The 71,892-nt window shown below is 44.1% G+C and overlaps 1 protein-coding gene across 3 annotated transcripts; it reads left to right on the forward strand.

Moving 5' to 3' along the window:
- Positions 1 to 20,834: 20,834 nt before the first annotated feature.
- On the forward strand, positions 20,835 to 52,470 carry MELK (maternal embryonic leucine zipper kinase). 3 transcript variants are annotated; one of them, XM_028712019.2, is made up of 18 exons: positions 20,835 to 20,963; positions 24,211 to 24,305; positions 24,893 to 24,978; positions 25,601 to 25,717; positions 27,460 to 27,603; positions 28,420 to 28,488; positions 32,142 to 32,234; positions 33,325 to 33,423; positions 37,234 to 37,302; positions 38,376 to 38,474; positions 40,666 to 40,752; positions 43,788 to 43,919; positions 45,006 to 45,137; positions 46,419 to 46,626; positions 47,626 to 47,722; positions 48,190 to 48,358; positions 49,670 to 49,773; positions 51,857 to 52,470. In XM_028712019.2, exons 2-18 carry the CDS (start codon positions 24,242 to 24,244, stop codon positions 52,032 to 52,034), a joined length of 1,947 nt encoding a protein of 648 aa, XP_028567852.2. In that variant the 5' UTR covers positions 20,835 to 20,963; positions 24,211 to 24,241; the 3' UTR covers positions 52,035 to 52,470. The 3 variants fall into 3 exon arrangements, with proteins under 3 accessions (XP_028567852.2, XP_077777057.1, XP_028567851.2); XM_028712018.2 differs by having other exon boundaries at positions 20,842 to 20,963; positions 46,413 to 46,626; XM_077920931.1 differs by lacking the exon at positions 45,006 to 45,137 and having other exon boundaries at positions 46,413 to 46,626.
- The last annotated feature ends 19,422 nt before the right edge of the window (positions 52,471 to 71,892 follow it).

Raw genomic sequence — 71,892 nt, forward strand, 5'->3', positions numbered from 1 at the left:
CAATGCCCGACGTAAAGGGCCTGGGCTATAAAAGCAAGCAAGCTCCCCAGTGTAACATATCAGGATTATTAAAACGCCACAAGCCCATGAGGAAAAGCATTCCCGAAACTTCTCCTCGGGCTCGATGTATCAGAAAACAGCAAAACAAAAGCGGAGGGAGGGAAAGATGTTTCAGAGCAAGACGGGTGATGGGGAAACTTCAAAGCCTGTGGGTTAAGATGGGGTACGGGGTGTGTTGTGCAGAGTTAATTAGATTACATCCTGCTAGATGCAAAACAGATTTCATGTTGCACAAAAGGCTACTGGAAGAGAAGAGAAATGTCAGCTGAAAATATAAATGCCAGCAGCAATTTGGATCCGCCTCAGGTGCTAATCGGAACATGCTAATTGGAAAATAGCCCTGGCAGGGGTCTGCAGGAACCAGTCCTCTCTCCCTGCGTCTCCAACCTTCCTCGTGCACTTATTCCAGCCTGATGGATGTATAAGGGGAAATGTGCAGGTCGAGCAGGCAGTATTTTACCCAGTTACTCAGCATAAACTAAGCCTGCTTCTGCCTTCCGGTGTTCTGCTCAATGCGCTGAGATAAGAGGCAAACAGCTGGATTCCTGGCAGTGCTGGATTTACATATAAGCTAAACAAGCTATAACTTAGGGCCCCACTCTCTTGGGGGGGCCCAAAAGAAATTAAGGGGGGGGGAACTGGATGTACATTTCCAAAATATAAGATAAAAAACAAATAAAATATAACCTACATACAGCAACAGTGTTTTGTGTTGTGTAGGCTCCTATGATGTAAGTCATGGGCCCCGCCTGCTAGCCTGCTCCCTAAAATATCGCTGGTTTGCTCATTTCTATTTATAGGGCGCCTATATTCTGCATGTGCAAATGGCTTTAAATACCTATTAAGTCCATAAATTCGAAAGCGTGAGCTCCCATTGCTCGGTCCCTGCTCCTGCCAACCTAGCAGTTCAAAAGCACAAAGTGCAAGTAGATAAATAGGTACCACTCCAGCAGGAAGGTAAATGGTGTTTCCGTGCGCTGCTCTGGTTTGCCAGAAGCGGCTTAGTAATACTGGCCACATGACCCGGAAGCTGTACACCGGCTCCCTTGGCCAATAAAGCAAGATGAGCGCCGCAACCCCAGAGTCATCCGCAACTGGACCTAATGCCCATGCACATGACCCAGAGCTTCCTCTTTCAGCGCGTGCATTCGGAACACCCGCCCACCTCTCCCTACTTTTAGGGCTTGTTGCACTTGACCTTGCTATGCCGTCGTGTGTCATCTGTCGTTGGGACAGGGGCACGGCAGGAATTTTCCCTGCTTGGCTGATTGGCTGGCGCCATTTGGGTTTCGCCTGCCACATAGCAAATCGTCACAACTTGTAAGGTTGCGGATAGGCTTTGGTTCAGGTGATAGGGATGGGAGAACATTCTCGCCATCCCTATGTGAAGGGTATTCTGTTAAAGGAATCTAGGGACATGATGGTTTGGTCAACCCCTGTGAGGGGGTTGTGCCTGTGCCTGAGTCCAGGGGGACATTTGGGTGGCGGAGTTAGCCCGTTCCCGGCTTTCCGCTCATCCAGGTGTTTACCCTTGACTAACCTATGCTGGTGTCCTGGGTCAGCGCTACCTGCATGGCAGGGAGCTAGTCGAACCAGACCCTATGCAACCAATCACTTTCTGTAATCACACAGTAATCTGTGGCCTAAATTCTGCCAAAAACCAAAACCAAAATTTGAGTTATGTGTGAATTTATTTAGGGGGGAGGTTTCTGGGTCTGAACCCAGAAATAAGTACTGGACATCATCTTTTTAGGGTTCTGCTGTAATTCATTGCCTTACAATGGAATGCTGGTGTTCCTTTCTTGTGGTTTTGTTACAACGGGGGTATATGTGTTTTGCTAAATAAATAAAGTAAGTAATATAACAGAAAAATAAAGCCTCTTGCATTCAGTGAGACTTACATCTGTGTAAACAGGCATAGGAGTTCACCGCATAGCTGTCAACAGTGAAATATACTGTCATTGCACTCTACTTATCAAATACTGTCAAATATTTTAGACTGGAATCAAAATCACGTATCATTTGTACCTGTGTGTCTATTCAGTGACTATCAAGATTAACACAGGAGAATTCCGAGGCTCTTTTTTATGAGAACATTGGTTGTAGCTCTAGTTTATTGCATGTGTAATCTGAGCACGCTGAACATGAGGCAGCACAAAATAGAAATGTGCATATTTCTTCCAGCTCTTCAGAGGAGAAAATTGGCGAAAATTCTGTCCTCCTTGCTGAGATCTGAAACATGGCCTAAGTACAACATTTGTGGGTATCTGCTAAAGGCAAATAAAGAGCCGGCTTTAATCTTTTATTTCTGTTGCTACAGCTTGAGAAATGGAATATGCCTTGTAAAGGAAGCGCATTGTGTGAGTGTGATTCCTCGTAATTACATTCCTAAAGCTTCTCTAAGCATTATCCCCAAATGCAGGATGTTCTTGATCGCACCAAGTAGGGTTGTATCCTTTTAACCTGGCAAATTATGAGTGGTGCAGCTGCTCCCCATAGCAGTTGGGCAGACAAAAAAATAAATAAAAATGCCAGAGATTCTTGTGACCACAGGTAATCAACTGCATTAAAAATATACTTTGACTACTATTTTATATTGTTTCTTGAAAAATATATAAAAGATAAACATAAAAATATGTGTTGGTGTAATTATCCTTCCAAAATCTGGGGAGGACAAAATAAGTCTGTTGAGGCCCCCTAGGGAGTCTCCTTCCATGTTATAAAGAGCTCAGGTGCCTATTTTAGAGTTTGTTGATAATTTGTACATGTATCTTTAAATATTGGGACTCAGGTGTAGAGATGGTTGGGCCTGTTGATTTTGGTTTCTTTCAGTTTCTCATTTTCCTAATCTTAAATATTGTTCATCTTCTGCAGCAGTTTCCTCATTTTTGTTTTAAGAAATCCTCATGGAAATTTGTCACTAATTTAGTGTGAATTTCTTGTAATAAAAGTATTTTTGCAGGAGGTTTAGACTAATACAGTGGTACCTCGGGTTAAGTACTTAATTCGTTCTGGAGGTCCGTTCTTAACCTGAAACTGTTCTTAACCTGAAGCACCACTTTAGCTAATGGGGGCCTCCGCTGCCACCATGCCGCCGGAGCACGATTTCTGTTCTCATCCTGAAGCAAAGTTCTTAACCCGAGGTGCTATTTCTGGGTTAGCGAAGTCTGTAACCTGAAGCGTATGTAACCCGAGGTACCACTTTATGCACATTTTTTTATATATATATAAATTTTTTATTAATTTTCCAACATAAATAAAAAACAATACAATAAACACACAAACATATAAACACGTATAATTTCACAACCTCTTTTTCATAAACCTTACTTCCCCGACTTCCCCATACCTCCCCCTTCTGCATCCCTATTTCGAAATTTCTTCAGCAACCCCTCACTTCAATTGACTGATTACTCATTTTCTTTCTTTCCCCCCCTTTCCTCTCTTACTTAATCAATTTACAGCTGTAATTCTATATTTTCTTAACCTTGACATTTTAGCACTCATCAATTTTACAACAATTCTTAAGGTAAACTTTGAATTTCTTCCAATCTTCATCCACCGTCTCTTTTCCTTGGTCTCGGATTCTGCCGGTCATCTCTGCCAATCCCATATAGTCAATCACTTTCGTCTGCCATTCTTCCAGCGTGGGTAGTTCTTGTGTCTTCCAATACTTTGCTAAGAGAATCCTTGCTGCTGTGGTAGCATACATAAAAAACGTCCTATCTTTTCTTGACACCAATTGGCCAACCATGCCCAGGAGAAATGCCTCTGGTTTCTTATAAAAGGTACACTTAAGAACCTTCTTAATTTCATTATGGATCATTTCCCAAAAGGCCTTAATCCTCGGGCAAGTCCACCAAAGGTGATAAAAGGTGCCTTCAGTTTCATTACATTTCCAGCATTTATTATTGGGCAAGTGATAGATTTTTGCAAGCTTGACTGGGGTCATGTACCACCTATAAATCATTTTCATAATAATTTCTCTTAAGGCATTACATGCCGAAAACTTTATACCGGTGGTCCATAACTGTTCCCAGTCAGCAAACATAATGTCATGACCAATGTCTTGTGCCCACTTAATCATGGCTGACTTAACCATTTCATCTTGTGTATTCCACTTCAACAGCAGGTTATACATTCTTGACAAATTCTTAGTATTGGTTTCTAACAATTCTGTTTCTAATTTTGACCTCTCCATCTGAAAGCCAACTTTCCTGTCTTGTTTAAACACCTCCATTATTTGATGATAATGAAGCCCACTGTATGCACATTTTACAAGCAATTTTCCTTCATGTAAAGCATACAAAAACTAATATACGCATTTTTTTGACATGTTCATGTAAGAATTTCTATATGCGTTGTTTGGTTGGACAAGTGCATTGTAAAATTCAGCGAGGTGCAAATTTCAAAGAACAGCTATGTTTCAGCTTTGCATATTGGTTCAAGAAGAATGAACTTGGTAGTTCCTCACTGGAGCACAAGCTAAATCAAATTGATCCCTCATCCCAACTCAGAAGGGAACTTGCCAGCTGCACTGGAGCCATCTAGCCAGATAAACAAAGCCAAACTTACCTGTCTCTCTCTAGACATATGTCCTGCAGGCGGAGTATTAGGCTTGCTCTATGCTCCAACATAATAAAAGACACTACTGGAGATGTTAACAGTTTAGCATTTTATAGCTGAATGACACCTATTTTCCATCTGAGAATTGGTCTAGTACAGCGAGTGCCAGGGTTCAAGCAAACTGATTTAACTCACAAATAATACTGGGGTTGCCAACTTGTGATTTCAAAAATGCAAGGCCATTGGGTGGGGCCAAGGGGTCAGAGTAAGCAGAGGGAAGATTCTAGCTCCCGGCTCTTCTATTACCTAAGCACTGTTAAAGGTAAAGGTAAAGGGACCCCTGACCATTAGGTCCAGTCGTGACCGACTCTGGGGTTGCGGCGCTCATCTCGCTTTACTGGCCGAGGGAGCTGGCGTACAGCTTCCGGGTCATGTGGCCAGCATGACTAAGCCGCTTCTGGCGAACCAGAACAGCGCGCGGAAACGCCGTTTACCTTCCCTCCGGAGTGGTACCTATTTATCTACTTGCACTGGCGTGCTTTCAAATTGCTAAGTTGGCAGGAGCAGGGACCGAGCAACAGGAGCTCACCCCGTTGCGGGGATTCAAACCGCCAACCTTCTGATCGGCAAGTCCTAGGCTCTGTGGTTAAACCCACAGCGCCACCTGTGACAATATGTAGCTTTCTTTTTAGAAAAGATTGCTCGTCATCACCTCCACATCACATCAGCACTACTTCCGCCCTTCTACTTGCGTCATCGGAGATTTTATTTTATTTTATTTTTAAGCAAGCTCACCATAAAAAGGAGGAGGAAACAGACATTTATCACATGCCAGATGTTCTTTTGAAAACCTGCCACATAAACACTACTAAATTTAGCTCATCTCAGGTTGCATATCAATTCTGTAAGCGATAGGAATTAACTAGGTCACCTGAGGGTTCTAGCTTTATTTATAGGAAGGTTCTTGCAAAAAATTTTAACAATGTGAATCATAACATGGGAAGGATAACCTTGGTCACTTCCAGGCAACCTGTCTTATGAGTATTCATCCTGATTTGTTTGCACAAAGTTTGTGGGGAGGTTAGGCAACAGATGCTGTTTATTGAGCACTGATTCTGATTTGGTTGTGGGGAAGTGAGGTGACCTTGTGTCATGCAGCGATCTCACACTTTTCGATACATTTTCCCATCACTTTCCTTCTTGCAAAAAAATCTGATTGGGGAGAGAAGCAGGATTGTTGAGCAACAGTATCAAATCAACTTTAATTGTGCAACCTGAATTTGCTGGTATGTAATTGAATGAATTGTGGGACGTGGGTGGCGCTGTGGGTTAAACCACAGAGCCTAGGGCTTGCCGATCAGAAGGTTGGCGGTTCGAATCCCCATGACGGGGTGAGCTCCCGTTGCTCAGTCCCTGCTCCTGCCAACCTAGCAGTTCGAAAGCACATCAAAGTGCAAGTAGATAAATAGGTACCGCTCCAGCGGGAAGGTAAACGGCGTTTCCGTGCGCTGCTCTGGTTCGCCAGAAGCGGCTTAGTCATGCTTGCCACATGACCCGGAAGCTGTATGCTGGCTTCCTCGGCCAGTAAAGCGAGATGAGCGCCACAACCCCAGAGTTGGTCACGACTGGACCTAATGGTCAGGGGTCCCTTTACCTTAATTGAATCCCACCCATAGGCACCAACTGTACAAGACTGAGGTGTCTTCAGTCCCACCAAAACTCTACTGGGATGGGACTGAGCTCCCACCCCCACCTGGAGGGGCTGGGACCTTGCAGCAGCAGGCCTCACTGGGCTCTCCACAGCTGTGGCAGGCCTTACAGTGTGATTCGCAATGCGCATGACATTGCACACACATTATCCCCCCAATGTTGGGTGGAACTCGGGCCCCACTTGAGCATAGTAGGAGACATGCCAGCATAGATCCCCCATCTTGGCTCAGTTGTGCCCAGCCAGCCTATGCTTGGGGACCTTGCAAGTTGTGTGACATGGGCGTGCTAGTCTGCTCCACATGCATATGTTCACCTACTTTCTGTGTCACGCTATTGTTGTGTGAAGCTGTGCAACTGCCAGAGAGTGTGTGGTGTGGATGCTTGTGGCATGGGCCAGTTAGCTGCTGCAGTGAGCATTGCAACAGACACCACAAGCGCTCTGTGTTACGTATTCAGTTGTCTGTGTTTGCCTGAGCATGAGTCTGAAGTACGGATTCTGAGCCCTTGTGTTCTAAATCAATACATGAAATCCAATCACAGAACACTTCAGGGTTTGGGCTACTGCCATTGGCCCTTAAACTCTGAATTATGATTCGCAGCGTGGGAGTTTAGACAACCAATCATGTTGAGAGTGGGCGTGGCCCAGGCCTTCAGAAATGTATATAAGCAGTTGCTTTGCCCCTGTTGTTCAGTTCTGTTAGTTCAATAAAGGTTATTGTTGTAATCATGGTGTCTCGCTTCATAAGAGCCCACATTCTTTTCACTCTGTCCCCTGTTTATTTGCATTCATGCATTGGAGACTTTGAGGCACTTCCCATAAGCTCTCTCAGAGCAACTTCACAGTTTGTAGATACCCGATAAGGGCCTTTACGAACTTTCCCCTGCTTGTGAACAGGTGGACCTCATTTCTATGGAAATGCCGGCTGAGCTGTTTTTTCTTGGTTTCTTTTCTCTCTGCAGAGCTGAGGCTAGGTCAGCTTCCCAGAGGCTCCTGCACACAGTTTGGATCTGGCATAATTTATACCAGATTACTCTTAAAGGTAAAGGGACCGACTCTGGGGTTGCGGCACTCATCTCGCTTTATTGGCCGAGGGAACTGGCGTACAGCTTCTGGGTCATGTGGCCAGCATGACTAAGCTGCTTCTGGTGAACCAGAGCAGCGCACGGAAATGCCATATGCCTTCTTGCTGGAGCGGTACCTATTTATCTACTTGCACTTTGAAGTGCTTTCGAACTGCTAGGTTGGCAGGAGCAGGGACTGCCCAACGGGAGCTCACCCCGTTGCAGGGATGCGAACCGCCGACCTTCTGATTGGCAAGTCCTAGGCTCTGTGGTTTAACCCACAGCGCCACCCGCATAGTTTACCCTTAAGGTGGTGTCATTTACACTGTCTTCCCATATTTAGGATTGCCCCCTTATTTATTCAGAGGAAGAGCAAAATATTATGAGTGGAAGTGCAAAGCAGATACAACGCTTCCCTGAAAATCACTCAAAATGACAATTTTGCCAATGTATTATAGGCCCGCAAATAAAAAAAATACAACAGATTATGGGAAATTAATGAACCATTTAAAAAGCTTTAGCGCTCCCTCCTTTCTCCTTTCTCCCTCTCTCTCCCTGCAGCTGATAATAAAGAGGGCAATGAAGGGTGGGAACGCGCTTTGCACTATAATTTTAAAAACAATTATCCATGGGCACTAGCCAGAGATTAGGAAACTAATTTCCCTTTATTAGAGACTCTTCCTTTCCTCATTAAAGTGTTACAGCACAAAGAGAAGAAGCGGGTATTGACAAATGAAAGACTGAAATAAGACCAGGGTGAACTGTAGAAGTTTTTTTTTTTTTTTGAGGGGGGGAGGCAGGCCCGATCAAGAGGGGGAGGAGCAAGTGGGGGCATGTGTCCCAGGTGACAGGTTAAGCGGGTGGCAAAAACCACCCTGTCCTGATGATGTCCCCTAGCTCTGCTGCCACCACCCAGAAACATCTCTCTCCCTTTTATGTCTGCTGCTGCTGCCACCATCGTGAAAAAGAATTCTGCGCAGCCTTCTTTCTCGTGTTCCTCTCTACGAAGTCTTACGGTGTGGCACAACAGGCTGTAAGTAACCTCTGAGAAATTCAGATTTCCCAGGGGCTACTGACTACAGTCTTGGGGAAAGACTGTTAAAGTGGTATAAGAATGTTTTCATTTGCATATAGATATGGATTGCAGCTGCACGACTTGTCTTTCTACAAGATTCTACCAGCATGGAGCTAGCAAGATTGCTCTGATTCAAAGAGCAGCCTAGGTCTGATGAATTGGACAACCTGGTTTTATGGAACACATTTTCATACACAGTCTCATTTATATATATATATATATATATATTGGACGCGGGTGGCGCTGTGGGTAAAACCCTCAGCGCCTAGGGCTTGCCGATCGAAAGGTCGGCGGTTCGAATCCCCGCGGCGGGGTGCGCTCCCATTGCTCGGTCCCAGCGCCTGCCAACCTAGCAGTTTGAAAGCACCCCCAGGTGCAAGTAGATAAATAGGGAGCGCTTACTGGCGGGAAGGTAAACGGCGTTTCCGTGTGCTGCGCTGGCTCGCCAGATGCAGCTTTGTCATGCTGGCCACGTGACCTGGAAGTGTCTCTGGACAGCGCTGGCCCCTGGCCTCTTAAGTGAGATGGGCGCACAACCCTAGAGTCTGTCAAGACTGGCCCGTACGGGCAGGGGTACCTTTACCTTATATATATATATATATTAGGGTGGCTCTCGTCATCAAAAGGAGCAAGTTGTCTGCCTTGTGTGAAGAAGCATTCTGATACCTCGGTTGCGGAAAGTTTCCCTAGAGGGGAACAGTTTCACAGGACAATTCTGTGAAAGTTCCCTCTAGATGCTTGGCAAACCTCCCCTGGAAAGACTAATGTTTGATGCAACCTGTCTGTGAAAATTAATGAGCAAACGCTTAGATTTTATTTCATCGGAACTGAGAGAAGATGGCGTCTGCCACAAGAGAAGGACTTTTGGATTGATTCGGCATAAACACCTGCATGTGAGGACATACTGCTGATAATAGACTTACCAGCTGCAAAATAATAAAAAAAGGAGTGTCACACAAATTTCACACAGAAGTATATTATTGTTTACTCCAACTCGCCTGTGGAAATAACTCAGAGGATGTGAAAGAAAGAAGGATAACAACAGGAGGACTCAAAGAAGGAACTTTTGGAAACTCAAGGCAGTAGAAACATAAGATGATTGGACCCCACTGAACTTGAAGCATGGGAAGCCCCAACAAAAATTTATAATTCGGCAAAATATTTGGACTTTATGATATGTATTTTTATTATTTGGAATATTTAATGTGATTTGATTGGATGGTTAAAATGGAAAACTTAATAAAAATTATTATTAAAAAAGAAAGAAAGTTCCCTCTAGATGCATAACCAAAATGTATTTTAAGTTGTACTCTCCATGAACAAAATAGAGTTTGGCGGTGTCTGTGTGTCTGTGGAAAGAAAGCACCATCTGAACCCTGCTATTTTCCAGCGTGCTGTTCCTAACAGGAAGCATACTTTAGAAATCCATCATGTTTTTAATTAAGGATTATTTTATTTTTTAAAGGTGGGGCATTATTTTCTTTTGAGTGTTATGCTATCGTGCTGATCGTGTAATTCCTAGAACAAAGCTGAGCCATGTGAAGGCTCTGAGGCAATCCCACAAAGATAACAGAACTCGCATTTCACAGAGAAACCTCCCAGGGTAACTGCTCAGATTAAAAAATTTAAAGAAATAAAAATTAACTGTTTACTGAATGGATAAGCTTGCCTCGTGCTGAGGCAACCCATTGATCTGACTGGTATTGGCTCTCCGTGGTCTCAGGCAGAGGCAGTTATTTTACTGGTTACCTGAAATTATTTAACAGGACAGGCAAGGGATTGAGCTGGAGTCATTAAGTTGTTGTTGCTACTCGTCAGCAGGGTTACCTTGTATAGAAGAAAAAGGACAGGTCCAATTAACATGCAGTTACAATTAGGGACGAGGGTGGCGCTGTGGGTTAAACCACTGAGCCTAGGACTTGCTGATCAGAAGGTTGGCGGTTTGAATCCTGCGATGGGGTGAGCTCCCGTTGTTCGTTCCCTGCTCCTGCCAACCTAGCAGTTCGAAAGCACGTCAAAGTGCAAGTAGATAAATAGGTACTGCTCTGATGGGAAGGTAAAAGGCATTTCCGTGTGCTGCTCTGGTTCGCCAGAAGTGACTTAGTCATGCTGGCCACATGACCCGGAAGCTGTACGCCGGCTCCCTCAGCCAATAAAGCGAGATGAGCGCCGCAACCCCAGAGTCGGTCACGACTGGACCTAATGGTCAGGGGTCCCTTTACTTACAATTAACAGATGAATCAGAAAAATGTTTAGATTGCAAAATACTGGCGAAAGGTCATTAAGGTGGCCACGTGTTCTACTTTACAGAGAACAGTCCTCTGTTCTCAGTGATGTCAAAGGACAGCCCTCTGTTCTCAGGGTGGGAAGTGGGAATTAGTCCGTGGGCCATACTCCTTTCTGGGCAACCTTCAGAGTAGGGGCACAAGCCAATCGCGGTCATGGTCAGAGGGGAAAAAGCAGACATGTAAATTTGACCTCTGTACAATTTCATCAAAACTGATCTTCCAGAGATCACAGAATTGTAGAGTTGGAAGGGACCTTGAGGATCATCTAGTCCAACCCCCCCCCCCCGCAATGCAGAAATATGCAGGTGTCCCTTACGGGGATAGAACCTGCAACCATGGCATTACCAGCACCAAGCTCTAACCAGCTGAGTTATCCTGTCAAGGGTAAACTCTGTTGCAGTGGCTGGGAATTGTGTTACCAAAAAAAAAGAAAAGTGTTCTGTAGGCACCTAAATTTCCTCACACTGAGTGCCTGTGATTTCGGCTGGTAATTGATTCCAGAGAGCTGAAGCTGCAACACTAAAAGCCCAGTTTCTAGTACAGACTGAGCACACCTCTAGGGCATATGGTGCCCCATCTGAGGAGCACAGTTGCCCGGCAGGGATATAGAGGGGAAGGCTATTGTGGGATTGGCACAACACTTTTGTTGTTGTTGTTGTTTAGTCATTTAGGGTCTTTTCCAGGGAGTCTTCTCTTCTCATGAGGTGGCCAAAGTATTGGAGCCTCAGCTTCACAATCTGTCCTTCCAGTGAGCACTCAGGGCTGATTTCCTTCAGAATGGAGAGGTTTGATCTTCTTGCAGTCCATGGGACTCTCAAGAGTCTCCTCCAGCACCATAATTCAAAAGCATCAATTCTTCGGCGATCAGCCTTCTTTATGGTCCAGCTCTCACTTCCATACATCACTGCTTTAGAAGCAGTTAAACATTAATATTTGTGCAACTGCAGTCCCCTTCATCTTAAAGGAACTATACAAATGAAAACCATAGAATTTCTCTGTTACCGTGCCACGGCGTTGCCTTTTGATTAACATGCTTTGTACACATGGGTGTGAAAAGCATGTGGGGAAATTAAGGCAGGAAAGGTGGCAAGACTTCTTAAGGAACTATCTTAAAACATCTTCTTTTGACTCTGGAGCAAGCATGCTTGTTGAAACACCCTCTGCCAAGAAATTTCTTTGATTTGCCTTTGCTTTCTTTGATCATTGATGGATTGCGACTTACGCCAGTCAGCGTTCGGTAATGTAATACAACCACGAGATTCCCTGTAGGCCAGGCCTGTGTGCACCAGAGTCATTTTTCAAGGCAAAAACGATGCAGAGGGATGGAGATGCAGGAAATAAAGTTGCAAGGGAATCTACCTGCTGTTTATCTTACAGGCTGGGGTTGGTTGGTCTGCCTTAAAACTACAATTGGAAAGGTAGCTTACATCACAGATTATGGACTAAGAAATGAACCACTTTGGTATAAAATAAAAGAAATCATGAAAGAAAGAAGAAAGTGCTCACTGGAAGGACAGATCCTGAAGCTGAGACTCCAATACTTTGGCCACCTCATGAGAAGAGAAGAAAAGACCCTGATGTTGGGAAAGATGGAGGGCACAAGGAGAAGGGGACGACAGAGGACGAGATGGTTGGATAGTGTTCTCGAAGCTACCAGCATGAGTTTGACCAAACTGTGGGAGGCAGTGGAAGACAGGAGTGCCTGGTGTGCTCTGGTCCAGGGCGTCACGAAGAGTCGGACACGACTAAACGACTAAACAACAACAAAAGAAATCATACCTGAGAAAACAATTATTTTCACCCATTGGTTATTTGAAATGAGTTAGAGTTGTGTCACCCTCTATCCCACTTTGAGAAATATCAGTGATTACCGTATTTTTTGCTCTATAAGACTCACTTTTTTTCTCCTAAAAAGTAAGGGGAAATGTGTGTGCGTCTTATGGAGCGAATGCAGGCTGTGCAGCTATCCCAGAAGCCAGAACAGCAAGAGGGATTGCTGCTTTCACTGCGTAGCGATCCCTCTTGCTGTTCTGGCTTCTGAGATTCAGAATTTTTTTCTTCTTGTTTTCCTCCTCCAAAAACTAGGTGCGTCTTGTGGTCTAGTGCGTCTTATAGAGCGAAAAATACGGTATATCAATCTTCTTTTGAGCATCCTACAACTGGTTTGTTTCATCCTCCCAATTCTCTATATTTTGGCCTTGGATTTCACTTTAGTAGCAGCACTCCTGGAGAAATTACACTCATTTTCACCAGCAGTCCTTTCGATTTAACTGTAAAATTCCTATGGATTTTTGCATGAGCAGAACCTTCAACATTTCCTCAAATTTACCTTGGGGAGAAATTTGGTGGCAACCCAAAATCAGTTGTATTATTGCATTCTTTGTGCTATTAAAAAAATACCATGCATATATAACCGACTATGGTCTTGTAGGTCCACCTGTCCTTATGGTTCCCATGTGTCAAACTTTCTTAATACTGCAAGTTTAAATGTTGTCTAGTTTAAATAAAAAGGGGGGGAAACCCACACATTTTTTTCATTAAATTGGCTAGTTCATATATATATAGATGCAAATCTGGAAATAATCCCTATAATTTAAACAGAAATGTAACCCTTCTCCCCATAAGGGGAAAGACTAGCCCGGCAACATCTATACCTGCTCAGTTTGCTGCCCATGTGCTACTGTAGAAGAGCAACTTAAAGTGCCTTTGTTCTCCCTTTCTTATGATGCTTTTGAGTCCAGGTCTGGACTCAGAAATCCTTCAAAGAGAGGACTATTTCAAAACAGAGGACTATCCTTTGACAGTTCTTCAAAGCAGAAACGTGGCTCACTAACCAAAGCAACAATGCATTCCTTTTTCTAGCCAGTCCTTTCTAAAAAACTGAGCTTTGTATAAAAACCTGAAAGCTAAAGCTAGGAGGAAGCTAAGAATATTAGAATCTTAGAACAGTATAGCTGGAAGGGACCACGAGGGTCATCTAGTCCAATTCCCCTGCAATGCAGGAATCTTTTGCCCAACATGGTCCTCGAATTCATGACTCTTTGAGTCTCATGCTCTACCTACGGGACCGCCTCTCCTGGTATGCCCCGCGGACGACCTTAAGGTATAACAACACTTTGGACGTCCCGAGCCTCAAGGAGGTTAGATTGGTTTCAACCAGGGCCAGGGCCTTTTCAGCACTGGCCCCGATGTGGTGGAATGCTCTGTCACAAGAGACTAGGGCCCTTATTGGACTTGACATCTTTCCGCAGGGCCTGCAAGACAGAGCTGTTCCGCCTGGCCTTTGGTTTGGACTTGGTCTGACCCTTATGTTTCCCTCCCCTTATGGTCTTGATTTATCGGCTACTTTAAAATGAGGCTGCATTTTAAATCGCATTTTAACTTATATTTTAAATTGGGTTTACCCACCCACTCCCCCCCCCCCAATTATGTTTTTACTGTGATTTTATTGGTGTTAGCCGCCCTGAGCCCAGCTGTGGCCGGGGAGGGCGGGGTATAAATAAAATTCTTATTATTATTATTACCAGCTGAGCTATCCCTTGGAGGAAGTAACAGCTGGCGTCTTGGAGAAGGTTGTCCTATGGAAACAGCTCAACCACACAGAAAGCCTTCCTTTGTGCAATACGGGCGACAGCCATACTTCCCGAATGGAAGGGTCTTGGTGAGGAGAGCATACTAGTAAAGGGAGAGGTCTATGGTATGCTTGCTCTAAGGGATGAAAGGCTTCAAAAGGTAAAACCTAGTATTTTGAAACGGGTCCAAAAGCTTGTCACAGCCCATGCAATTGGTTTGGAACAGGCTGAAGAGGTTCCCATTTGCACCCACCAACAAGTGGGTAGTTATGTTTAACGGTTACCCAAATGCAGTGTGGGTCATGGTATCCTGCATTAAACAAAAGCACACCTGCCTGTTGCATTGACTTTCTCATGAATCATGGCTAATGAAAGCTGTATAAAAGGTGAAAGCGAACCACCGAACGTTTTCCCTTCAGGAGTGAGAATAAATATGCCCGTTGCAATCTGCACTGATAGTGCAATCAGACATCTCTCGCCACCACCACTCCCACCAGACACATCTTCCTGCCCCCTGCTTTCTAAAGAAAGACATTGATGATGATAATTGGCTAGGTTCTTATGCATCTTCAAAATAAAATGCATTTTGTTGCTGACGAGGGTTGCTAAATAGCAAGACCCCGCAGAGATCAGTATCCATTATGTTAGATTCGAACCTCTCTTCTAAAACATTGGCAGCCAATGATCATTCTGATCCCTTTCATCTGGATGTCTACAGATAATGTGCCCGTGAAGATTTCAGAATGGAAAAGTGATGAGAGAAAAACTCAGCCTCTCAAGATTAATCATCTAACATGCTAATTGAGGATAGAAAACCCAGTGGCTCTACCATTAGACAGAGTGAGGCAGCCACTTCAGGCGGTGGGTGGGGGAGCAAGGTGGAGTGGTGGCAAGATGTTGGAGGACCAATCTGTGTGCTCCACACAGTCTGCCCTTAGTTACAATGGAGGGTCCTGTCCAATGATCAGTGTGGAAGTTAAAGCCAGCTACCAATCAAGTTCAGTTCTGTACGTCATGGAAGGGTGCCATTTTGTCCTTTGTCTCAAGTGGCAAAATGTCTTGGGCCACCCCTGAGACAACAAGTATCCACCTGTGCCATGTTCAGTCAGCTTTCGAATTAGCAGCCCCTTGGCCCCAGCAAGGGTGAATAGGATGTTTTCTACATAATGATTTAAATGTTGGAAAGACAGGACACCCTATGCAGAACTGGTTCATATGTGGCGGGCAAGTTGACAGGTGCAAAATTATTGGGGATAAATTAAACTGGCTACTTCTCAATTCCGCATTGATATTGTTCAATGCAATTGAAGAAAATAGTCCCAATATTTTGAAATCCCATTTGTCAGCTAATCAATACCTGTAGAATGCTTTGGGACTTGCTATTGGGGAAACCCAACTTGGCCAATGATCTGAGTGTAGTTATTGGAATCTCTGAAACCGGCAGGAATGGACATGCTGATGCCATCTATAGAAGATATGGATTTTATTTTATTAATTAATGAACCTTTCATTATTTACTGGAAGGTCCATTACGACCCTACAAGGCTGGAGAGAAATTTGTTCCTATGTTGCATCTGCTTGGTTTCTTATTTTTAACAATGAAAAGGAAAGTTGCTTCTCGGAATTGCAACGCTGTTGAGTGTTGACATGGTCGTCATGACAATGCAGTTTCAAATTGAACCAACTCTTTGTGATGGAGGCTGCAACACTCTAATGTTGCTCTTTTACTGTCTTGGATTTGGCTGTTGGCAGAAGCATCTATGGGTTACTCCTGATGGTGGATCCTGCTGGTGCCAACTTTCACCCTTGTTTGCCTGTGACTGAATCAACACTACTGTCACAGCAGCTAAGAAAGAGTTCAGAGTAAGTGTTGATCACCAAGCCACACACAGGGTGCTTGTTTTAAGTGGGGAGGAATAGACCAGTGGAGTTTAATGTTTGTTGGTTTAGGCTTCTAGCCTCTTAGTGCATCCTGGCCCCTTTAGTATGGCCCAGGTGAGGAGCACTAACTTCCCCTGGTCCCTCTCTCCCCGTGACCTTAAATGGATTTCTGCTCTTTCATCTCCTTTGCAGTACGTTGAAAAGGAGCGTCCATTCTTCCGCATTTTGGCATTGATGGAAAATTCTATATTTTATTCATTTTCATCTGTAGAAATAATCTTATGGTGCCTTTTAAGGCATAGCCTTCCCAAAGTGGCTCACACAAGATGAGCATAAACTATAAAAAATAACAAAATTAAGAACAGTCCGTATGGATAGCCTTAGCCTCCACATATGTTTACTCCCCTTTTAAACCATCCAGCTTGGCAAACGCCACTCCATCTTGTGACAGTGAATTCTACAGTTTAACCCATTTAACAGTTTAATTCTACAGTTTACTCAGGGCCAGCCCAAGACACCTGAGGTGGCACACCTGAGGTGAACCCCAAAATGGCTCCCATCCCCCCTGACCGATAAGGAAGAGTAAGTGAAGATCTACATCAGTAACATGGGGGAAATAAAGATCTACATCTGAATTGGTTACCCCTGTGGTTTCTGCCACCTGAGGAGGTCACCTCACCTTGCCTCATGAGTGAGCTGGCCCTGTATGCACTATGGGATGAAGGATTTCCTGATTCTCCCAGCATTCAGTTTCAGCAGATGATCCTAGGTCCTAGTACAGTATGGAGAAAGAAACTTCTCCTTATCCACTTCCTTCATCCCAAGCACAATCCAATTCATTCACATCTATCATGTCACAATGTATTTCCCTTTTTCCTAAACTAAAAAGCCCAAAACATTGTAATGTTTCCTTACAGGGGAGTTTCTCCAGCCCCTTAATCATTTTATTTATTTATTTATTTTTCCAAAAATTTTATTGGTTTTTACAATATTAACGACAAACGAAAACACAAAACGAACAAACATAACAAACATAAATCATAACCTTATTGAAAATAACAGCTATTAACTTTGTAAAGCGACTTCCTCGTTTCCTCTTAGTTGAATTTCATTTAATTGAACATTAACATCTTTAAATCTTCTCCTTATAGTTTTAAACATATTATTTTATCAGTTAACATACATACAATCCTAAGCCCATTAAATATCTGGAAGCTATTTCCGGTTAGTTTAGCTTAACAAATTTAGCTAAATAATCATTAAATTTCTTCCATTCTTCTTCCCCTTAATCATTTTAACTGCCCCTTTTCAAGCTGGACACAGCACTCCAAGTGCAGTCACATTTCTATAAAAGCATCATGATATTGGAAGTTTTCTGTTCCATCTGTTTCCAAATAACCCCCAATATGAAATTCACCTCCCTTCCCCACAGTTGCTCCAGTAGTTTGAACTGAATATAGTCAGTGCCTACACCATAAAATCATTTCCCAACAAGTATTTCGGGTGACTTATTAAGTGACTATTGATGTAAAGAGAGTGATTTGAGAAGTGCAAATACCGTGCTAACGAAAAAGGACCAGAGACAGGCAATCACAGTTAAAACAAGGCTGCAAATCCTTCCAATCATACATTTTAAAATTTATATTCTCTACAGAGAGGAAGTGATTGAGCCAAGAAGACAGCTCCCTCTCACTAACCAGAAATAAGGGAGCAGCACCCCAGGCTATAATTAAAACTTCAAATTAGAGAATGATAATTCATTAATGGTATTGTAAAAGAGAACATGAATACAACACTGGCCTTAAAGTATGCTGGGCTCACCTGCTGTAAAAGAAATGGGGTCAGGCAATAAAATGCATTAGTATACTCCTTTAACTATATACCATTAAAGAGCTGAGCCTGATTTAGATCACAGAAAGGTTCTTTATCCTGTAATGTATTTTACTGCAAAGCAACGGTTGCGTTTCACTAAGTATGATTTAATACAGCCCTCAAAAAAAATCAATATAAAGCCTTTGTTCATACACATCTCGGGCTGTTACCTCTTATGCGTGTCAGGTAATCAAGCATAGAATTGCAGGCAGGAGGGGTTTAGGTAAGCATCCACGCTTACTTTATTTGAAATATTTATATACCACCCTTCAGTGGTACTGGTTCCAGGAGAGCTCACACAATTAGAATATCAAAACAATAAAAGAGAGTTTGGACAGGCATGAAGTCCAATGGTCAGAAAGACACCTGCACATGTATGAGAATTCTAGGAGATTCAAATATTGCCCAGTAACTGAACAGATCTAACTGTAATTAAATATCCCTGGAAAGAATTAGCAAATTAATTGAGCGATGAGGGGAAGGATAGAACAGACCAGCCAAAGTTGTACCATGCTACTGCTTGGATTATGCATTTTACCACATCTTTTAAAGGGGGAAAGTATCCCTTTAGGTTGCGATGAAGAAGAAAAAGCAAAGCCAGTTGCAAGCTGCCTTGTTTGATGCCTCTGCAAACAATTAATTATCACAGCCAAGTACATAAAACTACAGATTTGTATTAATTTTTTAATCAGTGACTTTATTTATTTTGGTAAAGCTCTCTGATTGTGCTACATCACTCCAGAAGTGTTCAGTTTCTGAAGAAGTCCAGTAATAATACGTAGTTTATACATGGTACAAGACAGAGAACAACTCTTGCAACCACTAATGTCATTGACACGTATTACACCAAGTTGTAAAATACATGATGGGGTGGAAACGACCCTTGTATCAGTGGCTTGGACATTGCAGTGCTGGAAAAGATTACACTTCCCTGCAGTATGGATGTTGGACTGGAAAAGAAAGTTTTGATTCCATGGAACGACAGAGGGCTAAGCGGGGTTTTTTTGTTTGTCTTGTCTTCTGTCTATGAAAGTTCACAGCACAGTAAAATATGCTATTAAGATGCTTGAGAACTGATAGATTTGCTGCCAAAGGTATTTGGAATGTGCACAACGAAACTGTTTATAAAGGCAGTTAAAAATATAGTGCTGCAAATTTGTTAATCATGGTTGTGCAGATGGAGCACAATGCGTACATCTGGGGAAGTTTGCTTGAGAAAATGAACAGTAGTCTACTGCCACCAGCTGGTCTGTATGTAAAAAATGCTGGTAAAATGCTCCCTTCGAGGAATAAAATAAGCACAGCAACGTTCAGAGAAAAGTGATCCACACCCCTAAAACTTATTTTTCCATTAGGCTAGGATGTATATTGGGACGCGGGTGGCGCTGTGGGTAAAAGCCTCAGCGTCTAGGGCTTGCCGATCGAAAGGTCGGCGGTTCGAATCCCCGCGGCGGGGTGCGCTCCCGTTGCTCGGTCCCAGCGCCTGCCAACCTAGCAGTTCGAAAGCACTCCCGGGTGCAAGTAGATAAATAGGGACCGCTCCAGTGGGAAGGTAAACGGCGTTTCCGTGTGCGGCTCTGGCTCACCAGAGCAGCGATGTCACGCTGGCCACGTGACCCGGAAGTGTCTTCAGACAGCGCTGGCCCCCGGCCTCTTGAGTGAGATGGGCGCACAACCCTAGAGTCTGTCAAGACTGGCCTGTATGGGCAGGGGTACCTTTACCTTTGCCTTAGGATGTATAAAATACTACCTTGCTTTCTCCATGTTTGTTGTGGAAGACCACAAGCACATTTCCTCGTGAGATTTTTGGATGATCCAAGGAAGCTAAATCCAACTACCTGTGCTTTTAAATAGTTAATCGAAATTATGCAAACCCCAGTTTTCTCCCTTTGGGAAAAAAATGCTCATTTTCAGGGCTGCTCAGTTGCTGTTTGTCCATTTTACACACACACACACACACACACACACACACACACACACAAACACACTCTCTCTCTCTCTCTCTCTCTCTCTTATGGAAAGCATTCAGTTTTACCAGAGCAGGGGCGAGTAAGAGCAACAGCCAAAGGCATTAGAGAAACTGACAACGTGTTCCTCCGAGTTTGACAATTGCAACATATTACAGGGCAAGGGGGTGATGAGGGAAATTTGCAGTGCTGAAAACTAGTTTTCGTCACCACACTTCCTTAGAGGGAGGGGTCGGACCAAAAAAGAAAATGCAACACTAGATTTGATCACAAGTTGCAGTTATCTTAGTGCTTAGAAACATCCTAAGTCTTCATAAATATTCAGCCACTTGACAAACTACAATCAAAGCAGCTGTGTCTGTCTCTGCTGCTCCTATACTTAGGAAGAAATCCCGCAAAATTTACCCAGGCTTGTTTAGTCGGCAATCAGAAATACGATCCACGTAGGATTAAGCGCTTTAAACATTTTTTACTTTATTTCTCCCACTGAAATAACCTTGCACGGCCATTAACTTTGGCCAGGAGGCGTTTTCTCCCCGTTACTAAATTCGGTTCGCTAAGGAAAGCTTCTGTTTTACAAGAAACTCAAGTGACGCCCAAAACTACATCAGTAAATAAACTAAAAACCGACTCTCTCTTAAAAAAAACACACCCCCACGGAACACCCATCATGGCGGACCAACGGCCGACATTCCCCCATCTTTTTGCGTTCTCCTGACCTTCCTCCCATGGGCCCTTTCGGCCAGGCCCGCCTTTTCCGGCCAGAACGCCGCGTTTGTTTGGATGGAGGGCGGAAGTGCTGGCGCCGTCCGGGAATTTTAAATCCTTGGCTGCCTCCGGGACGCCGTTGCTCTCGGCTCGGATGCCATAGGCGGCTGCGGGGTTTTGTGGCTGCTGTGATTTTAGCCTGGTAAGTAATGCGAGCTACGTCGCTATGGAGCTCGAGGGGCCTTTTCCCTCGGGCGAGCGCTGGGCGGGCTCCGCGGGCTTCGATAAAAGGCGAGCCGGCAGGCGGACCTTCGTTTACCTGCTAGTGAGGGAAATTAAAAAATAAAAATAATTTTAAAAAGCAAATTAAAAAATAAGAGTAAAAAAGAGTGAGGGAAAAATATCGTATTTTATTGACCCGCGTTTTAACCCAAAACGCTCAGCGAGTCAGGGCCTCTGGCTGTTTACCAGAAGGACCCCTGCATTGCAGGGGGTTATTGTTGTTGTTGTTGTTATTACAAGTGATTCCCCCCCCCCTAAAAAAATGTTTAGGGGTGCTCTCATTTTGACTCAAGAAAATCACCATTTTATAGTTCGAATCGGGGGGAAATACAGTAAAAGGACAGAAGTACAAAGATTCACAAAATGTTTAGGGGTATGCGTACCCCCAGAAAAAAGCACCGATTACTACTGTGTGTGTGTGTGTATGTATATGTATATATATATATATATATATATATATAGGTGTGTATGTGTGTGTGTGTGTGTGTGTATATATATATATACACACACACACACACACACACGCACATATACATATATATATATACCCCACCTTTTCCCCTGACAGGAACTTTTTTATATACAGTGGTACCTTGGGTTAAGAACTTAATTCGTTCTGGAGGTCCGTTCTTAACCTGAAGTACCACTTTAGCTAATGAGGTCTCCCGCTGCCGCCGCAAAGTTCTTAACCCGAGGTATATATTTCTGGGCTGGTGGAGTCTGTAACCTGAGGTACCACTGTAGTACTACCTTTATCTTTCAAAGATTTCAAAGTGGTGTACATGGTTCTCCCCATTTCGTCCTCAACAACAACCCCGTGAGGTAGGTCATTTCTAAGAGATGGTGACTGGCCCAAGGCTTCAAGGCAGAGTACGGATGAAACAAGAGCAACTAATGAGGCATATGGCAGGACAGTCAGTGCCTACAGTTTACAGCAGTTTGGTGTGTTGTTCGCCCTCCCTCCCATGAGTTTTATTATTATTCATTTCATTTCTATAACACCTTATATTTAAAGGGGGGGGAGGAATCTCAGAGTAGTTTACAACACATTAAAACATTAAATGAAACAATCCAGAATAGAACAGATTCCAAGCTTCAAGGGGAATATTTCAGATCCTTCTCTAAGTGACATTTTGCTTTCTCCATATTTATTTACCTTCTTAATTTATATAGCTACCCCATAGCAGAAGTGCTCTAGGAAGCCAGTGTGGTTTAGTGGTTAGAGTGTTGGACTAGGATCTGGGAGATCAGGGTTCAAATCCCCACTCAGTCATGGAGCTTGCATCACAAGAACATGTGATGTCATTGTTAAAACAGCTGCACTGGGTGCTTATCTGCTGCTGAGCTGGGTTCATGGTTTTTGTATTTATTTATGAAGCCCTGAACAACTTGAATCCAGGATACCTTGGGGATCGCCTGAACCCTTGTATTCCCATCACTGATATCATCTGCAGGAGTATCTTTGATCGTTCCCCAAGTTGGTGAGGTTCCATTGCTGCTAAGGAGCCAATGTAAAATATGGGCTATAAAATATTGGCAGCTCAGATCTTCAGTTAGATGATGCTTTTTATGCTCTCTGTGCAAGCTTGTAGAGAAATGTAAAGTATGAGTCTCAAAGAAGCAGAAAGTAATTGAACATGAATTCTTGTATCTGTACAGTGGTACCTCGGGATGCAAATGGGATCCGTTCCGGAGCCCCGTTCGCATCCTGAACAGAACGTAAGACGCGTCTGCGCATGCACGGGTCGTGTTTCACCACTTCCGCGCATGCGCGTGACGTCATTTTGACCGTCTGTGCAAGCGGCGAAACCCAGAAGTAACGCGCTCCTTTACTTCTGGGTCACCGCGGAGCGCAACCCAAAAATACTTATCCTGAAGCGTATTTATCCCGAGGTATGACTGTATTGGGGATTTAATTGTGAGATCTGGGGTTCAAGAATCTGTGCAGGGACAGGGAGTTAGATCACACCCTTTTGCACGTTGATCTGTATGTATATGTGCAGGTTTGATGTATGTGAATGTAGGGTAGAGATCATTTGGGTGGGGGAGACTAGACACAAATGCCAAGGTCAGCGATAGCACATGTGATCCTACTTCTCCCCAGTCCTATGATGCCTTCATTTGGCTTGTGCATATCACTTTTAGGGGGTGAAATAGGTTAGGCCAAATATGTGCCATTTGTATCCCCCTTTGATGAGAGGTAGGAGATAGGAAGGTACATTTATCCTCTGTATCATTCTTTCAGCATTTAGAGGTTGGCAGCACTGTTGGAAGAAATGGATCAGGCAATCCTTCCTTGGAAGGCAGACAATAACTGTTGCAGCCTAATGTAAACAATGAGAAACTAGCATGCCATTCTTACTTAGCTTTTCTGAGTAAAATCAATTCAAAGATGAAGATATCTGGCCCATAGTATGGGATATTCTGAAGAAAAAGGAAGACAGTAAAAGCTTTCTTTTGAAGCATCAGGCTGTGGTGTGCTAGGGAGTGAGGCTTGGTGATGGTAACCAAGGGTATATTGTGATGTCACTGGGAAATGAGCAGGACTATGCCTTATGACAGGGGTGGTCTAAGAAGGAGTAGGGCTCTCCAGATGTGTTGGACTACAACTCCCATCAACCCCAGCCAGCATAGTCAATGGCTGGGGATGGTGGGAGTTATAGTTCACAGCTGGAGGGCACTACATTAATTACCCCACCTAATGAGCTAGTTTTGCCCATTTCAAGCAGGCAGTATTGCCTGCTGTGCTGACTTTGATTTGACAGATCAAAAAGAGATTTGACAGGGAGGTCTGGTCCAGCCAAGAAGACCCAGAGGCCTTGTTTCCATCCCCTCCGGTAATCATCTGGTTTTCCCTTCTCCCCCGCCCCCACCCTGCCACTTCTTTTTTTAGCGATGAGTTTTAACAAAGATTGACTAACGTATTTATTAGGTATATCTTGCATGGTTTTTTTAAAAAACCATAATGTATTAGTAATATATTCAAGTATTTAAAAGTGCTTGTAGAATTTGCCCTAAAGACAGTTTAGATGAAAGGTATAGCTCTTATTTCTTTTTTAAAAAAATTAAAAATATAAATAAGTAAGTGTTTATATTGTACTTATAGTGTTTTGTGTTTTGCTGCTATGACCTTTTTGGCATCAATGGTCGCTTTTCTGTTCTCTCAGGTGCCTAAAGGAGAAAGTCTTGCCTCTCAGCATGGCTATGGATGACTATGAGGAGCTACTCAAGTATTATGAACTACACGAAACTGTTGGTACAGGTATGCTCCTTGATGATTTCAAATAAAAGCTGCTCTAAATAAAGAGCTATGAAAACGTAGCTTGCTTTATAGATTTGTTTTGTCAAAAAGCAGGGGAGTCCCCCAAAGTAGCTCACAACATGAATAAAATGAAAAACAATTTAGATGATTGTTAAAGGGAGGTAGTATTTAATATTGCTTTTCCTTTCAGATTTACTGCAAAATCTAAGCATGCTTTTGCAGAAGTCAGTCCCACTAGTTTGATGCGGTGAGCAGCCCAATAAATGCATTTGGGACTGTACTCTCAGTTAAGAGCTGTAAGAGTAGCTTCCAGCCTCAATGTGGACAGTGTGAAGCAGCAGAGGGGATAGAGGGACTGTTAAAGCATACAAGATATAAATATATGTTAACTCAGAAACATCTAGTGCTTAGGCTGGATGTTACAGTTGAAGATAAGGGGTTAAGCCAAAGGTTTCACAGAGGGTTTTGAGGCAGAAGTACAAAGAACAGAGATGGTACCATGTAGGGATATAGATCTCTAACAAGGAGTTGATCACCAATGTTAAATCTGTAGCCTTGCCTTTTTTTCTTTCTTTCCTTACTTGTAGGTGGTTTTGCAAAGGTTAAACTGGCTCGTCACCTACTTACTGGAGAACAGGTTGCAATAAAAATAATGGACAAACTGTCTCTGGGGGTGAGTGACTTTCTTGCTGGGAAAGGATGGGTTTCCTTTGTACAAATAAGGTTCTAATCATACAACTTGTGAATGTGAATCTGTACATTTGTGGCCATAAGGGAATTCAGATTTCAAGCTCTGCATCAAAGCTTCTGGAACTACAGTGGTGCCTCGCAAGACGAAAATAATCCGTTCCGCGAGTCTCTTCGTCTAGCGGTTTTTTCGTCTTGCGAAGCAACCCTATTAGCGGATTAGCGCTATTAGCGGTTAAAGGCTTAGCGGCTATGAAAAAGGGGGGGGGGGAGCAAAAAAAATCGCAAGACGACTTCGTCTTGCGAAGCAAGCCCATAGGGAAATTCGTCTTGCGAAGCAACTCAAAAACGGAAAACCCTTTCGTCTAGCGGGTTTTTCGTCTTGCGAGGCATTCGTCTTGCGGGGCACCACTGTATGTTGAGCTCTGTTAGCACTACCTGGACAGTTTGTTTCCGTAACTGAGACCTTAAAGTGGCATTTAATTGTTGCTTTTAAAATACAATCTCATAAGCATGATCTAACAGGATGGGACGGGGAAAATGTAGAGGAAGTTTCTCTATTGTGGCATGCCATTATCTGGAAATCCCACAAACCTTTCATCTCTCAGGATGATTTGCCTCGCGTCAAAACAGAAATCGAAGCCATGAAGAGCTTAAGCCACCAGAACATTTGTCGGTTATACCAGGTGATTGAGACACCAAAGAAGATATTCATGATTCTAGAGGTAAGATTTGAAACCTCATTCTGCTTTTTAAAATATTTGCTGCTTAAGGCTAAAATGTTTCAGGAGCCTGAAATAGTCCCTGTCAGTCACTATTGGCATCTTTTTAGGATCTTTCTCTTGGTCCTTCACAGTGGGAGCCATTTGGTATGCTGTCATTTGGGGCAGAACTTTTACCTCTTACTCCTTGAAATCTTAATGTTGTCTGATTAAGGCTTTGAGGGTCTCCTGTCCCAAGCTGTTGGACTAAGGAGTGGTGGCAGCTATACAACCTAACAGGGTTAGTTTGCAACTGGTCTTTTGGCACTGTTCAAACCAACAAGAATGCTGGCCCAGAGTTTTGTGTCAGGTTCTTGGAAGTCCCCTCTTTCTGTAACTTGTCTAGGGAGGGGATCAAGTGCCTGCAGTCTTGGGGACATAGCAGGATGGGGACAAAAGTGTCTCATCATGCCGCCTTGTGTTTTGGAAGCAACCTGCATGCATGTAAACTCCAAGCAAAACCCTCTTCCAGCATGTTAATACAATACAAGCAGCCTTTTCTCCTTGTCTATGTTCATATGCCCTTTTAAAATGTAGGTTTTTTTGTGGGGGGTGTTGTTGGGTTGTTGTTTTTATTTTGATTATATATTTTGTGGTTTTATATTTTGATTTTGTTCTGTGAACCGCCCTGAGACCTCCGGGTATAGGGCGGTATATAAATTCAATAAATAAATAATATGGAAACTTCAGTCATGGAGTTCTAGAATTAGGCACAATAAAAAAATTCCTCTCTAAACCTGCATTCAGCAAAGTGGCTCTAGTAATAATAATTCATGCTGCTTTATTTATATTGTCACATCTCATGTATAATATCCAGATGGTGTACAACAATAGATATAAACACAAGAAAACATAAAATGCCATAAAGGCAATACAAAATGATATTGCACTAAAAGTGCCCAGAGTGGTGCTCTACCAAATACAGAAACATGGATTTGTTAGCCTGCTTGACTGCACAACATAGCATTTTAAAAATACAAACAAAAGTTCTTTTCCTGTGTGGAGAAAAGGCAGGCAGTTGACATTAGGAAGGAGTTAAATGTACAGGGGAAAGAGGAGCAGGAAGGCTCTTGAGTGACTAAAACTAAGTACAGAAGACACATTCCTCACTGGGTCTCAGCTGTGGGGTGGGGTGGGGTGCAACTAGGATCCCCACAGGCTGTATCCTGCAGCTTTATGAGCCTCTAGAAGACCTTCCTAAATACTAATTAAGGATGCTGTGCCCTTTTTGTAAGAAGCATACTTCTTCATTGTAAATATTCTTCATATAAATGCTTTGGTATCATGCACACTCACACTGGTCTCTTGCCCTTCAATAATCTGCTTCTTGTGGCATATTCAGGAAGTGTGTGCCACACCTATGCATGCCACTGACAGGATTCTCCCAGAAATGTGTTCCTTACCTGTGGAGCCCTTGCTGACTTCTATTCCAGAACCTGTTACTCTGTGGTGGGTTGCATTGTGCTAGGACTGGAGAACACAGGAACTGCCTGGAAATACAGACATTGGCCTTCTGTGTGTTAAACGTCCAACCCAAGGGATCAACAGAAGGATAGAAACTTGCCCTTTTCATAAATGAAAACTTGATTTGGTATCTTTGACAGCTTCCCGGTTTCTAGATCCCAACAGTTTTTATCAGCCTGTTTTGTTGGCTTCAAGCTTAGCCAGTGCCTCTTAAACGCTGTTGCCTTCTGCTTTCACTACAGTACTGCCCTGGCGGTGAGCTGTTTGATTACATCATTGCTAAGGATCGCTTAGCAGAAGAGGAAGCGCGCATCTTTTTCCGCCAGATTGTAGCTGCCATTGCATACGTACACAGTCAGGGGTATGCTCACAGGGATCTTAAGCCGGTAAGTGTGGAAGGTTGAAGCAGAGTTTCTTTAGGAATAAACTAGCTGTATGCCAGACTCCAAATAGTTTGCTGGGTTCTGTTTTGCATGAAAGAAGCCCACAGCCAAAAAACCCAGTATCTGACCTTCGGCCTCACTGCCATCATATCCACTGCTCTTTCCTTCTAGTCACACTTTTGTGGTTGACATGTCACAGTGCTGTTGTGACGGTTGAAGCCACAGCTGGCAGAACTTCCATGCTGCAGTCTAGGCTCTGCACCTAGCGAGATGATGCTCCCTTGCCCATGATCTATGATCCTCCAAGCTTTGCTTGCCCAACTGCTGCTGGCAAACGGTGCACTGTCTACTTTGTTTCACTTCCTTCAACCACCATCCCTTAACTAAAACTTAGGAACTAGGCTTCTCCCTTTCCATAGAACATACAGCCCTTCCCTTCCTTTGGTTAGCTTTTATTTGCCTTGGTTTCCTCAAGACTTGCATCAGCTGCCAGCCAAACGGACATCTTTCTCATCCCTTTCAGAAGCTGCATTGTGAACAGCTTAGTTCCCAGAGCATCTGAGCATTCTGTGCCTCTAATCCCACTCAGCATAATTAGTGTCATAGAGATTTTAGTGCAAGCTCCATAAAGATTCCTTTTGATTTTCTTCCAGTTCTTTCTCTAGCTCAGTCTAACTAAGAGACCACCTGGTTTTGTTTCCTATGTATGTTTTTAGCGTTGGGAATTTGACTGAAGTTTGTTTTCTCCTCGTCAGCAATTTACAGCATAAGGTTGCTGTGTAAATTTACTTGCTTCTAACGTGCAATCTCTCTTGTCAGGAAAACTTGCTGATTGATGCTGAGCATAACCTGAAGCTGATTGACTTTGGTCTCTGTGCAAAACCATTGGTGAGTTTGTGCAAAGCAATGAACTCTGCCATTTTGCCAATGACACTAGAAAACACGGGATGCTATTGCTGTCATCAAGGTGAGATGATTGCTGTTTCATCTCCAAACCAAACCATGTCAGAGGTTTCCTGTCTTTCCTTCCTGCTCCATAGATGCATTCTCATTAAAGCTGAATTTAAATAGCTCTGCTCAGCCATGGGCATGCTGAAGCCCAGCCATTCACTTGGTTCATACTGAAAGGTGTGATGTGATTTGGTTTGTGTTCAGATTACGTGCTCCCCCATGATATATCCTGATTTATCTTCTTTCCTACGTTGTGGCTCTTCCCATGGCAATACTGAAGCAATTCAAAACATGTAAATATCGCAGATTTTTGGGCTGCTAGCTTTAGCAGATTGTTGAATTTCTGTTGATAAAGGATTGGAAACACAGGATCCTGAACACAAGCTTGTTATTAGACAGCTCTTTCCTTTCTTTATCTGGCCCTATGTGTGCTAAATTGAATTTAAGTGGGTTTGAGTACTTTGGCAGGTTAAAACGGAACAGGGTTAGAAGGTGGTTAGGGTGTCCTAGAGTTGCAGTTGGCAAACCAACTTAACTTCAGATATATAATGACTTAGAGCAGGCATCCCCAACCTGCGGACCTCCAGATGTTTTGGCCTACAACTCCCATGATCCCTAGCTAACGGGACCAGTGGTCAGGGATGATGGGAATTGTAGTCCAAAACATCTGGAGGGCCGAAGGTTGGGGCTGAAAGGTGAAAGAGAAGAATGCAATAGCTTAACCCAGTGGTTTTCAACCAGTGTGCTGTGGCACCCTGGGGTGCCTTGAATGATAGTCAGGGGTGCTGCAGGCGGCATTGGCCTCTGTCCCTCTTCCCTTCCTCCTCTGATGCCCTCTCATGTCTTTGCCTCCCAAAGGTCTGCACAGCTACACAGCAGCAGACGTGGCTTCAAGCTCCCCAGGCGAATGGAGCCTCTGGGGCTGACCGGGGGGTGTTTCCCAGGCCCCTGTGGGGGAGTGTGAGGAGGCACCTCTCTTTGGGGCGGGGGGGGGGCAGTTCATAGACAAGGGGCGGCAGCTGCTGCTGCCCAGAGGACTCCCAAGTAGAAGAGAGGAGGCTGAACACCACAAGGGAAGGTGTTCGAAAAAAGGTGAGAGGCTGCCAGCTCTGCAGGCAAGTGGTGACATATCAGGGGTGCCACAGAAAGAATGTACAGTGGTGCCTCGCAAGACGAAATTAATTCGTTCCGCAAGTCTCTTCGTCTTGCGGTTTTTTCGTCTTGCGATGCACGGTTTCCCATAGGAATGCATTGAAAATCAATTAATGCATTCCTAGGGAAACCGCCTTCAGACCAGGTCCGGGGACAGTCTGTCCCCGGACCTCTTCTGAAGGCTGGGGGGGGGGGGGACAAGGGCTTTTCTTCCCACCCCCAGCATTTTAAAAAACCCTGGGACAGCGGAGGACTTCTCCGCTGTCCGGGGCGATCTTAAAATGCTGGCGGGCGGCATTTTAAAATCGCCCCGGACAGCGGAGGACTTCTCCGCTGTCCGGGGCGATTTAAAAGCCCCTGGGAAGGCAGGCAGGGGGGACAAAGACTTTCGCCCCCCGCCCGCCTTCAGAAGGTCTTCCCGCCCCCCCTCCCCGCTTCGGAACAGCATTCCGAAGAGGGGCGGCTGGGGCAGGTCTTCCCGCCCCCCCCTCCCCGCTTCGGAACAGCGTTCCGAAGTGGGGCGGCTGGGGCAGGTGTCCCCGCCCCCCCTCCCCGCTTCGGAACAGCGTTCCGAAGTGGGGCGGCTGGGGCAGGTCTTCCCGCCCCCCCTCCCCGCTTCGGAACAGCGGGCTAAGCGGGACCTCCCGCCGGGCATGCGAGGCTTGCCGGCATCTCCCCCAAGCAGGGGGCGGGCTCCGCAGCTCACCCCCTGCTTCGGGATGCAGGCTGCCGCCCCAAGCCTTGCGCGCAAGGCTTGCCGACATCTCCCCCAAGCAGGGGGCGGGCTCCGCAGCTCACCCCCTGCTTCGGGATGCAGGCTGCCGCCCCAAGCCTTGCGCGCAAGGCTTGCTGACATCTCCCCCAAGCAGGGGGCGGGCTCCGCAGCTCACCCCCTGCTTTGGGATGCAGGCTGCCGCCCCAAGCCTTGCGCGCAAGGCTTGCTGACATCTCCCCCAAGCAGGGGGCGGGCTCCGCAGCTCACCCCCTGCTTCGGGATGCAGGCTGCCGCCCCAAGCCTTGCACGCAAGGCTTGCCGACATCTCCCCCAGGCAGGGGGCGGGCTCCGCAGCTCACCCCCTGCTTCGGGATGCAGGCTGCCGCCCCAAGCCTTGCGCGCAAGGCTTGCTGACATCTCCCCCAGGCAGGGGGCGGGCTCCGCAGCTCACCCCCTGCTTCGGGATGCAGGCTGCCGCCCCAAGCCTTGCGCGCAAGGCTTGCTGACATCTCCCCCAAGCAGGGGGCGGGCTCCACAGCTCACCCCCTGCTTCGGGATGCAGGCTGCCGCCCCAAGCCTTGCGCGCAAGGCTTGCCGACATCTCCCCCAAGCAGGGGGCGGGCTCCGCAGCTCACCCCCTGCTTCGGGATGCAGGCTGCCGCCCCAAGCCTTGCGCGCAAGGCTTGCCAACATCTCCCCCAGGCAGGGGGCGGGCTCCGCAGCTCACCCCCTGCTTCGGGATGCAGGCTGCCGCCCCAAGCCTTGCGCGCAAGGCTTGCTGACATCTCCCCCAAGCAGGGGGCGGGCTCCGCAGCTCACCCCCTGCTTCGGGATGCAGGCTGCCGCTCCAAGCCTTGCGCGCAAGGCTTGCCGACATCTCCCCCAAGCAGGGGGCGGGCTCCGCAGCTCACCCCCTGCTTCGGGATGCAGGCTGCCGCCCCAAGCCTTGCGCGCAAGGCTTGCCGGCATCTCCCCCAAGCAGGGGCCGATCTTAAAATGCTGGCGGGCGGCTTCTCCGCTGTCCGGGGCGATTTAAAAGCCCCTGGGAAGGCAGGCAGGGGGGACAAAGACTTTCGCCCCCTGCCCGCCTTCAGAAGGTGTTCCCGCCCCCCGCCCCGCTTCGGAACAGCGTTTTAAAATGCTGGGGGTCGGGAGCGAAGCGCTGCCGACCCCCAGCATTTTAAAATCTTCCCGGGACACGGGGAGATTTTAAAATGCTGGGGGTCGGCAGCGAACGCTTCGCTCCCGCCCGCCAGCATTTTAAGATCGCCCGGGGCAGGCGGGGGGAAGGCAGGCGGGGGGGAGCAAAGACTTTTGCCCCCCGCCGGCCTTCAGAAGAGGTCCTCTTCTGAAGGCCGGCTGTGGGCAAAAGTCTTTGCTCCTGACCGCCAGCATTTCCCTATGGGCTTTCGTCTTGCGATGCAAGCCCATAGGGAAATTCGTCTTGCGAAGCGCCTCCAAAACAGAAAACCCTTTCGTCTTGCGGGTTTTCCGTCTTGCGAGGCATTCGTCTTGCGGGGTACCACTGTAGTTGGTCAAGGGAGTTGTGGACTCAAAAAGGTGGGTTTAACCCCGTTGTGAACTGGGGAAGCAATCCGACTTTGCTTTTAACATCTTAGATATTTCGGGCTGACAATGCCCACTGTCAATTCCATGCATACCTAGGTGAAATGCAAAATGTGTCCTGTTGCAGATGTAGCTTACTACGTTGTTCTTGCTGCAGGGTGGTCTGGATTACCATCTAAGCACCTGCTGTGGAAGTCCAGCCTATGCAGCACCAGAGTTGATTCAGGGCAAAGCTTACATTGGCTCAGAGGTATTGTAGTAGATTCTTTAACATTTCTCGATATTGACTCTTCCATACACATTTTCTTTACAGAATGGCCGCTGCGTAAAATGCAACAAAGTCTGTTAACTTTCTGAAGCGGGAGCCATTTTAAAGGGGCATACATGACAACTGTGTATGTGGATAATATTGTTTTCAGCGTCTTCTGCAAAGATGCGGTTGTAGTCTCTGGTCATCCCTTCAGTGCCGTTGCATCTTTTATTCCTCTTCTGCTATATCTTCCTCTGTTACCTTATCGAGTAGGCAATGTGGGCACCCTCCAAATGGAACAGGAAAGTCTTCCTCTCCTGCCAATCTTGAACCTTTTGTCTTAACACTCTACGAGCTGTGTGCTCTACCTCTCCTCTAATGGCATACATCGCTGATAGGCTAAATCTATTTTTTGCAGTATAAGAGGAGTGGCAGTGTCCACACTGTTGTCTGGCCTTTGTCGTCAGTGACTCAGTGGTGGGTTCTGAGAAATTTATGGGTGCTAGGGCCCATGGGGCAGAGGCTTCTTCTTGACCTCACCCTGTTTTAAATTGCAAGGCAGTCAATCCCCTACTTTGCTCCAAACTAACCTCTCCCCATCTTGCAATTACACTATCCTTTTGGGCGACATTGAAAGCTGGAGACAAAGGCTGGGGCTTGTTGCTGAAACGCTTTGAAGGCACAGGACCACAGAATGCAAGCCTTTGTCTTTTCCTCACCCACCCACAAAGAAAACCTCTTGGAGCTGCAAGGGAGCTGGGGTTCGTTACAGTAGGGTAGGGCTTTCTTGCAAGGTGTGCCACACAACTGCAGGGGTGATCACGGCTCCAGCTTCATGGTTGGGCAAGAGACTGGGGCTTGTTGTGCTCACCAGAGTGCAGCAGCGCAACCGTTGTGGTGAATGTGGCCAGCAACACTGGGGACCCCAAGGGCTGAGCAGTTAACATCAAAAGTTGATAGCCAGTACCTACCATACTGTTCAGAGGTGACCATGACTTTGTTTATTATTGTGTATTAGGGCTGTGTGGGGTGTTTGTGCACAAAGTGACTAACCTTTATATTTTTCTAACTTACCTGCTTGTCATCCCAGGCTGACATTTGGAGCATGGGAGTGCTTTTGTTTGCTCTGCTCTGTGGATTTCTACCATTCGACGATGATAATGTTATGGTGCTCTACAAGAAAATAGTGGTATGTATTCTGGCATATGCACTGTTTCCAGGATTTGGGTCTTCACGCTCATGGGAGGATGCTTGAGCAGCAACCATGGGAGAGACCTGTTTCCAACAGGGTTTGGGGATTTATAGCAAGAAGCCCTTTCATAGCTCTTAAAACTTGTTCTCTTGATCTTGATGATTCTCACGGAAGCCTCAGGATGCTCTTTTGTGATATTCCAGTGGCTTTTTTTAAATAATCTTGGCATTTGAATTCTGCTATGTTCTTTCTTCAATTCTCCCACCCCACCCAAACATTCTTTGTAGTCTGTTAGACACTATCGACTGTCTTAGCAGAATTCACCCAGGCTCTTGTATTGTGTTTCGGTCAGCCTTTTAGGAAATCTCCTAAAAGTGCTCATTCATGGCAAGAGGCCAGGGCAGCAGCTTTGGCATGCAGAAGCACTCATTCGGTTGTAAGCACCCACATGATTTAATCTGCCCAGGACAATTTCTTCTCTTGCACCTTAGCCAGGTGTGTAATTATTGTTATGCTGCATGCATTAGTCTTGGAGGTGTGGTGATTTTTCTCCCCATGTTGTGAAGTACAGAAGGTACCGGCCTTCTGTAGCATCCTCCCCCCACGCCCTGCCCCATTCCTTGCTAGGGGGCAGGGGGGAGCATATTGGTGAGAAGGCACACTCTGTATTATCTGTCTCTAGATAGGGAGTGCATTAAATCTCAGTTGTGATAAATGTTCAGGTCAGCACCTAAGAAACCTGTGCAACTGTAATTTGACACAGTGCCGATCAATTGGGCCTAATCATGCTTGGCTGTAAATCCAGCAGTGTGCCTGCAAAATGGCCCTAAGGTTTGGCCAATAGCCTGTGCTTAACTTGATCACAACTCTGCTTAGTGCTGCCACTAGGCAGGGGGTTACCTCTTACTCTGCTCAACACCTTCAGCTTTAATGGCTTCATGCTATGCATGCAGAAGGTCCTAGGTGTTGTCCCAGAATCTCTGGTAGCAGATAAGAGGCGTCTACTTTGAAACCCTGGAGAGTTGTTGCCGGTTAAAGTAGGCAGCACTGAACTTGATGGTCTACAGGTTTGATTCTGTAGAAGGCAGTCTGGGTGTTTGTGCTCTGCTGGACTTGAGGGCTTCCTGATTTGGCCTTATAATGAAAGTAGGCTATTCTAAGGCTTGGGTTAGGTAGCCAGCTGCCTCTTGTAACTTGACTTGCAGCCAATATGTGAGCTAATACTAGATAAAGTTAGATTATGCAATGTACTGCTGGCTCATACTATAGTTGTGTAATATATTAAAAAAATCTCCAATAGCACCTTAGAGACCAACTAAGTTTGTGCTGGTATAAGCTTTCGTGTGCATGCACACTTCTTCAGATTCGTATCTGAAGAAGTGTGCATGCACACAAAAGCTCATACCAAGAACAAACTTAATTGGTCTCCACGGTACTACTGAAGAATTTTTTATATATATTTCGACTGCATCAGACCAACATGGCTACCTACCTGAATATAGTTGTGTAGGCACTTCTAGATTTCTTCTGAAACAAACTCCTATGTAACTAGCTTTTAGGGATGATCTGCAGTCAACATCTTCTAGTTGTGTGAGATTTCACAGATTTCATAGATTCCCCATCCATTCCCCATCCATTTCACAGATTTCCCATCCATGTATTTTTCCTTTGAATCTAACTAGGTTTGTCTCTTCTTAACTGAAGGGTCCTAATTTAGCTTTTCCTCTACTGTAGAAGGCACTCTATGTCCTGACCTCATTTCTAGTCTTCTTTAAGGACAAAATGCAAAGATGCAGGCTTTGATAGAATTGAAAACAGCTTTGGGGAAGCAATTGATTGCATATCTCAGAATCAGGGTTCACAATACAGGAGAAGGTATGGAGGAAGGAAGTTAGCATCTGGGGAGCCTGACTTGCCTTATGACTTTGTGGTGGGCATTGAATATAAACTGGGTGTAGGGAGGGAACTAACTTTAATAATAATCACACTTCACCCTAAGGTCCCAGGGTGGGGTGTAACAATTTTAAGGACAACAATAAAAACAGTTTTAAATAGGGAAAAAATACAGTCACAGAAAGTAGGACAGGGTCCTGAAAATATACACACCAGCTGTCAAAGGCCAGGGTAAAGGCCAGCATTAGCTGGAAAATCTGTATGGAAACCCAGCCAGTAATCTAACTGCTGCATTTCGGACCAATTGAAGTTTCCGAGTCTTCTTCACACGGTGCACATTGCAATAATCAAATCTGGAAGTATAGGGGGAGCCTCTGGTAAATGAGCTCTGCATTGTTGTTCAGAAGCTCTGAAGAGGCAGGAAGACACAATCCTCCTGTTCCTCCCACTAAAGGCAGCTTTAAGTAAAGGTAAAGGGACCCCTGACCATTAGGTCCTGTCATAGCCGACTCTGGGGTTGTGGCGCTCATCTCGCTTTGTTGGCCGAGGGAGCCGGCGTACAGCTTCCGGGTCATGTGGCCAGCATGACTAAGCCGCTTCTGGAGAACCAGAGCAGCGCACGGAAACGCCGTTTACCTTCCCGCCAGAGCGGTACCTATTTATCTTCTTGCACTTTGGCGTGCTTTCGAATTGCTAGGTTGGCAGGAGCAGGGACCGAGCAACGGGAGCTCACCCCGTCACGGGGATTCGAACCGCCGACCTTCTGATTGGCAAGTCCTAGGCTCTGTGGTTTAACCCACAGCGCCACCCACGTCCCCAAAGGCATCTTTACTGTTTCCCCAAAAGCAAGGAAGGGAAACTTGAGGTTCACATGATTCTGTTGAACTCCAGCTCCCATCAGCACCAACCAGCATGGCCAGTAGCCAGGAATAATGGGAGTTGTAGTCCAGCAACTTCTGGAGGGCCACCATCCCTGCCGGGAAACAGGGTCTTAAAATCCTCACAGAGCTTGTTTCCAGTAAGCTTAAGATACCAGAGGCTATTGTAAAAAGTTTCTTTAAAAATAGATGGTTAGACTAAGAATGTATTATGCACACCAAATGACTAGGTGGGAGAAGGAAGGGGAAAGGCCCCCTAATGCCTGTAAACAAGGAGTGATTAAGATATTTTTAAGGTGTCCAGGTCTGTGGCTCAAAACTACAAGATACCTTGTGGATCTTGAGTCTTTGGATTACCCTTCTGTCGCTTACCTGGTCATCAAGCAAAATCTATTTCCTTTATAAACCTAAGTTCTCAGGAACAGCTTTCAATAGTTTCCCATCTGCTCTTCAGTAGATGGATGAGTGCTGCCCACAGATTAAAATCACTTCTAGTTTTTCACTTCCCGCCCTCTTAAATTTGACTTATCAGAAGCTAGAGAAGTAAAGCAGCTGATCAAAAACTACAGCTGTAGCCTACATTTATATTTGGGCACTAAATGTGCAGAATATCATGTCCTTGACTCATCCAGTGCAGTGAGGTGACGTCTGCAATGATTGAGTGCTATGATGCAGACTGTGGAAAGCTTCAGTCATATGGAGAATTGGGTATTACACTGGCTATTAACACTGAATTTCATTCATGCTCTTTGAGTTCACTCTTCTAAAGATGAGAGGTTTCATACTTAATTTTTTTGTCTGCTTTTGGAGTAAAATCTTGCGCTGCATAAATACCCATGTCGGTCCATTTAATGTTCCTACCAACTTGCCCAGTGGCGGTCAGGCTATGTTGCTGTTACTTTTCAGGGTCAACCCTGAAACCTAACAAGCACCCTATATTTTGCTTTGGGGGGTGGTGGTAAAAAACGGATTGGTTCAAGTGATGGCTGTTCCACTAATTCAACCAGAACTAATGCTAAAATTACTTTCTCTACAGAGGGGGAAATATGAGACACCGAAATGGCTCTCACCTGCCAGTGAACTACTGCTGCACCAGATGCTGCAGGTAATAAGAGCATAAGTGCAATGGACCAATGGTTCAGTATTCTGTCCTTACAGTGACCAACCCAGATGTCTATGGAAAGTCCACAAGCAGGATTTGAGGGCAACAGCACTCTTCCAACCCCTGATTCCCAGTGACAAGATATTCAGAGGCTTCCTGAGTCTGGCCGTGGTGGGAGAACATAGCCATTGTCAGTGACCTATAGCCTTATCCTTCATAGATTTGATTCATCCAAGTTGGTGGCCGTCTCCACATCTGGTGGAAGCAAATTCTCTTTCTGCCCCACTTCTAGTAAATGTCTTCTTTTCTCTGGAATGGTCTACTAATAGGAGCAGTGATTTAAGGAGCGTTGGTGTTTTAAGTCCACAGAGCCCTGAAAGAGGTCCATCCCGTTTTCCACAGTGGCCAGTTAGGTGCTTCCGAGAAGCCCACCATTAGGGCATGCAAGCTGGCCTTGAAGCATGCTGTCTCTGGAGGTTGCATCTATCATAGCTAATAGCTGTCAACAGCTATTCACCATGAATTTGCCTCATCACTTCTTATAGCGTTGCACCTTTATTATCTAGAGAGCAGGGAAATACATGAAGGCTTCAGCTTGGGTCGCTTGAGTAAAAAGCAACTACTGTTCTTCCTTTTACCCCACCTTGTCTTTAAAAAGGGGGGAAATCCCAAGCTGCTTAACAAAAGTGGGAAATTAAGATGGATGTGACCAGACTCTCTCCTGCCAGTTGCAGGGATGCAAGTTACTGATCCTTGTTCCTCACCCAGACATCACAATGGTACTCACAGCATTTTACAGTTTTACAGTTTCTTAACATAGTAAAGCAAATGAATGGAACATTACACCCCTGAAATCAGGGCTGATGGAATGGTTTTTTCCTGTTATCCGGAACAGGAACTTCATGATAGTTTTCAGGACAAACCTTCAGACATGTCTTGGAAAAACTATGTTTAGCCTTTTGCTTAACTGCACAGCTCCATCCTTATAGCAGAGGATTGCTAAAATATATGGTACAGATATTTATTCTGATTAAAGTAACTGTTTCTTGAAATGCACCTCTACTTTTACCCACTAGGTGGACCCAAAGAAACGGATTATGGTTAAGCATCTCTTAAGTCACCCGTGGCTCATGCATGGCTACTCATTTGCTGTCCAGTGGCAAAGTAAATACCCTGTGAGTAAACGAATTCATCTGAACAAGAGCAATATAACAAAGCTGAACTTAGGCTAATGTGGCATGGTAACAAGGTGAAGTTTCTCTCCTAAATGGAACACTAAACTGAATCTTCTAGGCCTTTCACAGAGTGTTGTGTGTTTAAAAGAGTTCAGAATTCTTGTAGTGAAAGAAATCAGTGTTCTTGCATGATGCAGCCAGCTGCTCAGCCTTTTGTGTACTGTCTGCACCAGTGGTTAATGCAAGTCTCCTGTGGGTTTCTAGACTGAGCTCAAGAGCAAGCCACACCTTTATTCTGTACATGCGTACCATTATGAAGTTTTAAAGAGCATATGCAACACACTTAACAATGAGCCATATATGTGTATCTGTGTCAAAACAACCTGATTTGACTGGAATCCAACAGCAGTGATGAGAGAGATATGACATTATTATTTTATACATATTATATAACTAAATTGCCGTTGCCTTTTTTCCTCTTTAGTCAGCATTGAACACATGAGCATATAGCTCAGTGGTGGGGACCTTCTGGCCCATAGGTCTAGCTAGATCCACCAGTCTGCTCCCCGCAAACCACACCGACCTTCTGCTTCTGATGCCATGCCGGATGTCGGGTGCAGGAAATTTCAAGCCACAACTAATAATGAAGAAGTGTGCTCGCAATTCTTCCTTTGTATTCCTGACTCTAAGCCAGGAGTGAAATGGATCTTCCTTTGCAGATGTGTCCTGAGCCAACGAAAGCCTGGCAAAGTGACCTGCAATAGGGGAGAGCTATTCATTGAATTCAGACATAGATACATACATAGGAAGCTGCGGATTGACTTTGTCCATCTAGCCTGGCATGGTTTGTTCTGACCAGCAGAGCCTCTCCAGAGTGTTGAGCGGAGACCTTTCTGTGCAGCTTGGTTCTCCAGTTGTACAGCTAGGGAGAGGAAGGTGCTCCAGAAGGTCATAACCACAGCCCAAAGGATTATTGGTCATCCTCTCCCATCTTTGGAAGAACTGTACGGTTCCCGTTGTCTTAGGAAAGCAAATAACATCCTGCAGGATTCATCTCACCCGGGACACAGTCTGTTTGCACTACTGCCTTCTGGCAGGAGATATAGAAACATCAAGTCAAGGACAAATAGACTGAAAAACAGTTTCTATCCAAGAGCTGTGGCCTTTTTGAATGCTGTAACTCGATAGTGTGACCTGGGAGTTTGATGGGTGTTGGTGTGGGTGTGGCTGGAATGTGGTTTGTTTGGTTGTTGTTGTTGTTTTGCTTTTGTTGTTTTTAAGGGATGGCATCCAATTTCGTTGCACTTGTGCAATGTTGCACTTGTGTAATGACAATAAAGAATCCTATTCTATTCTATTCTATTCTATTCTATTCTATTCTATAAGGAGCAGGTCCATTTGAAATCTAGTGGATGCTGTGCTTGCATATAGGCGATGAGCCCGACGAAATTATTCACACCGGCCACTGCCCATTGAGTGTCACTGTTTCTCTATACTAGAACATTCTACCTTTATTTATGCTTGGCTACATATACTTAAACATATTTTGTTTCGATTCTTCCCTCCCGGACTGCAAAGTAAAAGTATGCTGTAGCACCAGGCACAATAGGAGATCATCCAGAATTGGTTTCAATCCAGAAATAACTGCTAGTGAGAACAAGCTGAGACATACTAGCTCTCGACATCTAAACATCTGACACTATATCGATTCTGCTGAGTGAACTATGAAGAATACACAAAACAGGGCTGCAAAAACTAATAGGAAATTGAACTCTTGACTTCAGAAATGCTTGCCCTGTTCCAAATATTTATATTTTCTCACCATTTTAAGTGGAGGGTCCTCTCCCCACCTCCAGCTCTAAAGTGTGCAGATGACTAGTGTTAATAGATACCAACATGATGCTATGCATTATTATGTAGTCCTGTAAATGATTCCCCATGGGTATTTTGCAATCAAGGATTACAGACCACTTGGGTATTTTTTTTCAAACAAAATTGTGTAAATAAGTACGGGGGCAGGTATACTTAAAAGCAAAATGTTCTGGAGATCTGACAGTTAAGAGTAGACATAGTGATCCAATGGAAAAGCGTGTGGTGGGAAAGAGCCAGCAGTGTGCAGGTCTTTAAAAATGAGGGTGGGTGTATCGGCAGCTTTAACACCAATATTTAAACAGATCTTTTTCCCTCCCAGCTTGGGCGTCTTGATGAAGACTGCATAACAGAACTTTCGGTGTATCACAAATGTAGCAGAGAAAGTATGGCAGAGATGATTTCAGAGGTAATGTTTGACTTTAATAATAATTCCTGGGAGATTTAGTTGTTCATACATCTAATATTCAATCCTGTAGAGTGTGTCTCAAAACTAACATCTCTATTTTAGAACTACGTAGTTTAAGCCCTCTAATACATCTGTGACTGTAGCTGCCTCAAACTCTAAATTTAGAACGGTTACTGAATAGATTGGTTCACTGCTAACAGTCATCCACTGCAGTGAAGGGCTGGGAGAGGGTTAGGGTTTTTCAAGACTTTACTCTTGGTCATGGGTAGGCAACCTAAGGCCCGGGGGCCGGATCTGTCCCAATTGACTTCTAAATCTGGCCCGCATGAGTAGAATGTGCTTTTATTTAAAGTGCATCTCTGGGTTATTTGTGGGGCATAGGAATTAGTTCATTTATATATATTTTCCAAAATATAGTCTGGCCCCCCACAAGGTCTGAGGGACAGTGGACTGGCCCCCTGCTGAAAAAGTTTGCTGACCCCTGCTCTTGGTTCTTGTGCTGGGAGACATGAGCAGCTGAGTCCAGGCACCTTACACCTTAAGCCACCAGTACAGCTCCCATACTAATTATTTATCTCTGCTGTGCTGCAGCGCTTCCTGTATGGTGGCATTTTCTTGAACTGCAGCTTTTCAGCCTGCTATGGACATGTGATTTGGTTAGCTCTCTCTATGGTTTTTACTTCCAGTTATAACCAAAGTTCCTCAATATGTTAATCATCTGCGGGTGTTAATAGCACAGACCATCCATCTCATCTGGAACTTCATATCAAACCTGCCTTTGACTCATGGCTATCTTCTGAACATGTCATCTGCCTCTAGCCTGCTCTACCTTTGTCTACCTTTGCCAGAATCAGCCCCTAGTTTCAGCCTGTCACAAAACTAGGCTCCAGCCTATGAGAGACTTGCTGAAGAAACCCAAGTTTATACCTTAAACATGACCAGAATCATTTGTCAGACACATATTGTATTTTTCGCTCTATAAGACGCACCAGACCACAAGACGCACCTAGTTTTTGGAGGAGGAAAACAAGAAAAAAAAATATTCTGAATCTCAGAAGCCAGAACAGCAAGAGGCATCACTGCGCAGTGAAAGCAGCAATCCCTCTTGCTGTTCTGGCTTCTGGGATAGCTGCGCAGCCTGCATTCGCTCCATAAGATGCACACACATTTCCCCTTACTTTTAGGAGGGAAAAAGTGAGTCTTATAGAGCAAATAATACGGTACTTTTCTGAACAAGCTTCTTTGGAGCGACAGAGTTCAATGAAGATAACAACTGAAAACAACTGGAACTCTACAGAAGTACATAACTTGATATGTTGGCTATGAACAGAAGTAACATTCCTTATGTCATGTTTCCATCTGAAGAACTCATTCAAGATTTAGATGCATTGGGACGCTTGGAAAATGTGTATCTTTAACCTCATTGTTTCTTTAGCCTCACTGTTTGAGTTTTGTTTATGACACTAACATACAAATACTTGGAATAAGTTTCTTGCTGGTACTTTTTTGGTGAGATCAACAAATTTGCAGTTCTGCTAGCCAGCAGCAGCAAACCTGTCTGAAGAAGTGCCTTTTGTATGCTTCTGCAATGGAGCATACACAAAAATTAATGATAAAGTGCAGATACTCACATTCTGTGTACTGTACACTAAATTATATCTTTGATTTAGAATTTAATCTGATTAGATCTGATCTTTGAAACACTGGCTTAAGTTGTCTTCAAGTTATTTACTATTAAAAGAATGTTTTCCATATCAGCCATGAAATCCATATTGCAGAGGATGCCAGGTATCAGGCCAGGCCAATTGGTTCGCAAAGGGTGATAGGTGTGCTCTTTGGCCTCTCTCAGAGCATACTCTAGCAGTTTCCAACATCTACGTTGCCTGAAATAAATGTTGGTGAGCAATAATCTGACTCTTCAGGGAATTGTTCTCATCACTGATCTCGCTGAAGAACCTGATAGGCTTCTGAGGGAACCACCGGATTCCCCTTAACACAGTTCAAAGCCACTGATATAAGCAATTGGTCTCGTGCAAATATCCTCGTCAATAGACTTTACCAGTTGTAAATAGAAATTCTTGTGTTTTGCATCTCTTAAGAAGAGCTTGCAGATCTAAATTGTTGCTGCTCAGGCAGCATCTTCATGGCAATCAGCTGCTTATTTCATGGTAAGAATTTGCATATTTCATGGCACATTGACTCGGAAGTACGGACTATTCTACAATTATAAAATTAATGCAGTAGAGGTTTGAAGCAGGAGGTGAATTTCACAGAAATCTGTGATCATAATGGTGGGGGGAGACGAATTAATGGAGTTTTGAATCTAAATTGCTAAACTTATTTCAGATGGGCATGAACATGGCTAGGGTTTTTAAAGGGTTTTTTCCCCCAAAGTTGTTGAAAAGGCAAAAGCAAGAGATGTATAAACCTAATTTTTCAGATAATTATGTTCGGTTCTATAATAAGACAAAAATTGTTTTAGAACTAGCCTATATATTCAGAACTGTGACATCTCCTTCCCTTCAAGAAAAAAAGAGGAGGGGGATTTTTAAGTGTGGAAGGAGAAGGCACTGGCTGAGGAGCCTTTTCTGGTGCTTTTTGAGGAAAGAATTTATGTTCTGAAATCTTTCTAGTTGCTTCCTTATTCCACCATCTGGCACTGCAAGATTCCCTTCACTTAGCATAGGACTCCCTTGCCTTTTCTCCAATTTTCCTTTTTTTAAATCTCTGTCCTGGAGTTCTGCTCGGATAAACTTTTTGGTATGAGGGTACCAGTGACAACATGCCTTTTACGTTCTCTTGTGTAAAAACCCATTGACTATATTTGGAAGGAGAAGTTTACAAAAATTATGTGCTGAACACAATGAAGTTACAGTAAGGTGTTCTTTAAAAGGTGGGGTAAAAAATACTTAGATGATATGCAGTTTAAGCTCTTCTGGAATGTGGCATTGATTTTAGGTACGTCCACCCTCCACTGTCCCCTGCTTTTCAAGAAGATGGCTGAGAAAGTAACCCAGATCTGTTTGTATTCTTAGTGGAAATATGATCATGTGACTGCAACATACCTTTTGCTTCAATCAAAGAAAGCACATGGTAAACCTGTTCGTCTAAGGATTCCAAATGTAATGGCAGAAGGTGCTAGCATCACTCCATCCAGAGAACAGAAGGTGTGTGATTCATATTTGTCCTAAAGCTTGCAGTGTTTTCACTCCCCGCCCCCCCAATGAATGGTGCAGCTAAACAAGCTTTTGCTGGGTGTTTTGACTTGGCAGCAAGTAGTATAATGAAATTTCAGCTATAGAGTGAACTATTTATTTATGAAAATATTTTTACACCCCATATCATAACATACCAGGAGGGTATGCAATAGTAAAACATAAAACAAAATTAAAAACAATACAAATAATTATTAAAGTGACCGGGTAGTCAATTTTTTTTTGAAAAATGGCTACAAAGGTTTAGAATGAAGTGTCTTCAATAGATGGAAGTCAAAAGTGAGAATGCTTGATGAATCTCTCCTGAAAGGGTGTTCCACAGCATGGGGCTGACAACGTTAACTTCCAGTTGAGGTCAGTTGGGTCACTGTTACATTGGAGACAGCTCATAACACTTCTCTAGAGCTAGAACCCAGAGAAGGGACTGAAGGCACAGGATATCCCTATGTTTAAATCTAAGCAAATCTCTGCCTGCATGGATGGGAGATTGCTTGGCAGTGCTATCTGAGTGGGTATGACCTTTTGAAAGGAAGGGTGTGACAGAAGTATCAAAAATAAAATGGGTTTTAGCCACAGAACCATCCAAACGCAAAGTGCTGTTTCCTCTTTGAAGCAGGCTGTATTGTCCAAGCCTTCATTACAGTGGAACCAAGGCAGGCTTGAATGTTATGATTTGCCAGATGCTACTGAAGGACATTCCTAATATGGATGATGCCTTGTCCGAGGATCAGACAAGGTCCTCTGAAGCCTTTTGCCTCCCCTCCAAGGGGAGGAGTCATCCCTCTCTCCAGAATGACCAAGTGGTAGGAAGACAGCTTAATGCTGAACCACGGGAACTGAGTTGAACCACTCAGTTCAGCATGGTATGCTTGTCATTCACTAAGCTTTTCCTTTAACCTCACTGAAACAAATAAGTGCGGGTAGCCAAAAGGCTGGATTATTATTATTTTTGTAATGTCTTTGAGACATTTAGAATTAACTGAGAAGGGTTTTGAAAGTGCACTCGTTTAATGAAATGAACTATACCTCTTTGAACAGGTTTTCAAAAAGGCCCTGTCTTACGACGGTAATCTAGATGGGAATGAAATGGCATGTGGCTTTGGATCCATGGAATTCCTAGCCTGTTGTGAGGAATCTCAGCCTGTTTGCAATACACCCAAAACAAACCAGGTATCTTGTACATATTAACTAAATGATAGATTTTTTAAAAAAATATATATGCTTGCCTCTGATGTTTAAAACATTGGTATTGGCTTAGAGGTTGTGGCTTACCTAAAACAGCTTGTGCCTGAGATACTGTGAGAGGTGGGCATTGCTATCAGTTAGGTATGACCTACTTCTGTAGACCATGAGAGAAGAAAAAGCATATTTAGCATGGGTGGAATAGCCCGGTGGTATCTGGTTCCAGTAAGGAAGGAGGTAGTTCAATAGTAGAGCATATGCTGTGTGTACAGAGTCCCAAGTGCAATTCCCGGTGCCTCCAGGTGGAGATGAGAAAGAGTCCTGTCTGCAACCCTAGAGACTTGCTGCCACTGAGTCTAGGCTAGGGGTAGCCAATGTGGCACCCTCCAGATGTTGTGGATAAGTCCCATCAGCCTGAATCACTACAGCCAGTGCTTGGAGATGAAGGGCGTTGTAGCCTGCAACATCTGGAGATCACAGTGTTGGCTCTGTCTCTGGTGTATACCATACTGAGCTAGGTGGCTTAATGGACTGACTGTAAGGCAGCTTCCATAGTTTGTTGGGGAGCATCTGATGCCTTAGCATTGTTGAACTTAAGCAGGTGTGGCCTAGTCAATGTCTGGTGGAGACCAAACATAAGTACCTTTGAGCTTTCCCAAAGAAGAATGGGATGGTTCCAGTGCAGAGTAAGTGGCACTGGGCATTGTTAGGCTAACATTAGCATCATGTAACGGGAAGTTACAGAACTTGGGTGATGTGTTACGGGGCTATTCATGGCAGGAGTGCAAATAGCGACAAGACGAGTCAAATAAAAACCTTAACCAATGCTTGAATTGGCTGTGAACAACTTGGCATTGGCAAAGGTCCGGGATAGTGTTGGATTGATGGAAAATACAGGCAACGACCCTTCTCATTCTCCACTAATCAATTACAAGGTGTGATCAGATACACCCCTTGTAGCAGTAGTTGAACATTTCTGTCTCTTCTTGCAAAAAGGCAGTGAGAGAACACATGTGTGCCTCTGTGTAAAAGTCAAATGGTGTCATGTAAGGGGTGAGAGAAAATGGATCATTTAACATACATCAGGTACAGATAATCCTGCCTTGTTAGGCCAAGCTGTGTCTAATGAAGACAATAAGTTGCCAACATGCCTGTGATGGCTTGGGTCATGGCCTGCTGTGAACAGTATACTGATCTGCACGTGTGACTTGTCTGGGATGGGGGAAATAGGTTCCCTTCCTCAAAATATTTTCTTTTGAAAAGCCTCAGTTGTTCCTGGATGGTGGAGAGTTCACTCCGCCTCTGCTTCCTGTGCCAAGGAGAAGAGCCTCCAAGAAGCATGCCAACAAAGAAAACTCTGGTGCTTGTTCTACGGCAAAGCCAGAGCCATTTGTTCTTCCCCCTCCAAAGACACCAGCTTGGGTCATGAATGAGAAGAGAGTGCTCACAACGCCAAATCGTGCATTTCTACCTGAAGGTATGGCTTGGAAATGAGCAGGGATTGCTGTTGGAAACAGAAAACTGTTAACAAATACTATTTATTTTTATTGGACAGGATTTACCACTTAATTTCCAAAACTCCAGGCAGTTTACATGAAACAAATACTAGATTGGAGGATGGGGCTCGAGGCAGTAACTACAGGTTAACATCTGACACTGGGGTGTGTGGAATTGTTGTGTTCTAGACTTCCTGCTTCATGGTGTATTGGAGCACTGTGTCCAGTTCTTGCTCTAGGTTATCTTGCCTTTAGGCCAAATAACAAAACAGCACTTCTGTACCTATCCTTCCCGGGAGGGGTATTACAAGGGGGCATGAGCAGGAAGCCCTAATTAATCAATTATCTTACTGACGGTACTTTGTAACAAGGCCTGCTGTGCAGAAGTGGGTGGGTGGGTAGGATAGCTCCTTACTCTGTACCTATTTTAATAAACCTGTAACAGTTTGCTCAAGGTATTTCCACAACTGCTTTTAAAAAAAGTATTTCATTGTATTCATAATTATTAGGCTGTTGAAAACTACTGTGCAGTTAGCTAAACACTTCTGACTTTCTATCACATCTTTTTGTGTTGGCCAGCAGAATAACTATTAGTTGAAACTGCATACTTCCCAAGCCCAACTCCACTACCATCAATTCAGCTTCTTGTTTGTGTTTAGAATCCCTTCCTTCTAATCTCTTTTAAAATCCACCCTCTGCTCTGATCTGGGACTGATAACCCATTCAGTATTCTTCTTTGGGGGGAGTGGGGTATTTCCTTCTGGGGGTTCCACTGAGGATGCTTGGTCCTTTCCAGGCTGTTTGGTTAGGGGAGGAGCCTTGCATTTACAAACTGATTTTGCAGCGGGGGGTGGGGGGAATACTCAAGAATGGCTGTTTTTGTACCAAAGTAAGAAAATAATGGGATTAAGCATGGGACTACGAAGGGCTGATAATGCATCTTTCTAAATAGACTCAAAACTGGGTGGTGCTTCTTGCAGAGAGAAGTCAAGCAGCCACCAGTGAGACCCCAGTTAAGCTGCCATCTTCTGCAAAACCGTGTGAATTAGAAGCTGGAGTCATTAGCCCTGAGAGAAGGTAAATGTCCGGTTAACTTGAGCATATTCAGGTAGTCTATTGTACAATCTTAATCCTTGTATTGATGGGGGAAAGCTTTTTGCAATGGCATCTGTTTGCTCTGTTATAACCTATTTAAATCCGTTCCTACATTTACCAACAAATATTAAAAAGCTGCAGAAAAAAAAATCTTACATTACACACTTCAGTAGTCTTGGATGCATTCCTGTTTTCCATAATTAAAATTCACTCTTGTGCCCCCAGAGAATTGGAGCATATATACAACTCGCTCTCAAAATCCCAAATTACTGTTGTGCAGCAGGTCCTTTTAGCCATGTATTTTGTCAGTTTTCCCTTTCTCTCCTCTTCCTTCCCTCCGCCCCCACAAAAGAGCAGAAGCTGAAAGACCTTTTTACTGATGTATCTAAAAACTGTCAATTCCCAGCCACTGAAAACAACTGTGCACTTGCTATCTCTGAACATGACAGGTGTCGCTCAGTGGAAGTGGACTTGAACCAAGCTCATTTTGAAAGTGGTCAAAAGAGAAAAGGAACCAAGATGTTTGGGAGCCTTGAAAGAGGCCTGGATAAAGTTATTACAATGCTTACACCAAACAAAAAGAGAGGCTCAACCAAAGATGGTCCAAGGAAATTAAAGGTAAGTTTGCTGAATTTCCTGGGATTTCTTTTACTGATTAAACTATCAGTGATGTATCAGTAAGCAAACATCCCTGTTTGGGCTGTGGAGGTCTATGGCTATGATTCCCCAAGCCTCAAGCTCTCACTGTACTGGAGACATTGTGGCTGTTGTTTTTTTAAAGTCTAATAAAGTGGTGTCTCATCCTGGAATAGCTAACTGGGTAGGGGGGGACTAGTGGTATCCATCTCTGCAGTGTGCAGACTTGGAGCAGCTACTGTATAATGCTTAAACACCATCTGCACATGACACCCTAGACTGAGTTGCCTTGTCTTCCAAGCTTTTCAAATGCGCCCCCAGCACTAATGGAAAACTTTCTGTTTTTGTGCTGCACTTAAATTCACAGCCCAGTAAGCTTTCTCGTTGCTGAAAAGGCTAAATTTGGAAGGTTACTTGCAGATCTAAGTCCAAATGATGGCCAGCTTTAGCAACTATCAACTTTTGGAATTCGGTTGCAGAGATTCAGCTACAGCTGAATACCCTTGTTCTACTAAATGACTCTTGCCATGGAGCCTGCCTGATCCAGGCCACACAAAAAGCTGACGAAGGCCCAAATGCCATGCTTAACAAGTAGTAGGCAAGTAGGTGCCAGTTCTGTGATGCTTGCAGGGGATTTCACGTCATGGATCAAAACTTCTGAGTTCTTTCACTTTTAAAGTTCAAGGTGCAAATGGCAGCGAATATGATAATGGCTAGAACAGTAAGAAACTTTATTTCAGTAAAGCGAGGCCTCAGCTTCATAGAAATCATTTGGATGGGGCTTCCTTGCAGGTGTTGGGAATGTCAAACAAATGTCTATGGACTTTTGTGCCTAAAGGTCTGGCATGAAACATTGAATTTAAACAAAAGAGAACCTTAAGGCCTTATGCCTAGTTAAAGCCTACTAAACATGCTGGGAAGAATGGTTCTTCCAGTACTTTGAATGGCACTTATGTAGCAAAGAACAATGTTTTGAAGCAGAGGAAATGGCCTTATACCAAGCCAGAGCATTGGTCCATCTACGCAGCTCAGGATAGGCCGATTTGACTGGCAGCGGCTCTCCAGGATCTCAGATGGTGATCTCTCCCAACCCTGCCTGGACATGGATTGAATCTCGGATCTTCTGTGTACAAAGCAGGTGTTCTGCCATTAAGTCAAAGCCATGGACCACTAAGACTCATAACATCTTTCTCATCCTCTCCTTCTCCTTTCTTTCTGAAATAATGTAGCTGGTGTTTGAACGTGAAATGCAGAATTGTGTCCTAAACGTGCACCAAATGTGTTGTTCTCTAGGCTCATTACAATGTGACCACAACAAACCTATTAAATCCAGATGAGCTGTTGAAGGAAATAATTGCAATCCTTCCCAAAAAGCAAGTTGATTTTGTACAGAAGGGGTAAGTGTAAATATTCATTCGTTATTTCAGTCTGGTATCTTTGTCAGATAATTTCTCCTCGATCCTCCAACAAGCTGCTATCTTGCTCATTCTACATTAGAATTGTGGCCTGGTTTGCATGTTGCACTAAACCATAGTTTTATTTTAACTATGCTTTAATGTGAACGAGCAGTTAGTTGGCACCCTGCTGAAATTACATGTACTTAGCTCTTTCCTGCTTCTGCTGCTGGGAAGCGAGCCATGGTTTGGCTTGTCACCCAGACCTGCACTCATGGTTTATTTCTCCCCAAACCAAGTTGCAATTTAATGAGTGCAATCAACCACTTGGCAGAAAGAACATTTTCTTGATATCTTTCTAAAGGACACATCACAGTCAATTTTTAAAATATGTGTGCCTTTGTCTCGTGGCACCATTTTTCTTTCTCTTTTTTAAAGGCATGGTCCCCATCTTGATTGATCATTAACTGAGTCAGTTACTGATCAAACGAATGTAAGCAGCCTTAATAACCTCAAGTGGAGAAGTGTCACACTCAAAGGGCCACAATCAATGTCACAGCTTGTAAATCAATACCTTCCTCTACTGGTTTGTCTTATGAGCTGCCTGATAAAACACTGAGCATCAGGTCAGACGACAGAATCAGCAGAACTAAGTCAAAATGCTATCCCCCTGCCCCACAGTACCCCTTCAGGCGGGTGGCATGTTAGTGCCCCCTTGTGGGGGGGGGGGGGCGGTGGCTTTCCTGCATAAAGAGCTAGAAAGTCAGGGACGGTTTCTTTTCAAAGGGTGGGTGGATGCATTCAGTACATAGAGCTCCCAACCTGTATCTCCACTAGAGCTGGGCAATATCTGCTTTTCAACATTGTGATATATCAGCAGCTAAATATTGCAACAGCATCTTAAAAAGCAGAGACATCACCTTGCCAACAAAGGTCCATATAGTTAAAGCTATGGTTTTCCCAGTAGTGGTGTATGGAAGTGAGAGCAGGACCATAAGGAAGGCTGATCGCCAAAGAATGGATGCTTTTGAATTATGGTGCTGGAGGAGACTCTTGAGAGTCCCATGGACTGCAAGAAGATCAAACCTCTCCATTCTGAAGGAAATCAGCCCTGAGTGCTCACTAGAAGGACAGATCTTGAAGCTGAGGCAACCAATACTTTGGCCACCTCAAGAGAAGAGAAGACTCCCTGGAAAAGACCCTGATGTTGGGAAAGATGGAGGGCACAAGGAGAAGGGGACGACAGAGGACGAGATGGCTGGATAGTGTTCTCGAAGCTACCAGCATGAGTTTGACCAAACTGCGGGAGGCAATGGAAGACAGGAGTGCCTGGCGTGCTCTGGTCCAGGGGGTCATGAAGAGTCAAACAACAACAACAAATATTGCTATGTACTGATATATCATGATGTCTGAAGTTGCAAGCCCCCATACCACTCTGGCTCCCACAAGCAAGGAGCTAAATGTGGGTTTGATCAACTGAGGAGCGGGCAGCCTCCCACCCACCCCATAGCTGATCAAGTCCCCAGAGGGGGGCTTCTTTAAATTGTTCCACTGAGGTGCAGCTGGCTGTGCACCTGCCCACCCCTCAGCAGAGCAGTCAAAACAAGCTGTGACAACACCATCCTGCCCTCCTGCTCACGGGAGCCAGAGGCAGGGGCTTGATCAGATGAGAAGCAGGCTTCCTTAAACTGCCCGCTTCTCAGCTGATCAAGGCAATTTTAGCTGGCGATATATTGCGGCTTCTTGGCTGCCACCAGCACAGTGCAGGTAGGCAGGCAGACTAGAATGAGGTGGGCTGTGCTGGTGGTGACCAGGGAGCCGCAATGTATCGCCTGCTGAAAAAGTCTGAAACTGATATTGCGGTTTGACCATCAGACTGGTTTCCAACAATTACTTGTAATATTGCCCAGCTCTAATCTCCACATCTTAGAAAAAACCTTTCCCACTTTATTCTACCGACTGAATGTACCGGCTGCCCAGTAGATCGTGTGCAGAAAAGTTGGCTCTTGTCACTAGAATTATTTCCCCTGCAATCCCTGACTTGTAAGTACCTGAACTAATTCCCCCTTTCCTTTGTCTTACACAGCTATAAACTGAAGTGCCAGACCCAGTCAGACTTTGGCAAAGTGACAATGCAGTTTGAGCTGGAAGTTTGCCAGCTGAGCAAACCTGAAGGCGTGGGCATTCGGAGGCAGCGGCTGAAGGGAGACGCCTGGGTCTACAAAAGACTAGTGGAAGATATCCTATGTAGCTGCAAGCTATAACTCTTGGTTCACGGTGAGAACATGGACAGTTTTAACCAACCTAAGCCATGTTCGTTTTAGTTGTTAGTAAGCTTGCCTAATCTAACCCAAGGACTAGTATTTTTTTGTTTTTAAATAGGACCTCCTTTGTGAATAAACATTGACCTCCCATGTCATTATCTGCTTTTTGTACATTAATTGTTTCTTCAAATGATTGTGAACATTGAACTGCGACTTGGCAAATGCAACTTCTCAAATAGTTTTGTGACCAGCGTGCTGTCTCTCATTTGGAAAGAGGTAAAGTGTTCCAACTCTGTTTTATCACTTAACAGAAAATGAATTAGAAATTCAAGCTGCATTTACTGAAATGGCTAAACAGGGCCACAGCTATGTTTCAAGGTTCAAATTTGCTTTGTGTTCAACATCTCTAATAAATTTATAACATTCTTGTCATTCATTCATGAACCTCGTTGCTATACAATGAGCACTACAGCCGAGTTGCCCTCTTCCCTGCATCTCAGAATGTCTGTCTCATAGTCTTAAAGCAATACCATCTGGTTCATGGAGGAGCCTTGGGCAGGAAATGCCATTTAGATGGAGCAGTTTCATATGATCGAGTAAGATACAATACACTCCTCCATTAGGCAAGGCAAAGAAGCTTTTCTATGGCCTTTGCTGGCTTCAATAATAGGATTAGATAAAGGCATGGAGAATTGGTCTATCAATGGCTATGGTAGCTAAACAAATCCGTGTCTTCTGAGGCTTTGCAAGGGGGAATAGCCACTGGCCCTCAAGATACTGAATCGCAACTCCCATCATCCTTGGCCATTGACTATGCTGACTGAGCCTGATGGGAGTTGTATTCAACAGCATCTGGAGGTTCACAGTGTAGCTACCTCTGGATTATAGGATATTTGGGCAAAGCAGCTGGAGAGGGTCACTGCCTTCATTTAATTGTAAGCTCTTTGCACACTTCTGCCTAGCCACTTTTGGAAGCAGGATCCTGGATTCAACTTCTTGGACCAATGCCGAAAAAATTGGTTGAATCTTGCATCATTATGCTGTTAACTTGCAATCGTATAGCTTGATTTTTTTGTTGTTGCTGTTTTAGTCTGTATAATTTACACAATTAGGGTTCTCCCCCCCACCCCCACTTAGCCACACATGATCTTGCACCGTGAAGAATTACGGTATTCCCAATGTGATGGACCTGATCATCACACAACTGTTCAGTTTAACTGAAACAAATGAAGGCAACCTTTCTGAACCCCTGATGGTGTTGGAAAACAGTATATTCTATGGTTCTTTGCTTCCCCTTCCCTCTTCCTCTTTTAAACTAAAAACAAGCAGGGGATAATTGATTCAAGTTATCTTACACGCTCTGATGTGTGAAATAGGTTCCTCTTTTTTCAGTTATGGTGCCGATTTCCTGTGCCTAATATTCCTGGTAGAGAACGAATTACTGCAACAAAGGGATAATCGAGAAGGTGATCAAGATGCTTCTTTTGTACATCTGCTTCCGTTTCAATGTACTCTTTTTCTTAGACGGGGGGGCGGAGAGCAGTCCCACTCATTGGGCTGTCATCTTTAGAAGCTGGATTGGCGACTTCCTGGGCTTTTCCCTGTTCTGCTACTCTAGCTGTGGAATTTCTTCCTCCAGGAGGTTGATTTGATCAGGAGTGTGTGTGTGTGTGTGTGTGTGTGTGTGTGTGTGTGTGTGTGTTTCTCCCAAAGGGAGAAGGCCTTCCTCTCCTAAACCTTTTGAGCAGTACAATGTTTTAAAAGCATGCTTTACTTTTGACAGTTTTCTTGTTGTGAGATTGGATTCAGAGTTCCTGGAAGCAGAAGTCTGCTCACAGGACACTGGTACCGAATTTTCTTCCCTCTGCAGTCTTGTTCAAAGGGGAGAAGGAGCAATGGACGTACTGCAAGCCAACATTCCTTTCTGCAGGTGGCTTGCCTGTTCCTGCCAGGAGCTGCTAACAGCCGTTTTGAGATACAGTGGTACCTCGGTATTTGAACGTCTCCGTTGACGAACATTTCGGTTTTCGAACACCGTAAACCCGGAAGTAAATGCTTTGGTTTTTGAACTCGCCTCAGAAGTCGAACATGCCACACGGCTCCTGTATTGAGGCTTCCGTATTGAGGCTTCCGTACTGAGTTTTCAAACGTTTCGGAACTCGAATGGTCTTCCGGAACGGATTACGTTCGAAAACCGAGGTACCACTGTAAATGTGTCATGTTAAAAGTTTCGTGAACTGTCCCTCAGACTTCTAGAAGTTTCTGCCAAACAAAGCAAAGTGACATTTTGAGAGGCTATGGGGAGTAGGTGGGGAGGAGAAAAGGCTTGTGTTAACCATCAGAAGAGATTGTATATTTTAAAAACTCGACATTTGGAGTATAAATAAAACTACTGCGAAACAGATTTCTTTCCCGAAATCAATGGGAAGCTGAGGGTGTTAGTCTAATTATCCACCTTTTGTTTTACCTAATTAAGTCAATATATTAACCTGAGGGAATTATTGAGCTGACATGTATAATTTATGAAAATGGTGTGCGGTGTTTTCGGAAACAAACAAGTCAGGATGCCGTATGGGATGTTCAGATCGTATGTCTGAAAGCCAACAGCCATTATTGCAGGACCCAAAAAAAGATAACAAGGCTGCAGTTTGCTTCCTTTCCCATTAATACTTTTGGCAGTAGATGCTGCTGCCCAGAGCTTTAACCTGTTGATCCCTATAAAAGGTAGCAGAACTGAAGCCAGCTCTAGCAAAAGGTGTGTAACTGCTTTTTCGGTGACAAAAGCTTGTTCAGCTGGTGGCAGAAGAAGCTTAACTATACCTTAACGCTTTCTATCCATCAGACTTCCTGCGGAAAGAAAAAATACCATGTTGGGAAGAAAGGGTAGGCTGTAACACTCTCCTTGACCTGCTAGTTAATTATGTGTGAGGAGATTTTTATATGTAGCCGATTCAAACATATAATTTCCACCACCTGCAGCCTAAAGCGCTGCAGTCTACATCGTGTGATTTTTGCTGACGGTGTGTTTTAAGAGCAGCAACATCCATTGAAATGGAAAGAGATGACTAGTTCTTACCAGTTACAGTTCTACAGCAAACACCGATAGCATTTTTCCTATTTTTTAATTTTTATTTATTTATTCATTTAAAAGATATAAAACACCATTGTCTTACAACCAGTGCATCCATTCTACACCAACAACCCTCAATTATTGCACCAAGCTGCTACTTCCAACATTTATATTTAAAGGAAAACTTTAATTCTGAACTGATGTAATTTTTTTAAAGAACTGCCACATGTTTTAAGAATATGTGAGCAATTTTTTTTTAATTTATGCATCAAGACAGTAGAGAATTACAATTAAGAGCTCTAGGGATTTCTGAATGATTTGTCTAGCGATTACACAGCCATTTCAATTTAAATTAAAACTGTAACTATTTTCTAGTCTAGTAAAACTAAAAATACCTGTTTATTCAGACATAAGTCTTGCCAAGTTCAATGGGATTTACTTCCACATAGTACACAATCTACTCCAGGGAATGCAGTAAAGCTGGTCTAAGTCATATAAATAACTATACTGGAGCAGGAATTAAGCAAGCAAACCCTCAAACACCATAATATAATAAACAAAACATGAAAATACATTGTGCCATATCCTTTAATTAAAGGAAAGACATCGCATTTAACCCAAGGAACAGGTCAGGAGTCTGTGTATTTCATTCCACATCACTTTTTTAAAAGCTGAATGATAATAAACCATCTTAGTAGTGTATTTTTTAAAAACCCTCAATATAAGTTGCTCTTACAAAAAACACCAAATACTGTTTTATCTGCTAACTTTTGAAAAATGGAATTATCCTATGTCCAAACCACTGAGCCTGTTGGGCTTGCCGATCAGAAGGTCGGTAGTTCGAATGCCTGCGACGGGATGAGCTCCTGTTGTTCAGTCCCTGCTCCTGCCAACCTAGCAGTTCAGAAGCACGTCAAAGTGCAAGTAGATAAATAGGTACCACTCCGGCAGGAAGGTAAACGGCGTTTCCATGCGCTGCTCTGGTTCGCCAGAAGTGGCTTAGTCATGCTGGCCACATGACCCGGAAGCTGTACGCCGGCTCCCTCGGCCAGTAAAGCGAGATGAGCGCCGCAACCCCAGAGTCAGTCACGACTGGACCTAATGGTCGGGGTCCCTTTACCCTTTACCTTTACTAGCATGCTCTTTATGTACCATTATTATGAGGCTTTCTGTCCTCAGAATGTTCTAACAGCTCATCCTGGCCCAGTAAAAAAGCAATTCCACTAGAGCAAATCTACTAGGGCCTGGATAGAATTGGCCATTTACAGACCCTCGTTCAACAACTTATGGCAGGGGTCACTTGAGAAAACAGAGCCGCAGTCACGAAATAGCCGCCGTGATGGTGTGGCATCGCACAAATCCCTGCCACATCTAAAAGAACAGAAAGAGGCAGGACTAATTAAAACAATGCAGGCATGTTCCCTTCTCTAGGGTGTGGGTTGGGGATGGGGAGATGGATGGGTACCTATATCAGCCACGGCTGAGCTTGTTCACAGAACATATTTCTGCAGCTCTCCTCTGCTCAGAACAGAAAGGAGGATGGGTGTATATTTCTGGCATCTAATAAAACTATGCTTGGGATTGGGGTTCAAAATAAGAGAGGACAAGCCAATGCCAACAGGAACTGAGCTGGAAAATATAAAATCAAAGAGAGGTAAGCATTTCAAGCTGACTATAGAGCGAAAGAATATGAGACTGTGCATATAGTTGTGTTACCCCTTGCAGGTAAATTTAACCTGCATCCTCTGTTACCTCTCCATCTCAATACTACTTCCTCTTCTCCCTCCAGATCAGATTTTCTTCACTCCCCTAAGTTGTATTGACTGGCTCACTTATTTGAGCCACTTCAATGGCTGTTATTAAACTAGGGAAGCTCTGATGGTATATGGTCATTACATTTCCCCCTCAGCCGGCGCTCCTGCCCCTCAAACCTTGGCCTGCCAATGCCAGACAGCAATTCCAAACTAATTTTCTCTCTCCAGAGATTTCTAGGAACTTTATTTATGCAATGAGGGCTAGAGTCTCTTAATAGAGAATTCTCCATAACTACAAATCCCAGCATTCTCTGACAGAAGCCATGGAAATTAAGCTGGAATAATATCAATACTGTTATGTACTGAAGTTCTCACCCTGGGCCAGCAGAGGGATACTGTAGATAGTTTTCACTCGGGTCCACATATGCAAATAGGGGATTGAAAGTGACGTTCAGTGATTGGATAGTTACAGAAAGTGGTTACTGTTGCGCTGTAGTGGAGCTGTATATAAGCAGGCTGGCTGAACCCTTCAATTCAGTTCTGTTCTGGCCTGTGAATAAACAAGAGCTATTTGAAGAATTGCTGTGTTGTCTGATATGTTCACCCACGACTTACAAATACTATGTTTGTGAGGGCCAGTTCGGTTTGCACTCCCCAATAACAATCAAGACAACTCTGACTTAGCAGGGAAGAGCAACTTATGGATGTTAACCAAATTTTTACAAATGCTTCGGTCTCTACCTGTTTTCTTGCTCTTACAAATCAAATTTTGTTTTGGATCACTTCTATTGGGTGCTGCACATCATTTATTAGCACTAAAGAACACCATCTTACCACCCAGTGAAGATATTCATTCCTGGCTTATTCCAGGGAAAAACCCCTATTTTTTTTTTTTAACAAACAGCTAAAAGCAAAGTATTAAAACTGAGGTTTACCCAGAGGTGATTGATGCTCTCCATTACACTCCATTAGATATTTTATTCTTGTTAAATGAAGAGCAGCCAACTTTGTCAAGTATTTTCCGTTCCCTCTAGTCTTATTGGTCCAATCTATTCTCAGGGATGTCCCGTAAATGGCCGCATATGGCTTTGTGTCTGTAGGAGTGATGGTGGTACAGATGGTGTTCATTGCCCACCAATTTAGCAGAGTCCTTTTTATTGTACGTCTGACAGCACTGGGGAGCTTTGTAGATCTAACAAAATATATCTATTTTCTAATTGTCTATTTATCACTTCCCCAGGATTTGCGGGAACTCTTCTTGGAAAGCAAAGAGGGTGGAGGGGTGGGGGAGGCAGAGGCCTTGAACAATGAGGCTTGTCAAGCCACTTGCTCACTTTAAATTAGGGGTCTAGTTGCTAAATAACTAATTTAGTCCTGCTATCAAGCTGAAAAAGTGGGTATTCAGTGCAAAGTGCCAACTGGGGAATTGATTATGTCTTCGGTTGGTGTGCATGATAAAACGGCCAGACCTGGCCGGCGTTGAAGGCTGTAGGTAGTTCCCAGGAGGCGGGCAGCTTTTCATCATGGGGAATTAGCACAAGATCTACCAAATAGGCCTCGAAGTGTGGCAGCTGAATCTCTCAAGGCACACTCACACACAAAACTACGGAGCTGGGTCGGTCGCAAAAGGGGTTCATTGTTTGGCGCGGTGTTGGTTTTTGCACAAACGCACGCACCCCTTCCTCCTTGGCTATATGATAGAAGGGAAGGGCTGGATTTCCTTTGCTGTTCGGTGGAAATAAGGGGCGAAACCAGCTGCGGTAGGCGCTATCCCCCTCTTGGAAACGAGGTAATCAGAGGCAGGCCATGCTGAGAGGAGGGGATGGGAGAATAAAGGGGAGGGAGAGTTCTGCAAGGGATGTTTTGTTGCTCATTGTAAGTATATGGTTCTGCTCCAGTCGTTCATCCTACCAGAAACCCTATTCCAGATACAAATGCCCTTTTAAAACAAAAGCATCCCAGATGACAGCGCTAGCACTCCCTGAACACTCTCCAATATCCAAATCACAAGGCAAATGAGAATGGCAATAGATGTCTTCAGCCTGAGCCAACAAAGCATTTATATTGAGGATAGTACGTAGGTTGCATTCTTCTACGGGAAAAGAAGCAGTCTTTCCTATAGGCAAAGGACCCTGGTTCTGTGCATTTGTGGTGCTGTGAAATGCAAACAGCAAAGAAGTTCAGTGGTTACACCATTGGAGACTAGCCATGAGATGCTTGCCCATGCTGTGTGTGAATTTACCTGAAGTGTTACAGATCCAAGCCACTTGATCAGCAGATTCACTACTAGGAAGGCGGCTTCTGGACCTTTTCACGATATGCTAGCTCAATGGGTTAATTTCTTTTTTATATAATCTTTTTTATTTTCAAAAATATAAACATACAACATAAAACAGTTCAAGAGCCAAATAGCAAGATTGCTCTGAATCTCTTGACTTCCCTCCATCCCTTCCATGATTTTTTGATTCTATTTTCAGCTGCATATCAATACTTCTCCATTTTTCATCTTCCTAAGTTATCTATGTGTTCTGTTACATTATAAGTACAGTATATTTAAATTACTGCTAATGTTTTGACCTGTTTACAATGATTTTGTATATACATTAAAAACATTTCCCATTCTTTTTTTTAAAATTTCTTGTCTTCTTGATTCCTGAGCTTCCCAGCTTGTTTCGCCATTTCAGCATAGTCCATTAACTTGATTTGCCATTCTTCTCTGGTAAGGGCTGTCTCTTCCTTCCACCTCTGGGCTAGTAACATCTGGGTGGCCATTGTAGCATACATAAATAGTTTCCTGCAGTCCCTTGGAATCTCGGTACCTGTAATTCCTAATAGAAAAGCTTCTGGGTTTTTTTTAGCAAAAGTTATTTTAAGCATTTTTATCATTTCATTATATATCATTTCCCAGAATTTTAAAGTTATATTACAGATCCACCACATATGATAAAAGGTACCTTCTTTTCCTTTATGTTTCCGGCATATATTAGTACTTGCTCTATAGTACATTTTTGCTAGTTTTACCAGGGTCAAATACTACTGGTACATAATTTTCATATAATTTTCTCTCAGTGTGGAACATGCCATAAATTTCAGATCTATTTTCCATAGCCTCTCCCAATCTGTCATCAGTATATTATGCCCCACATCTTTCACCCATTGTACCGCTTAATGGGTTATTTTCATATTGGTGAATATTCAGACATTTTATCCCCTAGCTGTATCCTGAATTCTTGCAGTGCAGAACCTGCTATGTCATATGGTCTGTTAATAATTTATCTTGGCTCTAATAGACAGTGGGTGATCCTGAACTCATTTGCTTAGAAGGCAGTCTTGTTTACTTCAATACAATTCACTCCAATAAGGAGAGTTTGTAAGTACTGTAAGCCGATTTTTAACTTACCAAATGTGTGGTCTTTTTCTATGCTAGGGAAAGACAGGAACTTTGGAAGGAACTTGGAAGGGCATATTTTAAAGATCTAACAGCCTATATTTCCATGCTGTACTTTGCTGTATATTTTGGGATTTTAAATCTCTGCTGGGGTTCCCTCGCCAAAGAGTATTTGCCCCAAACTTGGATCTTGGCATCCATAGATTTTCCTATCTATATTATATACCGGTAGTTTCTCCTGCACCAACAGGAAATATGCATAATATAATTTATATTACACTGTACCGCCAAAAGTCAGTATAAGATTTTAACAGTCGATTTATTTAAGAGTCACCCCCTTTAAACTGGAGTTGTTTTTGCTATGCTTCTTGGATTCCCAGTTCCAGTTCTGTCTAGGAAACAATTTGACACCAGTTGGCAGAGATGGGAATTTATGCTTGCTCTAAACTGTTTGCAGCTAGCTGGATGCTCTACATCTCTAGCAAGGCTGCCATGAACAAAAGCCAAAGCCTTGTCCATTGGTTTGTTGCACATTATAATTCTTCATCCTAACAGACCACATGATGTGGGATGTGTGGCCAATGTGCTGTGACAGCACATGACAGACATCCAATCAATAATCTACAGTTGCCCGATCCAAATTGCTTAGCAGAGCTGGAGTAGGGCTGGAGTATTTTCTAACTGCTAATAGCAAAACGAAACAGGCACTATATAATATATTATTGTAGGAAAGCTCTTTCGTTGCACAGTTCCCCACCCCTACAATCTGTTTATAGCTGAAACTTGAAAGATACACTTTTAAATTACGCACAAATAATTCTTTTCAGGCATGGGAGAACAGATTCTAGGCTCTTCTACCTCCAACAGCTGGCCAGTGCTGTGTTATTTGACAATGCCAACCATCTATTTAGCAGGGGAGATTTTCACATGCAGCAGCGCATGACAGTATATGGATCAGGAGCAAGGTCTGCCTTCAAGTTGGAAGTTATAGCCACATCAGCTTAACGTCTATCGCTAGGATCTTATTAGAAAAAGAATGGCAAAACAATAGATTTGTATGTGTCTAGGAGAAAAAGAGAGTGATTACAACCAGCCAACCTGGATTTGTTAGGAACAAATCGTATCAGTCCATCCTTATTTCTTTGTTGGATAGAATAATTGGTTTGGTGGATAATGGCAATTCCAGAGATTTAATATATCTTGACTTCAGCAAGACTTTTGGCACAAATCCACACTGCTAGGACCTGGTAAAGTGTGTCCTAGAAGAGGGAGGCTAAATTTTATATCTAAAAGTACCCACGCGGGTGGCGCTGTGGGTAAAAGCCTCAGCGCCTAGGACTTGCCGATCGAAAGGTCGGCGGTTCAAATCCCCGCGGCGGGGTGCGCTCCCGCTGCTCGGTCCCAGCGCCTGCCAACCTAGCAGTTCGAAAGCACCCCCGGGTGCAAGTAGATAAATAGGGACCGCTTACTGGCGGGAAGGTAAACGGCGTTTCCGTGTGCTGTGCTGGCTCGCCAGATGCAGCTTTGTCACGCTGGCCACATGACCCGGAAGTGTCTCCGGACAGCGCTGGCCCCCGGCCTCTTGAGTGAGATGGGCGCACAACCCCAGAGTCTGTCAAGACTGGCCCGTACGGGCAGGGGTACCTTTACCTTTAAAAGTAACGAATGAAGTGATCCTAGTGGTTTCAGAACTGAATTCCAGCTTTGCAAACTTTTCAGCTATTGCCACGATGAGATACTAAAATTCAACAGATTTCCAAACCAAGACAAGAGACCCACCAAGCTAAACACAGCCTTCTGGACATATATTGTGGTCTGCCAGGTCCTTGGAAACCCGTTTTTTTTGCAGTCCCAGGCAGGACGCAAAATCAGGTGGTTGGTGGGCTGATTTAGCTGGGTCGCAAATACTACAGGTCTATAATATAACTTGGATCAAAAGATTCATTTTAAATATGTGTAAATTAAACATACAGCAAATGGATGAAGGGGAGGAAAATCACCGAGCAACAAAGTTACGGCTAGTTTATTCAAACCCTGTAAGAGGTTTTAAATTAAATTGTGGCTTCTCCCAGTGGGTGATCATGTTTTCCATTTCTACCATCTAGGACATACAATGGCACCTGGGAATTATTTCGAAAGAATTAGTATTTTCCCCTTCCAGCCTATGCCCTGATAACTATTACTATGGATAATGGATACGAGGAAATGATACAATGTTTGAGAACAGATGTTAATTTTAAGGTTGAAATAACTTTATTGATGAGAGTGCCATCCTGATGGCTTCTCATCACAATAAAGTGCCGCTGTCCAATGTGAGAGAGGACTCTGTTTCTTTGCCATTTTATATTCGAATTCAGGTATTCACAGGCAATTTCCTGCAGCAACATTCTTTTAATTTTCATTCTCTGAATCTGCCTGTATGTAAAGCAGAATCGGCTGCAGGCTGATCTCAGGTACCTTGGTGGGTTACTGCAATATTCTCATTTGCCAGAAAGATGGAATGCTGACATTTGGCAAGTTGAGACACCAGTCTGTTGATTGCCAATGAATTGATCAGGTGAAGGGACCCCTGACCATTAGGTCCAGTCGTGGCCGACTCTGGTGTTGCGGCGCTCATCTCGCTTTATTGGCCAAGGGAGCCGGCGTACAGCTTCCGGGTCATGTGGCCAGCATGACTAAGCCGCTTCTGGTGAACCAGAGCAGCGCATGGAAACACCGTTTACCTTCCCGCCGGAGCGGTACCTATTTATCTACTTGCACTTTGACGTGCTTTTGAACTGCTAGGTTGGCAGGAGCAGGGGCCGAGCAACGGGAGCTCACCCCGTCGCGGGGATTCGAACCGCTGACCTTCTGATCGGCAAGTCATAGGCTCTGTGGTTTAACCCACAGCGCCACCCGTGTCCTATTAAAAACAGTACAAAGCAATAATTAAATGACTGGCTACTCAAGGGGGGGGGCAGTGAAATGCATAGGCCTGTCAGCATAAAGAAATCTTCAAGTCAAAAGTGATGATGTCTGCTGAATCTCTGCAGTAGTGACATCGAAAGTCCAGCTTCTAGGTGTGGTAGACAATGAAAGCATGTTTAACTTGCATAACCTCTGTTTATAACGTTCATGGTGGCAAAGTATTCATTATTTTGTTCTCTGAAGAAAGTGTGTGTGATTTTTAAAGAAATGCCCAGCCTAAGTTTTCAAAATATATCAGGCATAAGCAAGGTGTGTGTGTGTGTGTGTGTGTGTGTGTGTGTGTGTGTGTGTGTGTGAGAGAGAGAGAGAGAGAGAGAGAGAGAGAGAGACCCTATCAGAAAATCTCTGCTTTCCTAAAATTATGGAATAGAATTAAGGAATATCAGTCCTTATTTACTCACATTGGACATTATACCACTTATACACTAAGCAACAAATTCAATCGACCACTGGGGAGACAGGCATATGGTTCAATAAACAAGTTAAACCAGGTGTGTCATGAATAAAGAGTTAACACTGATGCACAATTTCAGTCATCTTCATCCTTTGTATGCCGTTTTCTATGGTAAACCATGCCAAAAAAAAAAAAAAGGCTTTCATAGAAGAAGAAAAAGAACAACCGAAGAAGAGTTATTAACAGCTTTCTAAATTGTTCAGTGTAGTCAGGGAAGGCCTTCGCATCTCAAAGAAGGAAGCATTGGTTAACAGCCAAAGCCAGAAACAAACAGCTGACGTCCTTTAAAAGGGCAGCACCCTAAAGATATATGCAGAAAGTACACATCAGTGGATCTTTAAATGAAGAAAAATTAGTTCCGTCTCTTGCATGCACCAATTTATATTGGGGGCTCAACTAGCGTTTAGGCTCAGTAAGCCTTTTTTTGCCCTTCCAGTTAAACTGGAGCCCGTCACCATTAAGGTGTGTTTACCTGGGGGGTTTTCAGTGAGGGCTAACGTTGCTTTCTTCCTGACACATGTGATCATGGATGGGGGAATACAATGGTTCAGGGAACTTTTTTAATGTGTGACATTTTAATGTATTTTTAATCTTTGTTGGAAGCTGCCCAGAGTGGCTGGGGAAGCCCAACCAGATGGGCAAGGTACAAATAATTATTATTATTATTATTATTATTATTATTATTATTATTATTATTATTATTTATTAACATAAAAGATGCCTCACAGACATAGTGAAAGCAGAAGTAACTCAAGGAGCTCAAGTGAGGAGGAATGGACATTGCCACCCTAGACCCTGAAGCTTTATCACCTATATAGTAGTGAAGGAGTCTTTTACATATGCTGCCTTTTGCTAACTTCACCACCATGAGGTCTAGAAACATGCTTTTAAAAAAGGAAATGAAAGCTCCAGCGATGACAAATTACATCCTAAATGCTGTGTGCACAGATGCATGGCAAACAACCAGCCCTGGCTATGATCTGCTTTTTCACTTAATGTGACACAAGTGTACTAATATTAATCTGTTACAGGATATATAGAATCCATTTTCAGGTAGGTTGGTTTTTACCTATTAAAGAGTTTTATATGACACCCTTAAAAGCACAAAATCAATGGACGCGAATAAGGCATTTTACAATATCCTTCCATGACTAAAAAGTGCAAATAAGATTTTTAAAGTGGAACATTCTGATATTTTAAGAGGCTGGAGACCATGAAAAATGCCAATAAATATGCAAAGTGGGTTAAGAGGCCATCATTCATCCAAAAGATGGTTTAGTGTTTGTCTTTCAGATTTAACTCTACTGTCTTGTGAATTTTCTTTTCTCAGAATAGGAAGAAAAGGAGAGTCCGAGAGAGAGGGGTGCTTTGTTTTAAAGGACACACCTCCTGGAACAACCATTCTCTAGTCTTCTCAAAGGTATCCATTGATTCTGCATAGGGGCTGACTGAAGAATTCAGCAAGTGTGTCTTTATGAGCCATTATGTATGTGTCTTAGCCATCATTTATGCTGAAGATGGTGCTCTCCAGATTCCATGCCTCCAACTCTCATCAACCCCCAACGCTTACTTCAACCAAGTCGCTGTACTCTGGGTGTTTGGGAAGAAAGGACATTGGTTCTCAGACAAGATTGGTCAGTAACTCTTACTTACACAGGCGACATCAAAAGCTCTTTTCAGAATTTGACCAAAAATGTAAGAGACCACTGGATCAAATGAAGAGTCCATCCCGTTTCCAAGTAGCCAGATAGGTGCTTCCAGAAAATCCACAAGCAAGGCATGAAAACAGCCGCTGCTGTTTGCCTGCTGGAAATTGGTATACAGCTGTATACTGCCCATGAACGTAGGTATTTAGTTTAGATATCATGACCAACAGCTTGATAATAGGACTATTTGCCATGAAGTTCTCTAATCCCCTTTTAAGCCAGTGGGCATTATTACGTCAACATCTACCAGGTAGTTTGTCTCCCTTTGGTCCCCACCCTGCACTCGGCTCTCACCTGTGGCTCCTAGAAGCTGTCAGCATGTGACAGAGCCACACCCCAGAAACAGCTTTGACTGGCTAGGTAAACCAGGTGAGGGTAGCCGATGGGTCTCAAACCCTCTGTGCATAGCTGTCAACTTACAGATTTGAAAATAAGAGACCAGCAGCCTCGAAAATAAGGGATCAGCAGCCAAAATAAGGGATTTTCCAGGCACAGCTATGTTCAACTTCTGAGCCCCTCCGAGCCAAAGGCAGAAAGCCCAGCCAGCAGCCAAACGAAGCCTCAATCCTCAAGGAAAACCACTGTCACCTCTCCGCTGGGAAGCGCTGAGCAAAGGCGAGTTCCCAGGCAACGCAGCTGATTTGATACGCACAAGGCATGCAAGCTCCACCCCCCCCAGTCGTTCTTAGACTTCTTATTGGGTGAGCAACGCAGCCAAGGACACAGTTGGAGCCTCCCTCCTCTCTGGCCAGCAGGGAGGGAGGGAGAGGAGCTGCTTCCTTTGAAACCTGGGAAATTTAAGGGACATCATCAATAAGGGACAGCAGCGGGATATGGCGCTGGGATAAGGGACTGTCCCGCCAAATAAGGGACGCTTGACAGCTATGTGTGTAGATTTAAAGGGCAAATACACTACCAGTTGTTTTAAACTATTGGCAATGCAATATTGTGCATGTCTGTTCAGATGTTGGTCTTACTGAGTTCCATTGGGTGTTCTTCCAGGTAAGTGAGTGTAGGATTGCCATCTTATTCTGTAATTATCTATTTATTCACCAGCTTCTTTCTTCTTCTTTTCGCTGGACTCCCCGCTGTTGCAGGAGACAGTCTTCTGATTTTTTTCACGAGTGTGTGACAAGTCTAATATCACAGACATATCCCTCAATGTCACTGTACATAGTCTGTTCATGTATTCAACTGCCAGGCACCAAACATTTAGTAACCAAGCATGTGTGCGCATATATATATATATTTATATATATATATATATCCAGAACTAGTCTATACAGCTATTCCAGTAGGTTTAAATAAAGAAAGAAAGAAATACATTTCCCACTCCCCTACAAAGGATCGACTCAGCTTTTCAAGCAGTAACGAACAATGGTCTCCGAAGTAATGCAAAATTCCTTGATACATTGATCAAATGTAAAAGCCTGACCCCTTTACTCCTTGATCTCCGAAACCATCGTGCAAATTTGGTTGCAATAACAATAGCCAAATGAATAGTGAAACAGGTAACTTAGTAGAGATTATTATTACACTGCTCCCTCGTGGCTAACAACAACCATACACATAAAATCAAGATAAAAGAGTAACTAAAACCAATACAACAATAAAGTGCAGTACAGCAGGCAGCAATAAGTAGACTATTATATATTAGGAATATTTTTAAAATATGATATCTAAGGATCTCTCATAACTGAGCAAATCCAGTCTCCCCCCCCCCCCCAGTTATACTCAGAGGTGTTGCTAGGGGTGAGTCTATGGCATGTGAACCTCAAATCTTTCTTCTAAGTGCCCTAAGTGTTTCTGGGCAGGTAATGAATTTCAGGAAGTGTATGAATTAAGGGGTGAACTTTGTTACAGAGTCGGATATTAATCTGGAGGAATAAATTAACTGAATGTGACTTCATCTAGATCTTACTGGTAGGTAATTAATGGATGTAACGGAAGAGGAATTGAACTGATTTGGACCTGGATCTGTTGAGAAATCAACTGGGGTACATGAATTGAGGATGAACTGATTAGGGGTGATCTGGAGCGGGGTGAAAATTAACCGAAGAACTTATTTGGTGGGATTTGGATAGGAAATTACACGCCTTGCCTTCTGTAGCATTTAAAGTCTAAATCTGCATTCAGTACACATAAATTAGCATTTGCAAAGGGTGTGTCTAGAGGCCTATCCCCAAATCTGATAAGCACTTATCAGCACCCTGCTTATACTAATTACACCGAGGAAACGAAGTAAGTGTCATCAAGTCCAGCAAAAATATTATTCAGCCCAGCAATAGTAACTATGTCAACCGTGGTGCAAAAGTAACTGTGATGGCCTGGGAATCTGATTCAGAGGCTGAACCTGAGGAATCCCAGCCTGCACAGGAGTCCCCGCCTCCAGGGCCGGCTGAGCCGGGGCAGGGCCTTGAATCTGAAGGGCCCTCACCTGTGCCGGATCCTCAGGAGCAGACACCAGATGAATCCGCTCTGGCTCCGGAGGTGATTGAGGACCCATTGCCTGCAGGTGCTCCTCTCCCAGCTCTGTCAGGAGAAGGTGAGGCTGCCTCTGGTTCCAGTAACCCTCCAGCCTCTCCTGAGCTGCAGAGGCTCAGGGCAGAGAGGCGGAGGGAACTAGGTTCTCTTAGGAGGAGTGCTCGCCTTAAGGCCAGGGGAGGCGAGTCACCTGTGGGCCGGGACCGCCCTAGGCCCCAGAGGAGATAAAGGCCAGTCAGCCCAGTCCCAGGTTGCGGGAGCAACGACGTTGGAAACCTGTTTCTGCCAGCACCCAGACCTGTTTTTCCGGAGTTCCCGACCACGCCCGGCTTCTTGCTTTGGACCCCGCTTCGCCCCTGGTGGACAGTCTCCAGACCCTCGGCCCAGGAGCGGACTTTGACCACGCCTCACGGTAAACCCCCCCCCCCCCGGGACCAGCACAGTAACTGTATGAAGTTGTAGGTTGCTCTTAGAAGAAGCAGTGGAGTTTGATGAATGTGGTCATTTATTCCCCTCCCTTTTGTTCTTTAAAGAAGGGGTTTGCTCTTTTCATATCCTCTGGATAGCTCTTTAAGTTGGGGGTAGGCCTTCTGCCATGCCCTCCAGATGTTGGACTACAGCGCTTATGATCCCTGACCATTGGCAGCCCTTACTGGGGCTGATGGGAGCTGGATTCAAAGAACATATGGAATCCCTCTCTATGGATGGATCTACACTGGATGTTTATAACGTTAAAAGTGCATTCTTAAAATGTGACACCAGAGGGCGCGGTAGAGCAGCGAGCCTTCAATAATGGAGAATTGCATTGAGAGTTATACATTTTATTTAATAACGTTTTTACAGATCAATGTAGATCCAACCTATGCTTTAAGTATTTGCAATTTACTAAATGACTGTCAAATAGACATCTTATTTTGGAGCGCATGCCTGTCTACCTAAAACTGGCTTCCTCAACCTAGGCCCTCCAGATGTTTTGAGACTACAATTCCCATCATCCCTGACCACTGGCCTGCTAGCTAGGGATCATGGGAGTTGTAGGCCAAAAACATCTGGAGGGCCACGTTTGAGGAAGCCTGACCTAAAACATATATTGTGAAAGGTTTTTGAGGTTTTTTAAAGAAGAACATGACAAGAAAAAAAGGGGGGGGGACACCCCAACTTTCCTGACTTTAGGCTGCTGGAGATAAGAACCACAGGTCCCAACACACTATTTGAGAGGCAGCTGTCAATGAACTAAAATTCATTAACTTTTTTTTTAATCTTAAGCAACAAGGGAAATTGGTTTTTAATGTTCCTTTGTGCCAATGGAGGAGAATAAATCCATAGCAGTTAAACAGAGATGGAAGCCCCTCTCTCCTATTGCCTAGTTACATTTGGCTTGTCTTTAGGCACCCTCCCCTCTTGTTCTCCAATGGCCAATACAGTAAAATAATTAAAACTTTAATTTATTTATACATCTTTCATACAGATATTATAGATCTGACAATTACTGCCTTCTAATTTATTCATACGGTGCATCCTTCAGGAGCCTACCGCAGCAAAACGTCTTACAGGGAGAAGTCTCTCTCCTGCCCTCTCCCTCCGCCCCACAGCCAAGCAAATCAAATCAAGTCAAATACTCATATCGCTGGATTATTAGGCCAACAGACTATATCTGGAGGGTCAAGAGACAGCTTGCTCTCAGCTCTTTAAAACTGGCTGGCTTTGAAAACACCAGCAGCAGCCGAGGTGCCTTTGCATCTGTGTGCCAAGGAACAATTACATTTTGCTTAATCCTTCCGTAAACAGGCCAGGCACATGTTCTGCCTTGGGATCTATTGTGTTACGAGTGTACCGTTATATATTTATGTGTCATTCTTTCTGATGTGACAGTGTCAGTGCTGGGAGGGTGGGGGGAAGTGGGCGCGTGTTCTATCAACTTGATTGTAATTTCTGCTTCTTCCAAGATAGCCCCATTCTTCTCCCCCCACTGTTGTTGCTTGAATATGTAATAGGTACCTCCACCTGGGTGATGGGCACCTCCCGTGACTCCCTGGGACTACCTGACAACTGCACAGCTCCAATTTTTAATAGACTGAGAGTAGTTTTCTCGGAAAGAAGCCTTAAAAACTCCCCAAGGAGAGATCATCAAGCGGAATGGTCCCCAGTGCAGGATTTATTAGCAGGCAAGGAGAGGGAAGTTGATTAGCCGGCGTGGCTGAACAGACATGCTGTCAGGCAGGCCTCTTAATCCAATCAGTTACCTGTCAGAGGGGGAACTGTCTCGAGTTCCCAAGAGCAGCGCATCCCCTGTACACTGTGCCCCTCGCCTCTGAACCTGCCACCAACAAGGAATGCTGCACTGTCCCTGCTGCCCAAAGAAAGTTGGGTGCAAGGTTAGGGGAAATGGATGGGAAGAGTTTTCACTGACCAGGAGCTTCTACCAAGCTGGTAACCCCAGAATGGATGTTTATTTCCAGGGCTCCGTGTATACTAGGATACTGCAGGAGCACAACAGAGACCCAGAATATATTGGGCACAGAATACAGATTCCTGAGAATCTTCTTTCTTTCTTTCTTTCTTTCTTTCTTTCTTTCTTTCTTTCTTTTTCATGTGTTTGCTCTTTTTTTGAAAAGGCATATCTTTGCAAAGTGCCATTCCAAGGTTGGAGCTGATCCATTTGGTGGAGCATTGAATTGCTCCACCAAATTGAATTGGTGGCACTGTGGGTTAAACCACAGAGCCTAGGACTTGCCAATCAGAAGGTCGGCGGTTCAAATCCCCACGACGGGGTGAGCTCCCGTTGCTCGGTCCCTGCTCCTGCCAACCTAGCAGTTCAAAAGCACGTCAAAGTGCAAGTAGATAAATAGGTACCGCTCTGGCGGGAAGGTAAACGGCATTTCCGTGCGCCGCATCCCAAACTAGCAAGCAGCTAAAAATGAGAGTGGTGGCCAAATCAAGATTGCTTGTGGGAAGTGGGAAGCCTGAAAGTGTTGCATACTGTATATAATTTCAAAAGACTGACCCCTTTTCTAGATTCTAGAGAGAATTTGCTAAAAAGCTGCTGCAATGCAAGTGTTCAACGTCAGCTTTTAAAAAACACAGCATTGAAGAGAGGGATGGGTCATTTAATTTCAGCAGGAGTTCTGTGTTAACTGTGTCTGCGCCTCTGCCAGGACTGATATTGCAGCTTCTTTTAAAATAGCAAGTGTATAGGCAAGGTTGAGATAGACAAGATCGGGGGAAACTGCCTGTTGAGATATTTGATTCCAATATAAACCTCTTCAGGCTTGCAAGCCCATAAGTTTAACTTAATTAAAGTCAAGGGAAGATTAAAGTACTTTATTGCAATGCACTGGCTATTCCGGGGGCTTTTCAGAAGTTTGAATCAATGAGGCTCGGTTGTCTTTTGGGGTTGCCAAAGATATTTTTATTGTATGGTAAATAGGGATGCTTGAAAGCATTTGAGGGGTCCTTTCAAAGGTGAGAACCCCTGAGATAATGCTTGGGAGCAGAGCCAGCCCAAGACATTTTGCTGACTGAGCCAAAGGATGGCGCACGCCCCTCACTCCACATGCAGAAATCAACTTCCTTCCTTCCTTCCTTCCTTCCTTCCTTCCTTCCTTCCTTCCTTCCTTCCTTCCTTCCTTCCTTCCTTCCTCCCTCCCTCCCTCCCTCCCTCCCTCCCTCCCTCCTTCCCTCCCTCCTTGAATCTTCCTTCAACACTGGTGGAGGGACAGAATCCTTCACTGCACCTGAGGAAGCCAGCTAGTTTTGGGGGACCAAGACAAACCGTGCAACATCCATAGGTTTGCCTTCCAACAGAGGGAAATGGCCAGAAGGCTAAGGATGGGTGGCCAGGAGTCTGTTGCCTTCAGCACCTGCTCTTTAAGATGGTCCTCTCACTCTTTCTACCAGCAGAGATTAAGCAAGAACCACCCCCTCTCCTCTTTCAAACCACTTTTGAAAATTATAGATAGGACTTTGTATTATGAATATTCTCCTTTTATCCAATCACTATTAAGGAAGTTTTTATGGACGCTTTTTACTGATTTT

Source organism: Podarcis muralis, chromosome 17 (assembly GCF_964188315.1).
Source record: "Podarcis muralis chromosome 17, rPodMur119.hap1.1, whole genome shotgun sequence".
Lineage (NCBI taxonomy): Eukaryota > Metazoa > Chordata > Lepidosauria > Squamata > Lacertidae > Podarcis > Podarcis muralis.

What these genes read in the sequence shown, in the direction of transcription:
- MELK (XM_028712018.2), top strand. Translation starts at nt 24,242, where the DNA reads ATGGCTATGGATGACTATGAGGAGCTACTCAAGTATTATGAACTACAC. An exon ending in ACACGAAACTGTTGGTACAG is followed by an intron (nt 24,306 to 24,892) that starts GTATGCTCCTTG and finishes CCTTACTTGTAG; the next exon opens with GTGGTTTTGCAAAGGTTAAA. An exon ending in CTCCATCCAGAGAACAGAAG is followed by an intron (nt 43,920 to 45,005) that starts GTGTGTGATTCA and finishes CTCTTTGAACAG; the next exon opens with GTTTTCAAAAAGGCCCTGTC.